Below are 72089 nucleotides of genomic sequence, written 5' to 3'. Positions count from 1 at the left end.
TGGTCCACAGACACATGAAAAAGTGCTCAACATCGCTTGTCATCAGGGAAATCCAAATCAAAACCTCAATGAGATACCACCTCACACCAGTCAGAATGGCTAAAATTAACAAGTCAGAAAATGACAGATGTTGGCGGGGATGTGGAGAAAGGGGAACCCACCTGCAAGCTGGTGCAACCACTCTGGAAAACAGTACGGAGGTTCCTCAAAAAGTTGAAAATAGAGCTACCCTATGATCCAGCAACTGCACTACTGGGTATTTGCCCCAAAGATACAAATGTAGTGATCCGAAGGGGTACGTGCACCCCGATGTTTATAGCAGCAATGTCCACAATAGCCAAACTGTGGAAAGAGCCAAGATGTCCATCGACAGATGAATGGATAAAGAAGAAGTGGTATATATATACAATGGAATATTATGCAGCCATCAAAAGGAATGAGATCTTGCCATTTGCAACGATGTGGATGGAACTGGAGTGAAATAAGTCAATCAGAGAAGGACATGTATCATGTGACCTCACTGATATGAGGAATTCTTAATCTCAGGAAACAAACTGAGGGTTGCTGGAGTGGTGGGGGGTGGGAGGGTTGGGGTGACTGGGTGATAGACACTGGGGAGGGTATGTGCTATGGTGAGCACTGTGAAATGTGCAAGACTGTTGAATCACAGATCTGTACCTCTGAAACAAATAATGTAATATATGTTAAGAAAGAAAAAAAAAAGAAGAGGATAGCAGGAGGAGAAGAATGAAGGGGGCGTAATCGGAGGGGGAGATGAACCATGAGAGATGGTCGACACTGAAAAACAAACAGCATTCTAGAGGGGTGGGGGGTGGGAGGATGGGTTAGCCTGGTGATGGATAGGTATTAAAGAGGGCACCTTCTGCATGGAACACTGGGTGTTATGCACAAACAATGAATCATGGGACACTACATCAAAAACTAATGATGTAATATATGGTGATTAACATAACAATAAAACATTTTTAAAATTGCCAATATGTAAATAAAGAACAAATGGCAAGATGTTAGACTAAATCCATTACATCAGTAGTGACATTAAAGACACAACGATTAAATATACAAATTAAAAGATTGAAACTGACAACTGGATTAAAATGATTTATATGGGGCGCCTGGGTGGCTCAGTTGGTTAAGTGACTGCCTTCGGCTCAGGTCATGATCCTGGAGTCCTGGGATCGAGTCCCGCATCGGGCTCCCTGCTCGGCGGGGAGTCTGCTTCTCCCTCTGACCCTCCCCCATCTCATGCTCTCTCTATCTCATTCTCTCTGTCTCAAATAAATAAATAAAATCTTTAAAAAAAAAAAGATAAAATGATTTATATGTTGCTTACAGAAAACAACCCTTGAATATAATGATATAGAAAGATCGAGACTGAAAGAATGTAAAGATATAATATATGCAAGTGCTATAATATTTTATATGAAGTGTTCTTTATTTTTTTAAAGATTTTATTTATTTATTCATAAGAGACAAACAGAGAGAGAGAGAGGCAGAGGGAGAAGCAGGCTCCCTGATGAGGAGGGAGCCCAATGCTGGACTCGATCCCAGGACCCTGGGATCATGACCTGAGCCCAAGGCAGACGCTTAACCATCTGAGCCCTCCAGGCACCCTGAAGTGTTCTTTAAAGCAAAAATGATTATTAGATCTATAAAGAGAGATTTAATAAGAAAAAGAGTCAATCCATTAGGAAGATATCACAATTTTAAATAAGTATGCATACCATAAAAATTTAAAAACTATAAAAAGCTAAAATTCTTATAACTCAAAGAGGAAATACTGAGGAAAACAGAAAAAAAAAAAAAAAAAAAAAACAGTAAGGATATAAAGATCTAAACAACCAAGTAATACACACACAAACACACAGGACCTGGCTAAGGTGAGGCAAGAAAGACATGTGGGGTACAAAATTTAAAGAGGCACACTTCATTAAAGTTGATTTTCCACTTTCAGGATCCTGAAAATGCCTGCTTAAATTTTGTGCCTTATACACTTCTCTTGCTTTACTCTAGACCGCCCCCCGTACATATAGAAAATTCCCCCAAATAGCTGTGACATAATGCACAGTATTTTAAATGGACAGGAATATTTACCACTGTTAAACAAAAAGGGTCATAAAGCAAGGTTTTAAATCAATTAAATTGTGTTCTCTGAGAACAGTAAAATTAATCTAGAAATCAATAACAAAAAAAACTAGAATATCTTCAAGTGTTTGGAAATTAATTCTGTATGTCTAAATAACCCATATAGTAGAGAAGATATCAAAACGTGAAATAGAAAAATACTTTGAAGTAAATCAACTGAAGATTTAACCAACTGGATTCAGCTACAGTTATGCTTAGAAGTTTAGAGTTTGACTCTTCCTATATTAGAAAAGAAAAAACATTAAAAATAAATCGTCTAGGTTTCCATTTTTAGAAGCTGTTTAAAAAAAAACAGAAACTCACTCCTAAAAACAGGAAGGAGTACCCATAATAATAAACATAGGGTGAAGCAAGAGAGAAAAAGAAAAAACTGATACATGCTAAATTGATGGGTCTAATAAACATCATGTTGAGCCAGAAAGGCCATATATAAAGTAGCACACAATTAAGGACTCCACTTATCCAAAGATAAAATGAACTCAGGCACAATGAACTGAGGATGTTGGAAGTCAGAGTAGAGGTTACACTCAAGGGTGGGCATGCTCTGAGGGGTCCAAAGGAGCGGTTCCCGGGTGCTGGCTATGTTGCATTTCCTAATGTCAATATTAGTCATAAAGGTGTGTTCTATTTGTGAAAATTTTCCAAGCTGCAAAACTTTGATTTGAGCACCTTTCTCTATGCCTACTGTATTTCAATGAAGAGCTTACCAAACCAAACAAAAAATAATGACAATGAAAAACGTTGCCTAAACAAAACAAAACACACACACACACACACACACACACCACAAAATCATGTTGTCTACATTTTACAGGAAACTTTTAATGATTTATGAAGGCAGTGTGGAGTGTGGCCAAGGTCCCAAAGACAGTAAGAACATGGGAATATACCCTTACTCTACACCTTCTAGTGGCAGGTATATGGTTTCTATACTTGCTATTTATAAAATAAAATGTAAATCTTAGCTTCTGAAATTGCAATTCACTGCTTTCTAACATAATCGTAGCTCACCATACAATACACATTTTACTGGTTTTGAAAAATGAGTATCTAGACATGTATGGTTTCAGTAAAATTATCAACTGTTATACATATTGGATGAAACTGCATTTTAAAATTTTGTTTCTTAATATGTATTATTTCTATGTCAGTACTGTATATATATCTACTTTATGATATTTAATATTGACATATTTCCACATTACTTTGCGTGCCAAATTAAAGTTTTTGTAACATCTTATTATGACAAGGAATTTTATTAAAAAACATCTGTATACATAAATATGTGAACCTCTTTTATTTCCTTGGAATAACTTCCTATTACAAAGAAAACTAGGACTTTTATGACTGTTGATATATATTGAGATATATATATATATATATATATATATATTACCTTTTAGATATTTGTATAAATTTAAAAATGTCCTTAAAAATGTATGAAAGCTTGGGGGTCCTTGGTGTCTCATTAGATTAAGTGTTGGACTCTTGAATTCCGCTCAGGTCATGATCTCAGGGTTGAGACTGAGCTCTGTGTTGGGCTCTGTGCTGGGCGTAGAGCCTGTTTAAGATTCTCTCTCTACCCCTCCCTCTACCCCCGACTCTCCTCAGCTCCCTCTCTTAAAAAATTTTAAAAAAAGAAAAAGTATGAAAGCTTTCATTCCTCCTTACCAACACTGTATATACTAACTACATATTTTTAAAAATTACCCCAACATAATAGACAATAAAACAAGGTCACTGACGTTTTAATTTACATTTATTTGATTGTAATAAAGTTGGTTATCTTTTCATATATTTTTCATTGCTTCTTCTGTGAATTACCAACTTATGTATCATGACATAAAAACTAAAAAGCAAAGTGTTGTCTTCCTATCTATTAGCTCTTTTCCCCATTACTATTAACCCATTATTGCATATTTCACATTTTTTAAACTCAGTTTCTTATTGTCTTTCAACGTTGTTCATGGATGTTTATCTAATAAACTTGGATTTTTACCTAGTCAGATATTTCAGTCTTTTGCTCTATGTTTTGGCATAGGAGCCATAGTCAAAAAAGATTTTACTGTTTCCAATATTATTTAAAAAATTCCTCTAGTTTCTTTTAATATTAATAAATCAAGAAGAACAATAGGAATAACCTACTCTTTTTTACTGCTTACTAAGTGCCAACGATTATTGTAAATGCTTCATATATACCAATATAATCCTCAAACATAAGCATGCAAACATAAATACAGTTCTTTCCCCTATTATACCAGGAAGAAACATTGAGGTTCCAAGAAATGAAATAATTTGGATAGTATCACACAGTCCTGAAACAGTTGAACTAGGATTCAAACCCAGACAATCTGATTCCAAAGTCCATGAAATTATATTACCTTATGATTTTAGTTTTTGCATTTAAATATTTAATCCAACTGGAATTTATTTTATATATGATAAAATCTAAACATCTTATTGTTTTCAAAATTAAATATATCTTCCCAGAATCCTTAACTGAATCTTTTATTACTGAATTCAAATGCAACTTTAGTATACACGAATTTTCCATATGTTGATGCATTTTTTAACTTTTTTATTTTGAAATAATTTAAAATTAAAGAAAAATTGTGTAATCAAACAGACATTATCAAATACCTTTCACACACCTCCCTCTAATGTTAAAATTTTCTATAATCATAGCAGAGTGATTGAAACCAAGAAATTAACATGGATAAGATATCATTAGCTAATCTTCACACCTTATTCAGATTCCATCCATTTTCCCACTCATGTCCTTTTTCTAAACTAATATCCAATTCCATATCTTACATTGCAATTAGTTTTCATGCTTCCTTAGTCTCCTCCAATTTTTTTTTTAAAGATTTTATTTATTTATTCATGAGAGACAGAGAGAAACAGAGGGAGAAGCAGGCTCCCAAGGAGCGGGAAGCCCGATGCGGGACTCGATCCCAGGACCCTGGGATCATGACCTGAGCCGAAGGCAGACACTTAACCCACTGAGCCACCCAGGCGCCCTCCTCCAATTTTTGAAATGTCAAAAATAACCTGGCAATATAAGGACTTTATATTCTGGGTTCAGAGAAATAAGTAAAGATAGTTGAAATGTGAAAAAAGAATCTTTATTATAAGCAATAATCTACTTAGGACAATTCTAAAGAATTTTCAACAACCTTGGTCACTCATTCTAGTGACTGTCATAGAATAAATCTGAACCATATCAGAGTGTGCATAATATTGCTAAGTAGCCTTGGCAATACTTACCTTATGCCATATTTTCAATTATGTCTTGATGACAGATATTTTTTACATACTCATTATAGTACCCTAGTTCATATTCACTGTAGTCCCCTAGATTGGGGCCCTAAAATTTGAATATCTAATATATAATTTGCTGACTAAGACATAAACACTTATTTAGTTAGAGAAGTTGTAAGAAAATATCAACCCCCTACCTGTTTTCTACCTCCCTCTCTCATTTCTCTTTACAGTGCTCAGAGATGACTTCTGATGAGATTTAAAAATAATGAGTATCATGGTCCTTCACAAGATACTGAATTGAAAATCAGTGAAATATAGAAAACTACAACTGATTCATAAAAAGATTTTAAAAAATAAATCTTACAATATCAATATTCAAAGGAAAAAATTGGAAAAAGTTGTCAAAGTTTTATTCCTCCTTGCAAGTAAAAAAATGGAAATAACTAAGTAATGTCAACAAGAATATTGTTAATTAAAAAATAGAATGTTGTTGGGGCACCTGGGTGGTGCAGTCGGTTGAGCATCTGACTCTTGGTTTCAGGTCAAGTAATGATCTCAGGGTCGTGAAATTGAGCCCCACATTGGGGTCCACACTCAACGCACAGTCTGCTTGAGATTCTCTCTCTCTGCCTCTCCCCCCACAACTCTCTCTCTCCCTTTCTCTCTAAAATAAATAAATAAAATCTTTAAAAATTAAAAAAATAAAATAAAATGTCCTTGGGGTGCCTGGGTGGCTCAGTCAGTTAAGTGTCTGACTCTTGATCTTAGCTCAGGTCTTGATCTCAGTGTCACTGGGTGTGGAGCCTACTTAAATAAACTTAAAATTTAAAAAAAATGTCCTTTATTGTTGAAAGAGATAAAAAATCATTGGAAAAAATGATAAGCTTCCTCCTCCCCCAAATTAAACATATTAAGGGAGCTATGACCTATGTGGATTGCATTTTTAAAAAAATAATGGTTTTAGATAGTTGTCATATGGATCAACAGTGATGTGACTAACAGAAAAGCTCCTGTAATTTATAATGGGTGACAGTAGAAGTTGAAGAATTTCAGCACACCAAAATGAACACAGAAAGTCAGGACACCCGGATTATAAATCTTGGTCTATGACTTTCTAGCTGTGAAACCATGTACAAGCTTCCCCCCCAAAAAAAAATCAGTTTTGTTTTTCACCAAGTATATAATAATTTGCATTTGTACTAAAAAGGCATGATTTCTGACTACTTTGCTATTGCTATCCCCACGGCCATGTTGATGATACAAACCCATCATCTCCTTGATGTCTTCACACAAGATTAGCTATTTACAATAAAATTTCAGAAGCAACCTAGTATTAACCGTAGTTGTCAAAACTAAATATGAGATACAGATGTTTCAATACAGTTCCTTCAAGCTAAGATATCTTGGGATAAGTGACAATTTTGCAAAGGAAAAGTGATGCCATAAATTGAACAACGATTTTGTTTTGAAACAACAATTTCAACATCTGGAAAGTAATTTGATACAGTGTGTATAAACACATGCATATGTTTTGGAATTGAACATAAAATGTGTCTGAATGTTATCATAAGCCATAAGAAAAAAATAGCTTTTACATGCAAGTGTGAAAACTCAGTTCTCATATTGTAGACTACTTGGAGAAGCCCTAATCTAAGTCATAAAGAGAGAAGACACTTAGAATGTCATCAATAAAATGATGGTTTTAAGGTGGCAAATTACATATGACTCTCTATTCTCCTCCATTCAGAACTAATCCAAACTTAACATGTAAAACAGACAAAAAAACAGAATACAAAAAAATTAGGGGACATTTCCAACCACAAAACAGACTATTCAAGGAAAAGCTGCCAAATAAGTGAAGTTTTGACAGGGGTGTGGGGAGAGTGTGGCTACTGTATTCAGAGAAAGCAGGCAATGTGCAGCTCTCCAAATGAGAAATCTTCATTGGAAGTAGAAGACGGTGAAAAACACCCTGGGGTGTTTTTGGTAATAGGAGAAAAATAGGTAGCAGGACTAATGGGGAAGCAGAGCTGGCTTCATTTTATAACATCTGTCAGCAAGGTGGGAAGAAGAAAAGATGAACTGGAAGCAGCAGGGTAGAGGCTGACTTCTGTTGCGTGGGAAGAAGCAATGTCTGAAGGACACATCCATACACAGTAGTTTTCAGTGCAATTCACTGGGAATTCCCAAGAATTCCTGGTGGTAGTTAACACTGATTTTGTGCTTCTTTCATATGAACCATGTTCTATGTCAATTCATTATATTTGCCAGTGCCACTCTTTCTAAGCTTAAGTAAAGCTCTAATCAATAAAATTAACATGCTCCCATTTAACACAATGCAAGTACACTAATATTATGGAAAACATTTATGCTCTTCCCAAAATGAAAGATCCACAGTCCCAATGGACGCTATATCCATGTCTTGGTGATAATTATGTCTCTACTAAATCAAACCCGAATACATTTTTTTTTTCTTACCAGTGGAACCGATTATACCGATCAGAAATATGTCCTATATAAAATATTAGCAGAAAGACTTACGGGACAAAGGAAATTGGAAATGATATAATAGATTAAAGATGAAAGATAGGTGATGATAGATAGATGATAGATAGATGATAGATGATAAGCAGAGAAAATGAAAACATATAACTACTCCAATGTTATTTCTGTAACTGTGATGATCATTGTGCTCTTTACAAGGTCTGGGTAATCAGTCAAATTGGTGGACACAGGAATCAGTGGGCATCATACCTCTGGTCATTTATTCTCATAGGCATTGTGGCCACCATCACATGTCAATCAAATTTTGACCTATTGTAAGAAATTACATTTCTGACTGTCCTCCAGACTTACTTCCTGAGTGAATTGTAACGTGGCTCAGCCCACTTCTAGGATGTGTGACCTAAAGTTGTCTCCCGTCCTAGTCATCTGGTCACAATGAACCTCCAAAAGCCTATAGACAAGAGCTGAGAAAGAGATAGCAATGCTGTATGTACCCTACCTTGGTGAACCACCAACCCTGATGGAATAATGTCCCTCCAACAGGGAGGGGTTATTTATGTTACTTCTACATGTTCTTCCTTCAAATTAATAAATTCTTTGCTCTAATCTAAATCAGCCTTATGCTGGATCATTCTTTGACGTTTCCTTTGAGTGTTTGGAGCACTATACAAGAATATTTCAGGATCTTTGATGCATATCTCTCACAGGAAATAAAATAATTTGAATTAAAATTTCCTGTTGAGCCAATAGTCTCACATGAGTTAGAATAGCATGAATCAATTTCACAAATCCAATATGTAAGGTAAATAAATAAAACTCAACTTTGTAATTTAAACAGGCTAGGTTTTAACAGAGTAATATTTTGAATAAGTTCTAGCATGCATTATGGACATGTCTAAAGTAGCCCAATTTATCTTTCTAATCACTACTTCAGAAGAATTGGAATGTCAGACAGGAAGCAGATTTTCTTTTAAAACCAGTTCTATAAAAACTACCAGAAATATGGCAGTATATGAATGCTAAACCTATTTGTTATTTTACTATTTGATTAATTTAGATTCAGTTCATTTGTCAATAGCAATATTTTATTTGCAAAAGGGTGCTAATAAATAAAATATAATATGACAAGCTTCTATATATATTGAGTATTTTCTTAGAGTAAATAGTATGTTAGAGTGCCTCAGATGTTGATCTTTAAAAAGATAAAATATGCTTTAATACAATTCAAACTGCTACAAATTCAAGCAGAAAACATTAAATAAAATATATTTCAAACCATATGTAATGAAAAACATGATAGTGGTAGCTAACATTATAAATATAGAAACATTTAGCTTTACCTTTCTTCTTGGCATTAATTAAGTATAATAACCTTTTATATAAATTAAGGGGAAGTGATTCTAGATGATAATGAATGATCTTATATAATAACTAATTAATGTCTCCTTTGTGCACATAATGAAAAATTCACTCTTGCCAACATTTTGCTTGAAATTTTATTGTCATAAATTATTCGTAGTATGAGGCAGTTAAGATTCAATATTTTACTAGATCTGAATGAAATAAATAACCTTCTGACCTTTAGAACGTAATATGATGCTTTCATGCAGAATGTAAGATTCACAAAAAAATGATGGCTGGAAGAATAAGTGGATTTTTTTTCCATCTAATGAATACTGAAAAGTGTGTTGCAAATACCCCAAGTCTTTTCTTAATATGTAAATCTCTCACATAAAACAAGGTTGCTGTCTATGTAGTCTGGCATGCAATTGCGCCTTTCTTTGGTAGAAGCATCTGCATCCAAGTGCACACTAACACTCTTTTTCTCCTTCTACAATGTCCTCTGGTACTAATTGAAGATTTTTGTGATGAGCTCTGAATGTGCAGGAAATGCCTAGTAGGAGTCCAGACATTTGCAAATGGAATTTCTGGCTAGCTTATTATTCACAATCTATGCTAGCATTTGAGCTTCAATTTTCTTAAGCTTAAATCCCCTCTGTACTAGCTTAAACCATTATTTGCCAGTTTTAAAATTGAATGTATAATACATGTAATCTGGAATATGTGATTTTTAAGGTATTTTGTTACGGACTCAATGGGTGGCTCAAAGTTGAAATATGATAAAAATAGAAGGCAGCAAAATGTTTATTTCAGGAAAAAAAGTTTCAAGGTCACAACATTTATTTATGCTCCAATTTCTGCTAGAATTATTAACATAATTGTATTTTAAATGATGAATTCTTCATTTTAAAGAAAGCAAGTTCTCATTACTACTGAAAGAATAAAATACCTGAACCAAAAGGATTATATTTTTAGAACTAACAAGCATTATATTTTTCAGAACTGTCAAGTAATGTAGTCTTTCATAATAAGCTGTAATGAGTTGCTAGTAAAACAAAGAGCTCCTACATCATTTAAAACCAAAAAGAATGTGCTTCTCTGTAAGAGACAGAGTAAGAACAAGGGTTTTACTATTATCAAAGGCACAAGGATGTCATGGGAGAGTGAGAGCTGAGACTGGGATGGAGGAGGGCAGGAAAGATAAAGATGAATACATGAAAAGTAGAGTAGGTACATTATGGTTTATCAGATTCACCAGCTCCTTTCTGGCTTCCCTTCCCACAGTTCAACATAAGCAATTTTTACTAAGCTGCAGGATGTTAATGTAAATCAAAGTTCTCCATTAATTACATACAATCTTATCAGTCTACCAATGAATCTTCAATCAACCAATCAATAAACTGACACATCACCAAATGAATAAAGTAATCACCTAGTGTGGGTAAAGTGTTTGCCAACTATGACAAGACCCATAAACTGACATTGAAGACAATGCACACTTTAAGAGGAACTCTCAACAGTCATATCATAAGCAAAATCTCCCACAGTGATCACTTTGAAAGAGAACATACAGTTCGATTTCTGAGTGTGTATGTGGTGAGAATACATAACAGGAGATTTATCTTCTTAACAAAATTTTAAATGCACAATACAGTATTGTTAACTACAGGTACAGTATTGTACAATAGAGCTCTAGAACTTACTCATCTTGCATAACTGAAACTTTATATCTGTTGAACAGTAAGGAGGTTGTTTTTTTGTTTGTTTGTTTTTGTTTTTATTAAGAGTAGTCTACTTGGAAAAGTCAGATGCATTTTTTTTTATTATGTTCAGTTAACCACTGTATAGTACATCATTAGTTTTTGATGTAGTGTTCAATGATTCATTAATTACATATAACACCCAATGCACAGTCAGATGCATTTAAAAATAACCACACACACATATACAAGACTGTAAGATTAGATTGCACTGATGTCAATATCCTGGTTGTGATATTATACTATGAGTTCTATAAAAATGTTACCATTGGGGAAACTGGATAAAAGGTACACAAGATGTAAATTATGTTTTAAAACTTCAATTGCCCCTATAATCTCGATAAAAACTTACTGAAAAATAAGTTAATCACATAAGGTTTAAAAACCTCGGAATAATCTTTGAATTCCCCTCTTTTCTCACACCACCATCTAAAGACTGCTTGGCTTTATTTTTAAAATTTGTCTCAAAAATATTACCTCCTAGAGGCACCTGGGTGGCTCAGTCGGTTGGGCGTCTGCCTGCGGCTCAGGTCATCATCCCAGGGTCCGGGGGTCAAGCCCTGCATTGGGGTCCCTGCTTCTCCCTCTCCTACTCCCCCTGCTTGCGTTCCCTCTCTCACTGTGTCTCTCTCTGTCAAATAAATAAATAAAATCTTTAAAAAAAATTTTACCTCCTATTGATTCTTAGCACTATTTTTTAGTTTAGATATTTCTTATCACTTACTGACCTATAAGAAAATGCCTTTACCCTGATTTCCCTGCCTATGGATTATTCAAGCTAAATCCATACTCTTCATTTCTAGTTGAGCATTCTTTCTTTAGAGATAATCCAGTAACTCTTTTTCTTAAAAACATGTTGGTTCTAGAAAAAAAAGGTTATTCAAATTGTGCCACATTCACTTTTCCAGAACCTTTTCCTCTTTTTCTTAGTCTGATAGCTATAGAACACTGATCTCAAACAGAGATGTAAAGATTAGAATTTGTAATTTATGGCCTCCTTTCTAGGTCCTAGTTCCTAATCCTGTAGGTTTCTAAGGTTCTAATTCAATACCTGGCTATTCATGGACTCACATTATAATTGGTCAAAATGGCAGGACAAACAGCTATTAATGTTTTTTTTTTTTTTTTAAGATTTTATTTATTTATTTGAGAGAGAGAGAATGAGAGACAGAGAGCATGAGAGGGAGGAGGGTCAGAGGGAGAAGCAGACTCCCTGCCGAGCAGGGAGCCCGATGTGGGACTCGATCCCAGGACTCCAGGATCATGACATGAGCCGAAGGCAGTCGCTTAACCAACTGAGCCACCCAGGCGCCCCAACAGCTATTAATGTTAAATAATAAATGTTAACAGTGTTAATGAAAAAATTCAAAGATGGCAGTAAACAAAAATTCAGATTTTTTTTCAAACATTTTGTGATTTTTTATTAACTGTACCTAAAACCACACTTAGCTGAGAAATATTTTCTAGTTTTAACAATATGTTTCTTAAAACCTGGCTTTAAAATTCTGTGAAATGCAAATAAATTGTGTCTATTTAAGACACACTATTTTTTTTTTTAAGATTTTATTTATTTATTTGAGAGAGAGAGAATGAGAGACAGAGAGCATGAGAGGGAGGAGGGTCAGAGGGAGAAGCAGACTCCCCGCTGAGCAGGGAGCCCGATGCGGGACTCGATCCCAGGACTCCAGGATCATGACCTGAGCCGAAGGCAGTCGCTTAACCAACTGAGCCACCCAGGCACCCAAGACACACTATTTATCTTTGTTGAAAAAGGTAATATTTTGTGAGCTAGACAAAAGAGGGAAATGCACATTAATGAAGGAGAAGAAGGAAATAATATAAGGTTGACTTAAAGACTAGAAAAGTCGACTGAAAATATAGTTCCCTTTCATATCATGCAGTGTGAAGAGTTCTATCACTGAGAGTAACACAGTTAGGTTAAAAAAAAAAAAAAAAAAAAAAAAAAAAAGAACTTTTATTAACGGAAACCTCCCTGGAACCTAAGCCTGAATTTTAGAGTAATTTTGAAATATCTTCCAGCAACAGAATATGGCGCCCAGCAGGCTCACTTCAAGCAGGAAGAGGTCTATAATAACACAGGTGGCTACCTGCATCCTTTCTTCCATCAGTAGATAGATGTTCTCTGACCTTGAATGATAGATATCACCAAGTGAGGTTTTTGTGGGTTTCCCTCACACAACAGAGGGACATATAGTTTCCCAACTATTCCCCTCTTACACCCAAGCTTATGTGACATTTTCTAAGATGTTATGGCTCAAAAATTCATAGATTTTAAGTTTATTTACTTTGAGCATTCCTTAACCAGGGACATCCTGTTAAAATCACTCCATAAGTAATGGACTTCCTAGTGGGAAATATCATAATTTATGTGCCCTGAGGTCTAGTAGATTGACAAGAAGACTAGATTGGGTCACCTGCTTTTTCTTTTTAATTTCCCCAGAAGCCATTCCCCTTGGAAAGTGGGGTTAAAAACAGATCACAGATCAATTGTTTGACCTCTTCCCTTGCCAACCATCAAATTCAAACAAAACTGTGAAAAGCTCATTAGCAGTTTGAATGCTGTGTGTTTAAATAAAAGTGCTATAACTTCACAAGCATATTTTAACATACAAATAGAAGTTCTGGGTTTTGGATTTGGGTTTTTTTGTTGTTTAGCCAGGATAATATGCATACTGGAGGAAAATAATCACTTTAGTAATTCTTGAATATTCATTTCAATGTCTGAAGAACAGAGGAATCGTGAATTATTATAGTGGCAACCCTTCAACTAAGCTGGAACTGCAAAGTTCTACAGATGGGAAGTTGCATCCTAACTTATGAAGATGCCTAAGAAAAGAGCCTGCCTATGTGTGTCAGCGCGTATATATGATTCTGCTTTCATTTGTCACTGCTATCATATAGAGAAAGTGAATACAATGAAACAAAACCTCAGCGGCTACAGTCTGTGAAAGGTACCTGATATTCTTAAATAAAATATGCCAGAGAATCCTGAAAAAAATTTGCACATTTGACTCAATCTGAAAATAGTTTTTTGTGGTCAAATTCTACAGCCTATAAAACTCTTCCCTCCCTGGGTGGCAGAGTCAGGAGAAGGGCTAAAACTATGTGCACAGTTGACAGAAGAGAAGTTTTTACAGGCAGAAACAAACCATCTGTGTTTGATTGGCAGTTGTATTAGGTCTCTGGCAGGTACACAGAGCATGGCAGTGGGAACAGAAGTAGCTGGAATTTAAGTTCAAGTTCCCGCTTTGTGTAATTGCAAAGAGAAAGACTAAGAATATTTACCAATTCAAAGAAAAATCTAGATATTATGACGCATCACTGAAAAGGATCCAAAGAGTGAACAAAATAATGATGAAAGCAGAAAAGATAAAACCGAGACTAAGATGGTCATTTTGCTTTGTCACAAAGAGCTTGTGATTTTGGTAGTACCTGCCCACATGGACACAAATTTATGCTTAATCTTAAGAGACCAAATATCAGTAACTTGTGAGTTTAGATGAATCATTTTCCTTTCATTCACAAAGTCTTCAGTTATAGGACACTTCAGAAATTGTTTAAAAAGGTACCTGAAAGGGAGTGTGTGAAAGGGACGGAGACATAAAGATGCAAGGGCATCCAGTGACCAAAGCTGGAAGAATTCAAGCAACCAAATAAATAATCTAGTATTGGATTAAATAATCTGAGTGTTCCATACTTATTAGTATAGTGCTGGTGAGTATAAAATAAATACCCATGAGTTGGAAATAAGTAGATAATTAAGTAAATTAATATTGGGCTAGAAGTGACACAAGTCTCCCATACAGGAGAATTCCAAATAACTTGTGTACATGCTTCTCCTCAAGGAGGCGGGATATAACTCACCACCCTTCGAGTGAGGATTGTGCTTATGGACTTGCTTCCAAAGAGTACAGTATGGAAATGGGGTAAGAGGAGCTTAGAGTGAAGAAATCTGGCAAACATTACCCGAACCAATGATCAAGGTCCACATCATGATATGTCACGTTGATAACCTGTGCCTTTGATATGATGCATTTAGAATGACACTTTACCTCTGTGGTCTTTCTCCTCACAATCTGAAATTCTAGTTGTATAACTTGAGACACACACTGTACAAACATATATTGAAAGACACTCAACAAAACACCTGACTCCTCAAAACTGTCAAGGTCATCCAAAACAAGGAAAGTCTGAGCAACTGTCACAGACCAGTGAACGCTAAAGACACATGAAGACAAAATGCAATGCCATATCCTAGACAGAGTCCTAGAATAGAAAAAGCACGTTAGGAAAAGCTAGTGAAATACAATAAACAGTGGTGTTTAGTTAATGGTAATGTACCAGTGTCAGTTCCATAACTGTAGCAAATGTACTATAGTAATGTGTGAGGTCAATAATAAAGGAAACTGAGTGGGGAATATGTGGGAATGCACTACACTATCTGCAACTTTTCTGTAAATACAAACTTATTCTAAAATAAAACATTAATTTAAAAAAGTGAACATACACATACAAAAGGCATCGGGATTATAGAGACCCAAATGACAATTACAACTGAGATATTCACACTAATAAGCAGCCTTTATAAGAAACATCCCTTAAAGACTACCTCTTTGTCAAAATTTGATTCTCTCTGTATACCCTGCATTGCAATGATGTATCATTAATTTCTATTAATTATCTACTTCCAGTCTCAAAATAAAAGCAATCTATTAGCATGTGGACTCCTAGGAAAAAGGTAGGGATGAAATAAAAGAAAGAACAATTTTAAAAAAGTATAAATATGCCCAGAAAAATTGATCTCCAATATTAAGAACTTTCATTATTATTATCTATGCATCTACTTAAATTTCATTAGAGAATGCAATTGAACTTGATATATATTTTTTAAAAGATCTTTTTATTTATTTTTAGAGAGAGAAAGAGCATGTGCGTGTATGCACATATGGGGGGAAAGCAGAGGGAGAGGGAGAAGCAAAGAATCTCAAGCAGACTCTCCACTGTGCCCAGAGCCCCACTGGGGGCTCAATCTCAGGATCCTGAGATCATGACCTAGGCCAAAGTCAAGAGTCCACTGCTTAAACAACTGAACCACCTAGGGACCCCGAACTTGATATATTTTGAAAGTCCATCCTAAACAGCCAAATTTATCAACACAGAGTTCTCTGAATAAGGTCCAGAGCTATTTCTTGCCTCTGCAAGCTTATTTCATTTTCAACTTTTATGACATTTTTGTATTTCACTTAACAGTTATTTTTCACAAAGGTAAACATTTGCTACAATTTCCTGTGTGATATTATGTATATGTAAATATCAGCAAAGCTACACTGAAGCAGAGGAACAGAAAGACCTCCTAAGCTTACTATCCACCTAAACAATACACTCCAACAAAGTGCCCTTACAGGGATCATAATTCAAATTTATGTCCTGGCAAAAGTGCAAATATCCTTATGGCACATTCCTTCAAGGTCTTCCAATTATTAGCTGGAACTAAAATATTAATCTGAAAAAGAAAAATTTCTACTATTTTTTGTAGTTAGATTTTTTTTTTTAACTAAAAACCCATTTGGGGCGCCTGGGTGGCTCAGCCGTTAAGCGTCTGCCTTCGGCTCAGGTCATGATCTCAGGGTCCTGGGATTGAGCCCCACATCGGGCTCCCTGCTCTGCGGGGGGCCTGCTTCTCCCTCTCCCACTCCCCCTGCTTGTGTTCCTGCTCTCGCTGCGTCTCTCTCTGTCAAATAAATAAATAAAATCTTAAAAAAAAAAAAAGCCATTTGGACACAAGTTCCTGACCTTAATGTATTTTGACAATATTGTCTTTATCTTTCATAACTTTTTAATTATTATTAAAAAGGAAAACTATTTTAAATTAAAATAAAAGCATCCCACATGTACCCTTTCCTGTCACCTACAAACAGTTTCTCTTCTCCTGAGTGTGCAGTACGGTAAGGAAGAGAGTCTATCTATCAGGAGATTTCTCATATTAGTCATACAGAATGAGGTGCAATAACTGCATGCTTCTTTCCCACAGACACTCATGTATACCTTGGCACTGCTGGTATGCACTTTGCATACCCACTTTGAAAGATAACTCAATGGGATACAAGCCAAGGAAAAGCAAATTGCATTGTAGTATCACTTTAACACTGACTATACAGATAATTTACAAAATAAAACTTTGGAGGACAAAAATACATTTCCCATGGTATGGTTTAAGTTCTCATGTTAACTGATCTATCAATAATATTTTGTACGTTTGAACACTCCTTTCTACAAAGAGTTCTCTCTTCCCTAAATCTGTAAATATTTATACACCAAACATCTGCTCTACCATTTCTTTTTGCTTCCTTGTGCTTTCATCAGCATCATTTTGCAATCTGCATTGTCCGTTCTATGAGATGATCTGACATCTGCTCAGAATTACTTGTGATCTACAGTTAATTATACAATGGTATGCAAACCGTTGCATACCTGAAGATACTTTAGAGTAAAGAAAATTAATTGATTCCCCATTTATAATACAGTTTCTAACTCATTTGCTTGGGCAGCTGTATTTAATATTATGAAATTAGTCAAAGAAATAAAATTCTCAGAAGACACACTGCAGTCCAGTAATTGCTTTTCATCATGACTTACTCTTCTCATTAAAAACATATTGATAATCGATCTAGACAGAATACTATTCAATATTACATAGAGAGAGGTAAAAAGTACCTTTCTTTTTCCCTAAGGTATTATGACTGATATGTTAGACTATAACCAAAAATATAAAGCTTTAAAATTTCCAAGGAACTTTTATATGCATTTTCTTAGTTACATACTCCATATAGATTTCATTCATATTATGAGAGAGCATGAAATAAATACATCCATTGCTAATAACCTGATTTAGGTGCTCAGCATCTCCCTTCATGACTATTCCCAAGATTTTCACTCTCTAGCAATACATTCTTTAGTTTCTGTGAAAGTGAGATTTTCCTGGCAGCAATCTCAGCATGGAACTGCACCACTTAACACCCTCCATTGTCTACCAGATAAAGTTAATTTGCCTGATTATAACAGAAAAGGCTCTTCCTTTAATATCAAATTATCTTTCTAGGACTTGAACTTTAAACCACAATCATATCAAAATCTTTACATTTTGCTGACTTTGTCGATGATTCCCACACATCCACAACTGATAAATTATTGAACACTACCTCTGAAACAAATGGCATACTATATGTTGGCTAATTGAATTTAAATAAAAAATTTTAAAAAATTCCCACACATCCATATTGATTCCTCTGCAATGAGTTTTTCTCTGCCTTATGCAGGGCCTATTACCCACTGTAATGCATACCCATTCATCAACCTACTCATATTTTAAGATTAAGTGTATACCTTGTGTACATACTTACTTTGTAAGATTAACATTTGCAGAGAAAAAAACACAAGAGAATAACTAACCCAACTCATCCATCTACTCTGATCTCCAGTGAGGGTCAGTAGTAAACCATGGACTAAACCCAACTGGAAGAAAGAATTCCTGAGAAAATACTGATGGTGGAAAAGTGTGGAGAATAAATCTAGAGGAGCAAACAGACTACATGCAGCACAATGCGTAAAATTTGGCCCCTGCACTTGGCCAAAATTTAATTTTTAAAACAAATAAGAATGATAAAATTTTACCATGTAGTTTTAAAACCTAGCAATGTTGGGATGTTTGGGTGGCTCAGTCAGTTAAGCGTCTGCCTTTGGGGCTCAGGTCATGATCCAAGGTTCCTGGGATCAAGTCCCACATAGGGCTCCTTGCTCAGCAGAGAGCATGCTTCTCCCTTTGCCTGTGCTTCCCCTGTTTGTGCTCTCTCTCTCTGACAAATAAATAAATAAGATCCTTATAAAAATAAAAAAATAGTAAAACCTGGCAATATAGTTTGAGACACTGTAAGCATATGGTCTAGAAAAATTTTCCCCCTTTACATTAAAAACAAAGGAAAATAATATAAATATGATTTTAGGAAGTAGTAAATCTTTAAATAAGAAAAAAAGAGGGTTTTTTTGGAAAACAATTAGGAAATAGCATATTCTTTCCAAAGTAGTCTCAATAAGTAATAAAAATTCATGGGGAGGTAGTTTTTTTATTTTTTAAGTCCTAGTAATTCAATCCTGTTTTTGCCTTGGCTTATTGTATAAATCTATAATTGCCATCATTATTATTGGTTTAGACTAATTATGATTTATCACCTGGAACTGAGCATTTCTAGTAATTCTAGAAAAAAATATAAGGCCAGGAAAGGAAAAGTGGATGGATATTGGCTGAGCAACTGATGTGTCACCTGGAATCATTAAATAATTCTTCCCAGTGTCTTTTTTCTCAGTTAGATTCCAAACTGAAAAACTTGTTCTATTATTATGACACAGTCATTTACAATAATATTCTCTTGCTTATTTGATGGCCCAAATTGACTGAGAGTAATGAAAATATGACAGGAAATAATGATATACAGCTAGTAGTCATGAATACAAAAAGATACCTTTAAGTTACTCGAAAAAAGTACTTCACAACACTTTCTCACTTTATTGGTTAACACATTCACTATGTCTAATCTGCTGAAATATCACTCAATTAACACTCATTAGATCTGAGTTCCTGAGTCTTAGCCCAGTATGTGTTATGAATAGCATGAGCCCATCACCTCTGCTGACTGAATTTAAAACACTGGACAAAATGTAGAAACAGCTACCTGGAGACACTTAAAAAAAAAAAAAAAAAAAAAAAAAAGCAGGTTCTGAAAAGTTGTAAAAACTAGAAAAACAACCTGCATGGAAATTAGCTTTTCAGTTTTCCACAAGTATGGCAGGTGTCAGGGGTGGGTGGTGGAGGAGGTATGTATATGTGTGTGGGCGCGTGCGTGGACATGTGCGTGCAACTAGTTGCAGAGAAGCATGGATACAAGGGGGATAAAACTTCAAGAAAACTCATGCTTTGTTAGCAGATAAAGGAGAAAAAAGGTCATCTTTTGGCTACAGAATTAGATGAATTCCTTTAGAGGAAAGAGCCAGGGAGGGAGGATCCTCTAATTCTGTGTATGCATGCACAAAAATCTCAGCCTACCCCCCAAACCATCCACACCTAAAACAGATCATATCAGCATAGCAAAAGCTTAGAGTACTGATCTGAAAGTTGAGCCACCATAAACAGAAAACAAGTCAGAATTTAAGATCTCCATATAACCAGTTTGATTCTCTGTTACTACAAAATCATCCCTCGGGAAGAGTGTAAGAGGGCTCTGAGACTATACAGCACCGCATTCACAATGTCCTAATACAATTCAAAATTCTTCAGGATACAAAGAACTATGAAAAGGCAACAAATGCTCATGGGAGAATGTGATCAATAGATGCTAACCCCAAAATGACTGTAATATTAAAACAATCAGACAGAGATTTTAAATCAGTTATAAAATAATGTTTCATAAGGTAAATAGAAATGCACTTGAAATGTATGATATATATGAAATTTCAAGACAGAATTTAAAACTTAGAAAAAAGAACCAAGTGAAAATTTTAAAACTAAAAAATGCAATGTTGGGCGCCTGGGTGGCTCAGATGGTTAAGCATCTGCTTTCGGCTCAGGTCATGATCCCAGGGTCCTGGGATCGAGTCCCACATCGGGCTCCCTGCTCAGCAGGGAGCCTGCTTCTGCCTCTCTCTCTCTCTCTCTCTCCCTGTCTCTCATGAATAAATAAATAAAATCTAAAAAAAAATAAAAATAAAAAATGCAATGTCTTAAATATAAATTTGGTGGTGAGCTTAACAACAGAATGTAAATAACAGAGGAAAGAGATAATGCTTGTGAAAGTATATCAATAGAAATTATCCTATGAAGGATAGAAAGAAGAAAGATGGAAAAAATGAACAGAACTTCAAGGACCTGTGGGACAGTATCAAACTATCGAGCATCTGTTTAATTAAAGTCTCAGAAGAGACAATAAAGGGCCCCTGGGTGGCTCAAATGGTTAAGCGTCTGCCTTCGGCTCAGGTCATGATCCCAGGGTCCTGGGATCGAGCCCCGCATTGGGCTCCCTGCTCAGCGGGGAGCCTGCTTCTCCCTCTGCTTCTCTCTCTCTGTCTCTCATGAATAACTAAATAAAATCTTTAAAAAAAAAAAAAAGAAGAGAGAATAAAAAGATTGGAGCACAGAAGATATATGAATAACTAATGGCTACAAATGTTCCAAATTCAGGGAAGATAGAAATTTACAGATTGAAGAAACTCAACAAATCTAAACTGGATAAACTTGAAGAAAATCATTGCTTTTAGATACATCATAAACTGCTAAAAAACCAAATACAAAAAGTATTGAAAATGGCAGAAGAAAATTGTGAGTTATATACAGAGAAATCATTATCCCAATGGCCACAAATTTCTCATCAGAAACCACAGAGGCCAGAAGACTGAAAAAAAGCATGTTTAAAGTACTGAAAGAAAAATATGCAAGTAGATCCTTCAGGAATGAAGGGAAGATAACTACTTTTTCAGAGGAAAGAGTATAAAGAATTTGTCCCCAGCATATCTGCTCTTACAAGAAATACTAAAGGAAGATTTTTCAGTCTGAAGAGAAATGATACCAAAAGAAACCTGGTTCTTCAGAAATGAAGGAAGAGCAACAAAATGTAAATATCAGGGTAAATATAAAGGATATTTTTTTCTTATAAGTTTAAAAATATGTTGACTATTAAAGCAAAATGGCTTGGTGTGGTTATCAATATACATGGATTTAACCCATAACAACTATAACATGAAAGCCAGTAAGGTATTCACCTAAATGTTTGCAAGTGTCTGCACTGTACATCTAGTAGACTATAAAGTTTTAGGTATCATTTAGTAACCCACAGAGCAAGTACCAAAAAAATATCTGATGACATATAGCACAAAAGCCAATAGATTAAAACGAAATACTAAAATATATTTATATAGTACAAAAGAAGGCAGAAAATTAGAAGCAGAGAAACCAAAACAGAGGGGACAAACAAAATATAAAAACAAATTGGTAGACCTAAATCAAAATATATCAAATATTATATTAAATAAAAGGCAAGCCAGACAGAGAAAGCACAAGAGGAAGCACAAGAAGGCTGGAGTACTTATTCTATTATCTAATACAATAGACTTTGACATCAATGGTATCCTCAGAGATAAAGAAGAATTATTCTTTATGATAAAAGGAAAAAACTCACCAGAAAGATGTACAATCATAAATTAGAATGTGCCTAATAACAGAGCCTCAACATATGTTGAACAAAAATAGAACTAAAAAGAAAAATAGACAGGGCGCCTGGGTGGCTCAGTCGTTAAGCGTCTGCCTTCGGCTCAGGTCATGATCCTGGAGTCCCGGGATCGAGTCCTGCATCGGGCTCCCTGCTCGGCAGGGAGTCTGCTTCTCCCTCTGACCCTCCCCCCTCTCATGTGCTCGCTCTCATTCTCTCTCTCTCAAATAAGTAAATAAAATCTTTAAAAAAAAATAGACAAATTCACAATCATAGTAGAAGATTTTAACAATTCTCTCCTGGCGATTGATAGAACAACTAGCCCAAACATCAGTAAAATTATAAAAGATCTGAACAGCACCATGTATGAACCACTTTGTTCTCTATCCAGCACCTTCACACTATATATTCTCTTCAAGCCCACATGTGTATTCACTAGGGCAGACCATATGCTAGGAAAGAAAACAAAGCCTCGTTAAATTCAACAGGATTCTCTTCCCACAATAAAATTAAATTAGGAATTAATAAAAATTTAAACAAAAATAAATAAAAATTTAGAAATTAAAAATATTTTGAGGAAAACTCTAAATATCTGGGGTTTAATCATTCAGAGGACAAATATGAAATGACAAGGAAATTGGAATCATAATAAAAATAAAACATATCAAAATTTGTGGAATGTCGCTGAAGCAGTATTTAGCAAAAAAAAATTATACTGTTACATGCTTATATTAGAAAAAGAAGAGATTAAAAAAAACTCAATGGCCAACTTTTCTTCTTTAGAAAAAAAGAAACAATGCAAAGCCAAAGTAAGGAATGGAAAGGAATTTATACAAAAAAAAAAAAAAGAGTAGAAAAATCAAAGAATTAGAAATCAAGTGGAGAAGATTAGCAAAGAAGATTAGATGATTCTTTAAAAAGATCAACAAAATTGGCAAACCCCTAGCTAAATATATAATATAAATCACCAATATCTGGAATGGTAAGGGCATTATTATAACATTATATAGTTATTAAGTGGATAATACAGAATATTTGGAACATCTAAATGTCAACACACTTAACACCTTACAAAGAACGGAAAATTTGAAATATACAACATACCCAAAGAAATGCCACAAGAAACAGAAATTTTGAGTAGTCTTATATGTATTTTTAATGAATTTATTATCAAAAATCTTCTCAAAAAAAGAAAACACTAAGCCCATAAGTTTTCACTGGTGAATTCTGTCAAATACTCAAGGAATAAATAACATCAATGCTACACAATATAATTTTTAGAAAATTGCAGGAGGAATCATTCCCCATCTCATTTTATGAGGCCTGCACAAATATAATACCAACCCTGGCAAAGATATTACAAAAAGGGAAATTTCAGAGCAATATCTCTCATGAATAATCCCTTACGAAATATTAGAAAATCAGAGCCAACAATACATAAAAAGGATACTACAATATGTTCAAGTAGGGTTTATCCCAAGAAAGTAGAGTTGACATAACATTAAAAAAAAAAAATCATTTAATGAAATTCAACATACTAACAAAAAAAGGAAAAAAAAAGACATGATTAATTCAATAGAGACATAAAAACTTTTGGAAAAAGATCAATACTGATTGATGAAAAAACCTGGCAAACTAGGAATAGCATAGAATTTCCTCCAACTACTAAAGAATATCTGTGAAAACCATTCCTCCAACATCATACTTAATGTTAAAAGACCAGTAAGTATTTTAATTGAATTAAACTTTCCCTGGAGGAAGGGAAGAAAGCAAGGATGCTGCTTTTACCACCTCTATTCAAAACTGTACTAGAACAAATAAATGATTATATCAGGGCAAAAAGAAATGGAAAATAAAATTTAGAAAAAAATCAACTTATAATAATACCAAAACCCACAAAATACCTGTGAATATTTCTGTCAAAAGACATCTTGTACTTTGCTATTGCTAAGAGGTCATAAAGAAGACCTAAGTAAATGGGGAGATGCATCACATTTATAGATTAAAAGAATTAGGATTGTTAAAAAGGTAATTCTCCTGAAATGGAGTTATGTCAACAACATAATTCCTGCCCAAATTCCCTCAGTTTGGGATTTTTTTTTTTTTCTGATTTTACAAGCTGATTCTACAGTTTCTATGAAAATGCAAAGGACTTAGAATTACCAAAGCAATTATATATGTTACGTGTATAATAAGTACACATACTAAACAATAAATGTATTTAATATATATGTATAGTTGTTTTACTTACCTGACCTGATTTCAAGATTTACTATAAATCTCAAAATCAAGACAGTTTGGCATTGCAAAGAAGATAAATATATAAATCAATGACATATACAGAGAGTCCGGAAATACACCCACCCATAGGTGGTTAATTGATTTGTCAACAAAAGTGCCAAGACAACTCAGTGGGGTAAAGAAAGCCTTTTCAATAAATGATGCTGGAACCACTGAATATCCAAATGGGGGGAGAAAAAAAAAAGAGCATCATCCTTTACTTAACATTATAAGGAAAATTTAACTTCAAATGAATCATAGGCCTGAATGTAATCCCTAAAGCTCTAGAAACTCTAAATGAAACTAGAAAATCATCAAGATCTTGAAGTGGGAAGGGTTTCTTTTTTTTTTTTTTAAGATTTTATTTATTTGCGAGAGAGACAATGAGAGAGAGACAGCATGAGAGGGAGGAGGGTCAGAAGGAGAAGCAGACTCCCTGCTGAGCAGGGAGCCTGATGTGGGACTCAATCCCGGGACTCCAGGATCATGACCTGAGTCGAAGGCAGTCGCTTAACCAACTGAGCCACCCAGGCGCCCAAGGTGGGAAGGGTTTCTTATGTAGAACTTAAAAAGAACAAAACCCTAAAGAAAAATTTACAAATTGGACTTCATTTAAGTTAAAGTGTTTTGCTCTTTGAGAGACATGATAAAGAAACAAAAGGCAAGCCACTAAGGAATAAAAATCACCACATACGTATCAGACAAGAAACTCGTACCCAGCATATAAGAATATTTTTATGACCCAAGCATGCAAAAGCTTATCATGGAAATGCACATTAAAATCACAAATTGAGGGGCATCTGGGTGGCTCAGTCATTAAGCGTCTGTCTTTGGCTCAGGTCATGATCCCAGTGTCCTGGGATCGAGCCCTGCATCGGGCTCCCTGCTCAGCGGGAAGCCTGCTTCTCCCTCTCCCATTCCCCCTGCTTGTGTTCCCTCTCTTGCTCTCTCTCTCTCAAATAAATAAATAAAATCTTTAGGAAAAAAAAATCACAAATTGAGATAACACTACTTGTTGGTTAGATGGACTGACAATAAGAAGACTGGTCAAACCAAGTGTCACTGTGGCTATTGTGCAGCTGAAACTTTCACATACTGCCTGAAGGAACTCAAAATGGTACATCACTTTGGAAAACAGTTTGGAATTTTCTTAAAAAGTGGAGCATACCTAAATCAAGTGATACAGCTTTTCAATTCTCAACTACTTAACCAAGACAAATGAAAATAAACGTCTACAGAAAGACTTGTATATATTCTTAGTGACTTTACTTGCAGTAGCCAAAACTTGGAAACAGCCCAAATGTCTGCAAATCTCATGGGAAAATATAAGCAAATTGTGCTATACTCATAAAATGGAATATTAGTCAATTAAAAAAAGAAATGGACTATAGAGGCACACAATTTTCATGTTGAACTACAGAGGTTAAGTTTTTTAGCATACTGTGTGATTTTTATTATATAACAGTCTAGAAAATAAAATCTAATATGTAGTGACTAAAAGCACATTAATGGCTGCCTGAAGATGGGCCTTGGGGGAGGAACAGAAGACAAGCACAGAGAATTATTGGTACGTGATGGCAATGTTCATTGTCTTGATTGCATTGATGGTTTCATAAATGTATACATATGTTAAAACTGACTAAATTATACATTTTGAATGTGTATACTTAATTGTATTTCAATAGAGTTGGAAAATAATAGAAATACAGAAGATGATTAATGAGAGAGAGATTGATTCTGTGAAGAATATTAAACATTAAATAAGACACAGTCTTTTCCCTCATGGGACTTTTAGTCTCATAGGGATGATAATATCTGCACCAAGAGATAAAACAAAACAGATTTAAGTAAGTTTTCCAGGAAAATGGAAAAAAAAAATAACTGCTTAAAGTCAAAGGAAATAGTTTATTTTCATCTGTGAAACTTTGATAGTTTCATGTTAGGGAGAGGCATTTGAGCTTTGCCTTTATGTTGGAGTAGATTTTGACAGGTGCATCTTGCACAGGAAGCCAAGTGTGAGTAGATGCTCCTTTGTTTGTTTGGCTTTTTTTGAGAGAGAGAGAGCATGAGTGAGCAGCGGGGAGGAGCAGAGGGAGAGGAAAAGAGAGAATCTTAAGCAGTCTCCATGCCCAGAGCAGAGCCCAACGTGGAGCTTGACGCAGGGCCCAACTTGGGGCTCAGTCTCATTACCCTGAGATCATGACCTGAACTGAAATCAAGACTGGACATTTAACAGACTGAGCCACCCAAGCACCCCATGTAGAAGCTACTTTGGAAAAATGGGAGGTTAAAAGCAAATCTATGGTGTAAAGGACAAGTGTTTTACTGCATTGCAAGTAATCCTTCATAACTTGAGTGTGGCACGCATGTATGATCATTATGGGAAACTGAGTACATGTTATTAATATTTGTTTAAAAAATACTATGACATCGCTGGTTTGGCAATGAATGTTTCCTAATATTACCTTGCAAAGTTGTGCAACTGGAAGATATTGCTGGTGAGAAATGCTATAAATAATCATTTGAAATGGTTACAGAGATTGTTGAATGGTTGGAATGCAAAAGAGGGAATAGATATGAAGTATAAAAGAAGCTTGAATAGATCTTGGAAATTATTTAGATGTCAGGGTGGGGAGAGATTGCTGGAGAAGGAGAGGAAAAGTAAAAAAAACTCCACACGTTAATCTTGGATAACCTAGGGAATGGTATTGTCCTTGTCAGAATCAGAGATTTGAATGAAAACATCTGTTTTGGTAGAGAGACATAGGTTTGGGACAGTGGAATAAGAAGATTCTGTAACATCTGGGTAGATAGTTCAGTAAACACTTGAGGGGAAAGTCAGAGCTGGAGGTGTTTATGGGTATTATCAGTACTTGATAGGTGTGTGAAATGTGGGGAATAGTGATAAGGGTGAGTTTTCTCTTTTTCTATTTCAATATGCTTCTTTTCCTTTAATTTTCAAAGTACTAGTGAGCAATATTTTCCTAAGTACAAGCAAAGAGATAAAATGGAAATTTAGGAAAAAGCACCCTAACATGATTCACCTAATTTTACTGAAAACCAAGCACTATATTGCAGGATAGCTCAAGGTTGCTTTGCTTTGGGGTTTCTCTCTGGAATAATATCAGCCTCTTAGTTCAGATTAGTCTGGTGTTAAAACAGAGTGGGGCTTATGATGTTAAAGATATCATTCAGGGTGGCACACTATTGAGTTTAAGGATTATTCATGACAACAAAAACTGATATCTAGTAAAAACTAAATCCTACCAATCCATTCTCCTCATGTCTTTGCAAGAAACAAAATGCAAGTTTTGTTGAAGTATCTACAGGAAAATAAAATATATAACCATCACTTTAATACCTGGGTCATTTCAACCTATAAGGAAAAAAAGAGTTTAAAGAAACCACTTGTAAGTCCTTTCCTATGTTATCCCACACGGAGCAGAGGCTTTCCAGCTGAAGGGCACCCCCATTACTGCAGTGTTCTTTAGAGCAGCACAGAGATTGATAGGATAGAATGTACCTACTGAGCTAACCACAGCACTTACACTAATGCCTTGCTCAATATAGAGACTCTCTGGGAAAATGGAACGATATATCCTTTTATAAAGTGTGCTCACTGTCTTTGAAAGTGTACTTTAAAAAAAAATTTTTTTAAGATTTTTTTAAATTTATTTATTTGACAGAGAGATAGCAAAAGTAGGCAGAGCGGCAGGCAGAGGGAAAGGGAAAAGCAGGCTCCCTGCTGAGCAGGGAGCCCGATGCGGGGCTTGATCCCAGAACCCTGGGATCATGACCTGAGCCGAAGGCAGCTGCTTAACTGACTGAGCCACCCAGGCATCCTGAAAGTGTAGTTTTGATGGAGTTTATATTGAAGAAATAGAAAAGACTGAGCATTTAACAAATGTTGTACAATATCCTGGATAAATATGTCATATGTGTCTATTCCCACCTACTCCATATAATTCTTTTTTTTTTTTCTGGTTTTATTTTTTTTATTTTTAACTTTTTTTTTATTCTTATGTTAATCCCCATACATTACATTATTAGTTGTAGATGAAGTGTTCCATGATTCATTGTTTGTGCATAACACCCAGTGCTCCATGCAGAATGTGCCCTCCTTAATACCCACCCCCAGGCTAACCCATCCTCCCACCCCCCTCCCCTCTAGAACCCTCAGTTTGTTTTTCAGAGTCCATCGTCTCTCATGGTTCGTCTCCCCCTCCGATTTCCCCTGCTTCATTTTTCCCCTCCCGCTACCTTCTTCTTCTTCTTTTTTTTTTTTTCTTAACATATATTGCATTATTTGTTTCACAGGTAGACATCTGAGATTCAACAGTCTTGCACAATTCACAGCGCTTACCAGAGCACATACCCTCCCCAGTGTCTATCACCCAGTCACCCCATCCCTCCCACCACACCCCCCATTCCAGCAACCCTCAGTTTGTTTCCTGCAATTAAGAATTCCTCATATCAGTGACATCATATGATACATGTCTTTCTCTGTTTGACTTATTTCACTCAACATAACATCCATCCACGTCATTGCAAATGGCAAGATCTCATTCCTTTTGATGGCTGCATAATATTCCATTGTATATATATACTACATCTTCTTTATCCATTCATCTGTCGATGGACATCTTGGCTCTTTCCACAGTTTGGCTATTGTGGACATTGCTGCTATAAACATTGGGGTGCATGTACCCTTTTGGATCCCTACTTTTGTATCTTTGGGGTAAATACCCAGTAGTGCAATTGCTGGATCATATGGTAGCTCTATTTTCAACTTTTTGAGGAACCTCCATACTGTTTTCCAGAGTGGCTACACCAGCTTGCATTCCCACCAATGGTGTAGGAGGGTTCCCCTTTCTCCGCATCCCCGCCAACATCTGTTGTTTCCTGACTTGTTAATTTTAGCCATTCTGATTGGTGTGAGGTGGTATCTCACTGAGGTTTTGATTTGGATTTCCCTGATGCTGAGCAATATTGAGCACTTTTTCATGTGTCTGTTGGCCATTTGGATGTCTTCTTTGGAAAAATGTCTGTTCATGTCTTCTGCCCATTTCTTGATTGGATTCTTTGTTCTTTGGGTGTTGAGTTTGATGAGTTCTTTATAGATTTTGGAAACTAGCCCTTTACCTGATATGTCATTTGCAAATATCTTCTCCCATTCTGTCGGTTGTCTTTTGGTTTTGTTGACTGTTTCCTTTGCTTTGCAAAAGCTTTTTATCTTGATGTAGTCCCAAGAGTTCATTATTGCCCTTGCTTCCCTTGCCTTTGGCGATGTTTCTAGGAAAAAGTTGCTGCGGCTGAGGTCAAAGAGGTTGCTGCCTGTGTTCTCCTTTAGGATTTTGATGGACTCCTGTCTCACACTGAGGTCTTTCAACCATTTGGAGTCTATTTTTGTGTGTGGTGTAAGGAAATGGTCCAGTTTCATTCTTCTGCATGTGGCTATCCAATTTTCCCAACACCATTTGTTGAAGAGACTGTCTTTTTTCTATTGGACATTCTTTCCTGCTTTGTTGAAGATTCGTTGACCATAGAGTTGAGGGTCCATTTCTGGGCTCTCTATTCTGTTCTATTGATCTATGTGTCTGTTTTTGTGCCAGTACCATGCTGTCTTGATGATGACAGCTTTGTAATAGAGCTGGAAGTTCGGAATTGTGATGCCGCCAGCTTTGCTTTTCTTTTTCAACATTCCTCTGGCTATGCGGGGTCTTTTCTGGTTCCATACAAATTTTAGGATTATTTGTTCCATTTCTTTGAAAAAAGTGGATGGTATTTTGATGGGAATTGCATTGAATGTGTAGATTGCTCTAAGTAGTATTGACATCTTCACAATATTTGTTCTTCCAATCCATGAGCATAGAAAATTTTTCCATTTCTTTGTGTCTCCCTCAATTTCTTTCATGAGAATTTTATAGTTTTCTGAGTACAGATCCTTTGTCTCTTTGGTTAGATTTATTCCTAGGTATCTTATGGTTTGGGGTGCAATTGTAAATGGGATTGATTCCTTAATTTCTCTTTCTTCTGTCTTGTTGTTGGTGTATAGGAATGCCACTGATTTCTGTGCATTGATTTTATATCCTGCCACTTAACTGAATTCCTGTATGAGTTCTAGCAGTTTTGGGGTAAAGTCTTTTGGGTTTTCCACATGAAGTATCCTATCATCTGCAAAAAGTGAGTTTGACTTCTTCTTTGCCAATTTGGATGCCTTTTTTTTCTTTTTGTTGTCTGATTGCTGTGGCAAGGACTTCCAATACTATGTTGAATAGCTGTGGTGATAGTGGACATCCCTGCCACGTTCCTGACCTTAGGGGGAAAGCTCTCAGTTTTTCCCCATTGAGAATGATATTCGCTGTGGATTTTTCATAGATGGCTTTTATGATATTGAGAAATGTACCCCCTATGCCTATACTCTTAAGAGTTTTGATCAAGAAAGGATGCTGTACTTTGTCCAACACTTTTTCTGCATCTATTGAGAGGATCATATGATTCTTGTTCTTTCTTGTGTTAATGTTTTGTATCACACTGATTGATTTGTGGATGTTGAACCAACCTTGCAGCCCAGGGATAAATCCCACTTGGTCGTGGTGAATAATCCTTTTAATGTACTGTTGGATCCTACTGGCTAGTATTTTGGTGAGAATATTTGCATCCATGTTCACCAAGGATATTGGAGTGTAATGCTCGTTTTTGATGGGGTCTTTGTCTGGTTTTGGGATCAAGGTAATGCTGGCCTCATAAAATGAGTTTGGAAATTTTCCTTCCATTTCTATTTTTTGGAACAGTTTCAGAAGAATAGGTGTTAATTCTTCTTGAAATGTTTGGTAGAATTCCCCTGGGAAGACATCTGGCCCTGGGCTTTGTTTTTTGGGAGATTTTTGATGACTGCTTCAATTTCCTTAGTGGTTATAGGTCTGTTCAGGTTTTCTATTTCTTCCTGGTTCAGTTTTGGTAGTTGATACATCTCTAGGAACGCATCCATTTCTTCCAGGTTATCTAATTTGCTGGCATAGAGTTGCTCATAATACGTTCTTATAATTGTTTGTATTTCTTTGCTGTTGGTTGTGATCTCTCCTCTTTCATTCATGATTTTGTTGATTTGGGTCAATTCTCTTTTCTTTTTGATAAGTCTGCCCAGGGGTTTATCAATCTTGTTAATTCTTTCAAAGAACCAGCTCCTAGTTTCGTTGATCTGTTCTACTGTTCTTTTGGTTTCTATTTCATTGATTTCTGCTCTGATCTTTATTATTTCTCTTTTCCTGCTGAGTTTAGGCTTTATTTGCTGTTCTTTCTCCAGCTCCTTTAAGTGTAGGGTTAGGTTGTGTACTTGAGACCTTTCTTGTTTCTTGAGAAAGGCTTGTATTGCTATATACTTTCCTCTTAGGACTGCCTTTGCTGCATCCCAAAGATTTTGAATAGTTGTGTTTTCATTTTCATTGGTTTCCATGAATTTTTTAAATTCTTCTTTAATTTCCTGGTTGACCCATTCATTCTTCAGTAGGATGCTCTTTAGCCTCCATGTATTTGAGTTCTTTCCGACTTTCTTCTTGTGATTGAGTTCTAGTTTCAAAGCATTGTGGTCTGAAAATAGGCAGGGAATGATCCCCGTCTTTTGGTACCGGTTGAGACCTGATTTATGACCTAGGATGTGATCTATTCTGGAGAATGTTCCATGGGGACTAGAGAAGAATGTGTATTCTGTTGTTTTGGGATGGAATGTTCTGAATATGTCTGTGAAGTCCATTTGGTCCAGTGTGTCATTTAAAGTCTTTATTTCCTTGTTGATCTTTTGCTTACATAATCTGTCCATTTCAGTGAGGGGGGTGTTAAAGTCCCCCACTATTATTGTATTGTTGTCGATGTGTTTCTTTGCTTTTGTTATTAACTGGCTTATATAATTGGCTGCTCCCATGTTAGGGTCATAGATATTTAAATTGTTAGATCTTCTTGTTGGATAGACCCTTTAAGTAGGATATAATGTCCTTCCTCATCTCTTATTACAGTCTTTGGTTTAAAATCTAATTTGTCTGATAGAAGGATTGCCACCCCAGCTTTCTTTTGGTGTCCATTAGCATGGTAAATGGTTTTCCACCCCCTCACTTTCAATCTGGGGGTGTCTTTGGTTCTAAAATGAGTCTCTTGCAGACAGCATATCGATGGGTCTTGTTTTTTAATCCAGTCTGATAGCCTGTGTCTTTTGATTGGGGCATTTAGCCCATTTACATTCAGGGTAACTTTTGAAAGATAGGAATTTAGTGCCATTGTATTGCCTGTAAGGTGACTGTTACTGTATATTGTCTGTGTTCCTTTCTGGTCTATGTTGCTTTTAGGGTCTCTCTTTGCTTAGAGGACCCCTTTCAAGATTTCTTGTAGGGCTGGTTTTGTGTTTGCAAATTCCTTTAGTTTTTGTTTGTCCTGGAAGCTTTTTATCTCTCCTTCAATTTTCAATGACAGCTTAGCTGGATATAGTATTCTTGGCTCCATATTTTTCTCATTTAGTGCTCTGAATATATCCTGCCAGTCCTTTCTGGCCTGCCAGGTCTCTGTGGATAGGTCTGTTGCCAATCTAATGTTTCTACCATTGTAGGTTACATATCTCTTCTCCCGAGGTGCTTTCAGGATTTTCTCTTTGTCTATGAGACTCATAAGTTTTACTATTAGATGTCGGGGTGTTGACCTATTTTTATTGATTTTGAGAGGGTTTCTCTGTGCTTCCTGGATTTTGATGCCTGTTTCCTTCCCCAAATTAGGGAAGTTCTCTGCTATCACTTGCTCCAATATACCTTCTGCCCCTCTCTCTCTTTCTTCTTCTTCTGGGATCCCAATTATTCTAGTGTTGTTTTGTCTCATGGTATCACTTATCTCTCAAATTCTGCCCTCGTGATCCAGTAGTTGTTTATCTCTCTTTTTCTCAGCTTCTTTATTTTCCATCATTTGGTCTTCTATATCACTGATTCTGTCTTCTGCCTCATTTATCCTAGCAGTTAGCGCCCCCATTTTTGATTGCACCTCATTAATAGCCCTTTTGATTTCTACTTGGTTAGATTTTAGTTCTTTTACTTCTCCAGAAAGGGTTTCTCTAATAACTTCCATATTTTTTCAAGCCCAGCTAGTATCTTTAAAGTGATGATTCTGAACTCTAGATCTGACATCGTACTAATGTCCGTATTGAGTAGGTCCCTGGCAGTCGGTACTACCTCTTGTTTTTTTTGTTGAGGTGATTTTTTCCGTCTTGTCATTTTGTGCAGAGGAGAATAGATTAATGAGAGAACAAAATGCTAGCAGAGTAACAACGTCCCCAGAAAATATACTCTAAATAAATCAGAAAAGACCTGAAGCAGTGGAACAAGAAATGGAAGAAAGGAAAAAGAAAAAGAAAAAAAAGAAAAAGAAAAAGATAAAAACAAACAAAACAAAACAACAAGAACAACAAAAACCAGAATGTGATCAAATATGATCAGGCTAGTATATAGATCAGTGCCACACACTAGCTTTTCGGTGTATTTTGGTCTTTTAGAAGAAAGTGCTTCCCAAAATTTTAAAGAAAGAAAAACTTATATATGTACAAAAATAAGGGTTGATATGATGAAGGGATAGAATATGACTGTAAAGATGGAAATTATAAAAAATTTTATAAAAGGAATTTATAAGAAGTTGTTTGAAAAAAGAAAGAAGAGGATTTAAAAAAGGAAAAAAGAAAAAAAAAAGGGAGAGAATGTGATCAGGCAGGGGAGTAGAAAACACCACATACTAGAGATTTAGGGTATATTTTAATCTGTTAGAAGAAAGTATCTCAAAGTTTTAAAGATAGAACAACTTATATATATATGCCAAAAATACGGGTAACTACTATGAAGGGATAGAATATGACTCCAAAAATGAAAAATGAAAATGTTTTTTAAAAAAAGGGATTGATAATATGTTGGTTGAAAAAGGGAAAAAGAAAAATTCAAAAAAAAGAAAAAAAGAAAAAAAAGAAAAAAGACAGTTAAAAAAAATTAACTTTGAAAGACTAAAGAATCATGGTAAAAAAGCCATGAATTCTATGTGCAGTATTCCCCTAGTGCTGGAGTTCTGCCATTCTCATTGATCGGTAAACTTGGTCTTGGCTGGCTGTTCTCGCTGATCTTCTGGGGAGGGGCCTGTTGCCGTGGTTTCCAAATGTCTCTGCCGGAGGCGGAATTGCCCCGCCCTTGCCCCCTCCCGGCTAAGTGATCTGCTCGGGTTTGCTCTCCGGGGCTTTTGTTCCCTGCGAGCTTTCCGTACAGCTTTGGAGGCGGAGAGTGAAAATGGCGGCCTCCCAATCTCCGCCCCGGAGGAGCCGAGAACTCGGGGCCCCGCTCCTCAGTGAGCCCCCAGAGAAAAGCCGTCAGTCACTCCTGTCTCCCCGGTCTCCAGCCGCACTCCATGCTCACCTGGCCTGTGACCGCGCTTCTATCTCTGGCACCCGACCCCGGGTGGAGTCTCCAAACCCAGCAGATCCCTGCGGTGCCCTCCCGCGCAGCTCCTCCCGGGGGAGGAAGGTGAGTCTCCCCGGATCTGCCGCTTGTTGGGTCCCTGCTGGCGGAGCAGGGGCCCGACTGGGCCGCGGATCACGGTTTATGGCCACCCCGAGCTGAGAGCCCGCGCCTGGGCTCCGCCTCTGCAGCCGGCTTCCCCACTCCGATACCTGGGAGCTCTTCGCACTCAGGCACCCCCGGTCTTTCTGTGACCCCGAGGGTCCTGAGACCACACTGTCCCGGAGGGTTCCACCCCCTGCTTAGCCACCAGAGTGATGTCCCTCAGCGGAGCAGACTTTTAAAAGTTCCGATTTTGTGCTCCGTGGTTCTATCACTTGCCAGAAGTGGCCAACGGAGGCCCCTCCCCCGCCGTCTATCCTCCCGAATATCGCCTCGGATTCACTTCTCCGCACGTCCTACCTTCCAGAAAGTGGTCGCTTTTCTGAGAGAGAGTTGTTGCTCTTCTTTTCTTCGATCTCCTGTTGGGTTTGTAGGTGTTCAGAATGGTTTGATCCCTGTCCAGCTGAATTCCTGAGACCAGACGAAATCTCGGTCTCCTACTCCTCCGCCATCTTGCTCCACACCTAGTCCATATAATTCTTACAGAAAGAAAGAAGGTTGGGATGGAAACAGGATCAGAAAGTGACCTAGATGGTTTTATTTTAAAGTAACAAAAGCACTTAATATTCTTCAAATCATTACATTTCCATTAATGTCTTCAGGGTATAGTAAAGATAGCTATACCCATCTGCACATAGCTCAGCCTTCAAGGACTTGAAATCACTTCTAATTTTTAATGCTGCAATTTAATCTTCACTAGCCTAGGCGTCATCACTATTCAAAGGGGAGTTCTAAACTTCTCCAACTTATGAAACAGATATGATTACATAAAGACTGATTCACTTACTTCTGAAGTCATAGCACCACTTTCGGGCAGCTTGATTACAAAGTGGTATGGGCAGGAATATTGTTTTACCTTGACAAAATGTGTTACACACTGTAAAGGACAATCTTTTACAGTTTCCACAAATAAATCAACATTGTGCCCAAGTATAATAATCATATTTTCTTACAACAGCTACTATGTATAAATAGGTAAGAAGATAAATTAGAAAGTTTCTGGTGAGCTTGTGGGCATGTAAAAATAAAAGGATTAAAAGTGAATTATTAGTGGAAAGAGTACTATGGAGCCCAGAGGCTATGATATTGTCTGTCTTGGGCACACACTTACCTCTCTCTAGGTCACATTTTTCTTCTCTTTCAGGTAAAGGCTATGGCTTAGAAGACGTCAAAGAGCATTTCAATCATAGAACTTATAGTTCCCAAGATTCTAAATCACTTTATGTATTAATGTAAAGAAAGTCAGTCAGCAATTCTGCTATTAAAGAGAATGGGATCTGTTCATTTTCACATGCTACCAGGGATAGAAATAATATCCTCAGCTCAAGGCTAAATTCCACAACCTACATTTCCTCTTCATTGTGTCTCCATTTGCTTGCTCCCTTTCAATAGTGGTTAATTATTTAGGTTCTTATTGAAGGAGCTTGTTCATTTCAAAAAGGCCATCACACTTTCTACTAATAAAAATGACCTGGGGAACTTTTTATACAAATGGATTTTAGAACTTCTAGGAGTGTGTCTTTTGTTTCTGTTTTTGTTTATGCAACATACCATTTCCAGACCATAGTCTCTGAGAAAGAATCATAGCTTCATCCTTGGCCATTTCTCCTAACGATGACCAAGGAGATAACGTAGCCCATTCATGGAGATTCAAATTTGGGGGTCAAAGGAGCCAACTATACTCATTTTATATTTTGTGAATACTCTTCTGTCCCCAAACTTACAGAGATATTAAATCCCAACTTTGAGGTTATGCAGCATTAGGAGAGAGAATGTTCCCTTCCTCAGAATCAGTAGAGCAGTGAACCAACAATAAAGGTCTACATAATAACACTGTCTTTCCAGGCAGCAGCCTGGTGACAGGGCAGGAGGCCAAAGTGGAAGGAAAAGTGGGTGCATTTTTATATATCTAAAGTAGATATAAAGCAAAACTCTGAGCCACTTCTAATTAATTAATAGTTCATCATGTCATATGTATGGTCTCCATTTCATTTTTACTCACAGTCTGAGGGAGGTGCAATATATGTCTTATGAAGGTTGCAAAAATGGAGAAAAATTTATAGATGATTAAACCAAAAAAAGTCTTCATTGACTTTAAATTAATCAGAGAACTTTAAATAGGTGCAGGTTTAGGGGTGGGGAGAGTCAGATACTTGAGGGTGAGTTAGAATAAATCACTTTTAAAGTTGTTTTCAAAATTTTAAGTTTTAAAGTCCTTTCCTATTCCTGGATTCATCCTTCCCTGTTATTCTGGGGACAAAGATCCTAGCCAAAATGAATGTTGGTGCTAATTAGCAGTAATACAAACAAGATGTCCCAAAGACACATTATTCTAACTAGCGTTCAATTATGCTAAATTCTTTCCACTTGAAGAATTCAAAAGTATCATTTACTGTGCTAATCATGTAATACCCTATAGAATTTCTTAAATTTCCTTTTTCACTGCTATTATATAGGGCCACTATTAATCCATTTAGGTGAATATAGAACATTTTTTAGCAAGTTTGTATACACTTAACTATTGGATTTATTTGATTTCATTCTGATTATTACTAATCTACCATTGTAAATCATTATTCATTTACCATTATAATTTAATATTGCAAAAAATTGTATATTTGTCTTTTCCTAAATGAAGAAGTTGATACTATAGAATTATTTTGTTTTAATTTTTATTTATAATGTTAGATATTTAAGATACATGTAATACATATAATAGTATAGAGAAAGAATATATGTATGGTATGAAGCAAAAGAATCAAATGAACACACATGAACCTACCAATAAGCTTAAGAATTAGATATTACTAGCTTTGCTGAATCTATTTCTGTACTCCACATTCCATCATCCTGTCTGTTCTAAGGAATAAACACTATTCTGATATTTTAATTTTCCTCTTACTTTCTTTTTGCTTTTAAAAACATAATAATTAGGACACATATCTTTCATGTATTTCCATACAAAAAACAAGCAGTATTCTAAATTAAGAATGGAACAATATATGGAGAGAAAGAGATTGGGTATTTAAAATGCCATGCAGGGCACCTGGGTGGCTCAGATGGTTAAGCGTCTGCCTTCGGCTCAGGTCATGATCCCAGGGTCCTGGGATCGAGTCCCACATCAGGCTCCCAGCTCAGCGGGGAGCCTGCTTCTCCCTCTGACCCTCTCCCTTCTCATGCTGTTTCTGTCTCGCTTGCTCTCTAAAAAATAAATAAAATCTTTAAAAAAAATAAAACAAAATAAAAATAAAAATAAAATGCCATGCATTTCAAGCAATTGATTTCCATATAAACATCAGGCCCCTGAGTAACAGATTTTAAAATTTAGCTAAGGCCAGAAGTATAATAGCCAAATTTTAATAATTTCTAAAATAGTTCATTCTGTTGACTGAGTATGTCCTACATTCTTTAGCTTTGTGGCTATACTATACCACATTCCAAAAGGTTTTCTTGACTTAAAAAGACCTGAGGGACGCCTGGGTGGCTCAGTCGGTTAAGCGCCTGCCTTCCGCTCAGGTCATGATACCAGTGCCCGGGGATCGAGTCCCGCATCAGGCTCCTTGCTCAGCAGGGAGCCTGCTTCTCCCTCTCCCTCTGCTGCTCCCCCTGCTTGTACCCTTGCTCACTCTCTCTCGCCCTCTCTCTAACAAATAAATAAATAAAATCTTTAAAAAAAAAAAAAAGGCCTGAAAAACATCTTAAGAAATAGATATATTAGCAAATACAGAACACTCTATATATCTAAACTGTGGGAAATGCGTGTGTGTGGGTGTGAGTGCATTTTCAAACTTCCATAACTGCAGTTGACCCTTGGACGGGTCATGGGTTTGAACTGTGAGGGTGCACTTATATGCAAATTATTTTCAATAAATATATTGGAAAAACTTTTGGAGATTTGCAAAAATTAGAAAAAAACTCATGGATGAACCAAATAGCCTACCAAAAAATAAAAAATAAAAAGTTAGGTAGTACTGTAAAAATACAGTATATTATACATATAACATACAAAATATGTGTTAATCAACTGTTATTGGTAAGGCCCAGTAAATAGTAGGCTATTAGTAGTTAAGTTTTGGGGGAGTAAAAAGTTATACACAAATTTTTGACTGCATGAGGGGTCAGTGCCCCTAACCTCAGCATGGATCAATGGTCAATGTTCTTCTTTAGGCTAAGTTTCTCTAAGTAGGATTACTTTACCATAGAAGAGTACATTAGAGTACAATATACATTAGGATGTATATTGCTTAATGATCTCCAGGAAAATGTAAACAGCCTGTCAACATTACATTAGCACATCTGCTCATCCACTCCTATACTGGGTATTATCACTTACTCTAATCTAAGAACCTGATATGCAAAAATATAACATTTTAAATTTGCACTTGTTTTTACTAGAAACGTTGAATATACTTTAATGTTTACTATTGATATGTCATACTGTGTAAATTGCCTGATTATGAGTTTTTTACACATTTCCATTGTTTGTTCCCCTTTTTCTTACTGTTTCCCAATATTTTGTATATATATTAATATTTTGCCATATGCTATTTTATTCCATACTTAACCAAATTGTTTAATAACATTTATGAATTAAGCCATTATTTCTGCATTTGCTTAAAACTGACATTTTAATCAAATAATAAGTTCCCAGAAGTAGTTTGATGCATATCTGTTCTTTACTTTCTGTTTGTATTTAGAACCAGTTTGCTATCTCTTTGTTTGGATTTGATATCTTATTTGTTTGAAATTTTATATAAATTGCCTACTTTCACAAATATAAGCAACATGGAATAGTAAGGCAATCATCTAGATAATTCAATCCAAAATGTATTTTAAAATATTCATACAATTGAGGAAAAAATAGATCTGAAATCCACATAGTATCACCTACTTGTAAAATATGTTTATTCAAATTTGCATATATGGGTTTGGAACACTTTTCATTATCAATTGTAACAACAAATTACAGTAATAATTGTTTTTGTCCAAGTTTTAGCCACATTAACAATTCTGCTTTTACAAACTCCAAAATTAAAAATATATGAAAGAAAGCAGGAAGATGGTAGTGATATTCTTAAAAACTTTGTGATCAAATATCCATCGGTATAGAGAAGACCAAATAGGCTTAAAAAAGAATTGTTATCAAAAGTATATTTCAGTGCATTGAAGAAGGAATGCTGAAAGTAATATCTAACCTTTCAAAATAGCTGGCAGAAACAAAATGTACACTGAAATTTGGAAGGAACGATTATTTCTACTTGCCATAAAGTGTTCAGGTTAATAATTACATTCTTATATCAAAATGATTACAATCTCAGTAAACTTTATTATAACATTAAGTTTTTGTTGATAACTTTTATTATTAAACAATGTAGAAATCTGCATCTCTACTTTCTAATTGAAGGGGAAACTGAAGAATTGAGTCAATTATACAGATAATTCAAGCATAAAAATTTTCTCAATTCAGCTGAGCCACAATTATCTATCATTTACTTATAAAAAAACAAAATCGGATGTTTCTTTCTTACATAAGCATTTAAAAAATACATCAGGGTGCCTGGGTGGCTCAGTTGGTTAAGCGACTGCCTTTGGCTCAGGTCATGATCCCGGAGTCCCGGGATCGAGTCCCACGTCAGGCTCCCTGCTCAGCAGGGAGTCTGCTTCTCCCTCTGACCCTCCTCCCTCTCATGCTGTCTCTCATTCTCTCTCTCGCAAATAAATAAAATCTTAAAAAAAAAATACATCAAAATATCTAAATTTTCATTGCTAACTCTAGACTGTTGAAATAAACCAAGAGATCTGAAGGAACTAAAAGTTTCTTTTAGCTGATGCAGGGCAGAGAAGGTAATATCCAAAAAAAAACCTACTTTGAAGAAATTAACTAAAGAATGCATTTTATTTATTTATTTATTTAGAATTGATTAATATTTTATTTTATTTTAGTATCTCATTATGTTCAATTAGCCAACATACATCATTAGTTTTTGAGGTAGTGTTCAATGATTCATTAGTTGCCTATAATATCCAATGCTCATCACCACACGTGCCCTCAATACCCATCATCCGGTTACTCCATACCCCCACCCCCTCCCTTCTGTAACCCTTAGTTTGTTTCCTGGAGTCCAGAGCCTCTCATAGTTTGTCTCCCTCTCTGATTTCTTCCCATTCAGTTTTCCCTCCCTTCCCCTGTGGTCCTCTGCGCTATGCCTTATGCCCACAATAGCCAAACTGTGGAAGGAGCAGAGATGCCCTTCAACAGATGAATGGATACAGAACACATTTTAAAGGGTTTGGCGGACAGAGCCATTCTGAAGACAGTCTGGGAAAAGAAAAACAAACAAAAAAAATTTTTTTTTAAAGTTTTGATTAAGTACTTGACACACAATTTTCAGCACAAGCGCATGCTATTGGTGTGCATAGGAGCAAAAGGGCCCTCTGCAATTCCATGGTAAAAGTATGAATGGTGAATCCTTAGTAACTTCTAATGTAGGACCACATATAATTTTTCAGTATCTTCCGAGACCCAAAGAAACTTTGTTACCACTCAATTCTCTTTTCTTTTCCATCTGGTGAGTGTGTTGAATATTAGGTAGTTGAGGAGGGAAACAGGGGAGGTGCTGGTAGAGAGGGAAACTCTTGCTAGTGACAAAAAGGAAAGGAGTTGCTTGAATATGAGTGCTCCAGCCAGGTTTTCACACATATTCACTATCTCCCTGTATTTATTAGTGTGCTGACCCAAGGCACATTATAAACTGTTGTTTTTACCTTGGGCATCTATGTATAGTCTGTAAGAACTCATCCTCATGCCTTTCATTCAACCCCTTCTCCTTAGGGGGAAAAGTGGGTAAAATATTTTATGTATTGTTGTGGTACACAAAATACACTTTCTTTAGAAAATCTTCACTCATGTTATTTAATATTCAAGATCTTTGAATCCTACTATGTGCAGGATTAAAGAATTAAATGAAGGACAAGACAGCCATTTTCTTTGAGTCCATAAAGTTCACATGCTAGTAAAGAAGTAAAAGAATGTAAGTTTTACCAGAGGTTAAGTGGGCAATTGGGAAGGCTGTCCTGCAGTGGGCCTGGAAGGGTTCCTAAAAGCAGAGAGGAAGAGAAAAGTGTGTCCTTCCCAGACACAGTGGGAAAAGAGAGAAGGAGGGATGTGTAATGGTAGAAAAGAATTCTGGTGTGGCTGGAAAACAGGTAAAGAGGAGAATGACACTTGAAGAAATTTCAGCAATGTCATCAAATGAAGTGCAATTGATTTATTGGAGTATAAAATATTAGTGTTCAAAACAGACCAAGTTAGAAGGAAAAACAAAAAATGACTTCCAGTGTTTACACTTTAGAGATGAAAAAAGGAAAGCACAGAGATCTTATGGGACATTAGTGAAATCCCAACTTTTTTTTTTTTTAAGGTTTATTTATTTATTTGAGAGAGAGAGCAAGTGAGGGAGAGAGCACAAGCGGGGGAGCAGCAGAGGAAGAGGGAGAAGCAGGCTCCCCGCTGAGCAGGAAGCCCTACTGGGGCTGATCCCAGGACCCTGAGATCATGACCTGAGCCAAGGCAGATGCTTGACCGACTGAGCCTGGTCCAGGTGCCCCTCAACTGGTCATTCTGAACAAGCTGTGTTATTTGTAGATCTACGATGAGTTCCTGTGGTCAATTTCAGAATGATTTAAATTACCCTATGATATTGTAACCATTTGATTGTTTAAAAATTTTAATAAAGTTCCATAGCAATGCTTTCACATTCAGTGTCATTCTTTAATTTTAATAATAATTTATATAAAGTCTACATCTAATTTCCAATGTATGGTAACAGACACAAAATTCAACCAGAAGGATACTTCAGTGACTAATTTATGTTGAGGAGGAACCCGATGGAAAAATTAAGTGTGCCGAGCCACAAAATAACTAATTCTAAAAGCCAGAACAACAGAAAATCACAATATCATTGGCATCATTTACTAAGTTAATTTTATATAACAAATATTATATCCTAGCCAGTCACTTGTTTTATGTTCATATCTGTATAGAGATGAGTTTGCAGTGGAAAAAAACAAAGTAGGAAAAAGGCAAGGGGGTCCAATGGGTAGAGAATTGTTGTAATCACGTATGGGATAATTAGTGGGGGGCCTGGAAGTTATATTTTAGCAAAACCTTTAAGTTGGTGAGTTCCTTTGATTATACCTATTGAGATTAAACTGAAATGGGGTAGGGCGCCTGGGTGGCTCAGTCGGTTAAGCGACTGCCTTTGGCTCAGGTCATGATCCTGGAGTCCCGGGATCGAGTCCCGCATCGGGCTCCCTGCTCGGCGGGGAGTCTGCTTCTCCCTCTGACCCTCCCCCCTCTCATGTACTCCCTCTCTCTCAAATAAAAATAAATTAAAAAAAAATCTTTAAAAAAAAATAAACTGAAATAGGGTAGATCTACAGTAGGGACAATTCTCAAGGGGTTTTTGAAATACATCTGATAAGAGAGGATTTTTCAAGGCAATAGTAGTGGAGGTATTCATATATCTGAAAAAATACTTGTTCTCCCCTCTTACTTGGTCAGTAGTTTGATTACACACGGAATTATAAACTTAAAATAATTTGCCTTCAGTATTTTAAAGGTATTGATAAATTATGTTCCAGCTTCCTACATTGCTGTTGAGAAAATCTTAGTCATTTTGATTTTTGATCTTTATCTGCAAATATTATGTATTCTAGATATTAGACCCTTATCCAACATGATATCTCTCCTTTCTGTGGGTTGTCTTTCCACTCTCCTAACAGTTTCCTTTAATGCAAAAAAGTTTTAAAACTTAATAAATTTATCTATTTTTCCTTTTGTTGCTTGTACTTTTGGTATCGTATCCAAGAAACCATTATGAAATTAATGATCATGAAGATTTATTCTTATCTTTTCTTCTAAGAGTTTGTTATATTAGCACTTAATTTTAGGTCTTTCATCCATTATGAAGTGATTTTTTTAAGATTTACTTATTTATTTTAGAGAGAGAGAGCATGAGCAGAAGGGACAGAGGGAAAAGAGACAGAAGCTCAAGCAGACTCCACACTGAGCACAGAGCCTGACATGGGACTTGATCCCAGGACCCTGAGATCATGACCTGAGCAGAAACCAAGAGACAGATGCTTAACTGACTGTGCCACTGAGGTGTCCCCATTTTGAAGTGACTTTTATATGTGGTATGATTTGAGTGTGGATATCCAGTTGTTCCAGCACCATTTGTTAAAAGGATCATTCATTATCCCCCCTCCCCCCCCACTGAATGGTTTTGGTCCCTTGTAGTTATGTTTAGAAATCAGGATGTTTGAGTCCTCCAAATTTGTTCTTTTTTTCAAAATTGTTTTGTTTATTCAGGGTGTCTTGCAATTCCATAAGAATTTTAGGATCAGCTTTTCCATTTCTGGAAAAAAAAATCATTGAGATTTTGATGAGGATTGTCTTGAATTTGTAAACCATTTTGGGTATTGTCATTTAAATGATATTAATTCATCCAATGCATGAACACAATTTTTCTCTTCATTTGGGACTTCTTTAATTTTTTTTTTCAGCAATGATTTGTAGTTTTCAGTGTACAAGTCTTTGTATCCCCCTGGTTAAATTTATTCCTATTTTATGCTTTTTGATGTCATTATAAATGGAACTATGTTAATTTCCTTTTGGGTTCTTCATTGCTAGTGTAAAAAATGTCTCTAATTGTTTTCTGTTGATCTTATATCCTGTAACTTTCTTGAATTCATTTTTGAGCTCTACTAGTTTTTTTGTGAATGCTTTAAAATTTTTTACATATTATATCATGTCCTGTCTGTGAACAGGGATAGTTTTACTTTTCCATCCCAATTTAATTTTATCTCTTTTTCTTAACAAATTGCTCTGGATAGAAATTCTGATAAAATAATATTTGTTGAGTATGCTAAGAATGGGCATACTTGTCTTGATCTTAGGGAAAATCTTTTAATGTTTTACCTTTGAGTATGATGTTACCTGTTTTTTTTGTTTTGTTTTGTTTTTTAAATATATCCCTTTATCAGGTTGAGGAAGCATCCTTATGTTTTTAGTTTGAGTGGTGTGTGTGTGTGTGTGTGTGTTATGAAAAGCTGTCAAATGTTTTCCTGCATCAATTGCAATGGTAATTTTTCCCTCTTTATTCTATTAAAATATATAATATATATATATAATATATGTATATTCAGAGTTTGGTGTGATATTGAACTACATCATCTAATATTTCAATGAGGAAAGTAAACATTTCTCATTGATTCCCCCTGGGGTCAGCATAGAGATGTTTAAAGAGTTAGAACCCAAAATATAGATAACTATTGTGGAAATTGAAGAGTGGCCTTTGGTCTACTAATGTACTAAAACTGATTCTTGTTATTCTCACGTTATCTCACCTTCACTCTTTCATGATATCTGTGCTAAGATCAGATACACATGCCTTTTCCTTCAAGGCATTTTTCTGCATTTCTACATGGCTTTTTTTTTTAGTTAGATTTAGAAATGAAAAATATATCAAATTTATATAGAATAAATATGTCCGGGGCGCTTGGTGGCTCAGTCGGTAAAGCACCCGGCTCTTGGTTTCAGCTCAGGTCATGATCTCAGGGTCGTGAGATCGAGCTCTGTGTCAGGTTCCTCACTCAGTGTGAGTCTACTTGAGATTCTTTCCCTCTCCCTCTGTCCCTGACCTCTCTCGCACTTTCTTTCTCTCAAATAAATAAAATCTTAACAAAAAACACGTTCTGTCTCTATCCCTCTCCCTTTGCCACTTCCCCCACTCACGTGATGTGCATTCTCTCTCTCTCTCAAAAAAAAAAAAAAGAATAAATATGTCCATTCATTAGACTTGTTAAAAGGGGACTGAATTAATATTTTATATAAAGTCATTACACTACAGGAGGTTCTATCATATTATTCTGAATTGGAGAGTATATACATATTTTTAATAAACTTTATTAAAGTGAATTTGAAGTTTATACATGAGTAATTGAAATATTTGAGTAAAAATAGCAGAAGTTTACATTTTGAATGCTGTATATATTAGGGAATATGGAGAATCATGGTGTGATGCAACTATACCAGGAAAATTAATGGGAGGTTTTTTGGGGAAAGAAATGTATTCCAGTAAGTGAAAAAATTCTCTCCCATGGAGAATCTTCACATTATATGGTTTAACGTAAGGGCTTATAAAGTTATTTCTCCCACTAATAGAAATGTGCTTAATAAAAATTCTGACCTTGGGTAAGAATTTCCTTTTTGCCCTGTTGCTGGTTTCATGTACATACATGAATGCCTATACCTATCCAAATGTTCTCTTCCCACAACTCATTAAATATAATATTGACTTGATTCAACAACCTGATTTTGTGCCAGCTTCTCTTTCTCTTGAGGCTGCAAAGCTTCCAAGATAAATAAAAAAACAAAAGTTGGTTATTTCTTTACCCTTGATTTCTCCTAGAGCCATAAGTATCCCATACTGAGTATGAAGAAGTGAATACTGGGATCTTCTTAGTTGGATTTTTCACTTTTGTTTAGTTTTAGTGGGGATAGTGATACAGAAGTAGAAGGAAAATTGGTACTGGTATTACTGTTGAAAATTAATGTATAGTGAATTTTTGAAAACTATTAAAGAAAACATGCTATCTAGAAGCAAGTTAAAAAAAAAAAAAACTAGCTGATATTTCTAAATGCCTTTAGCTAACCAAAGGATACCAAAAAGTATAAAATAAAGGTTACTGTTTTTTTTTCTTTAAAGATTTTATTTATTTATTTGCGAGAGAGAGAATGAGAGAGAGCACATGAGAGGGGGGAGGGTCAGAGGGAGAAGAAGACTCCTCTTCTTGGGAGCCCGATGCGGAACTTGATCCTGGGACTCCGGGATCATGACCTGAGCCGAAGGCAGTCGCCCAACTGACTGAGCCACCCAGGCGCCCTAAACGTTACTGTTTTTAAAACTAACCTATGTTAGAGTCACAGATCTGACTCTGAAGGATGTCTTTTGTATCAGTTGATCCACAGACCCTCAAAAAGGGACACTCTAGATTGCCAAACCATAATTTAAAAAGTTTTACATTAACATATAGTAATGTTAATCTATTCTTATGTGATTCTGGTGGTAAAATAGAGAAACTTAGACACTATGTTACCTTATGGAAACATGCATTATTTTTTGTTTATGTTTTTTTTAATAGGCTCCATGCCTAGTGTGGAGTCCAAAACAGGGCTTGAACTCATGATGCTGAGATCAAGAGCTGAGCTGAGATCAAGAGTTGGACGCGTAACTAACTGAGCCACCCAGATGCCCCTTTTGTTAAATTTTATTTTTATTCTTTCTTTATATTTTAATAAAGTGAAACTATTTATTTATTTATTTATTTATTTATTTATTTATTTATTTATTTATTTATTTATTTATTTATTTTTTAGTAGGCTCCACATCCAGCACAGGAGCCTGATGCAAGGCACGAACTAACAACCCTGAGATCAAGACCTGAGCTGAGCTCAAGAGTTGGATGTTTAACTGACTGAGCCACCCAGGCTCCCTAAACATGCTTTAAATAACATGTTGATATTCTATGAGAGCATGTCACTTCTGAGTTTCTTGGTCTGTTTTGACACTGCTACGGACTCATGACACTTCCCCTGAAAGGATTTCAGTTTCCCTCTCTTGTGAAGATACCATAGTTGATTCACAGCACTTTGAAAATGGGCACTGTATGACAGTGCTGAACATTAAGTTTGGGGGCCCTATCCTTGATTCCCTTCCCCATAATCATGAATTTTGTTTGCAATTATAATGTTATGAACTGCATGATTTAGATAATCATAAATATTTGATCAGCTGTCCCCTTTGAAAAAAATCATACCCTGATCTTTTTAAAAATTTTTTGTTGCATCTTTGTAGTAATGGAATTGTATTTTATGCCTACTTTTTATTAAAAAATTAAATAAAAGAAATTAGGACATATTATATAGTGTATTATATTTGTTGATTTTTTTTAACGTTTGAACCATCTTTGCATTACTGGAAAAAATAAATCCCCCTTCATCATGGTATATGATATTTTTATTACACTGCTGGATTCAGTTTGCTAGTATTTTGTTGAGGGTCTTTGTATCTATATTCTTAAGCAATATTGGTCTTTAGTTTTCTTTTTTAAAGATGTCTTTGGCTTTGGTATAGGACAATGGCATCATAGAATGAATTAAGAATGAATTAGGAAGTTCTCTTAACTCTTTTGTTTTTTAGAACCACCTGAGAAAAATTGGCTTAATTACTGAAATATCTGGTTGAAATTAATTATTTCACCTGTGAAGTCATTTGGTTCTGGACTTTATTTTGTTGGGAGCTTTTTGATTACTGAGTCAATCTTTTTATTTATCATAGGTCTGTTGAGATTTTCTATTTCTTCTTGAATCAGTTTTGGTAGTTTTGTGTTTCTAATAATGTATCTATTTTATCTATCCTATCTAATTTTTGGCAAATAGTTGTTTGTAGTATTCTTTTATATTTCTGTAAAGTCAATAGTAATGTTCCCTACTTTCATTTCTTATGTTCATAATTTGAGTCTGTTCTCTTTTTGTCAATTTGTTGATTTTTTTTTTCAAAGAACCAACTTTTGGTATTAATAAATCTCTATTCTCTCATTAATTCACTGTTCTAATTGTTTTCATTTTCTTTCTTCTTGCCTTAAGTTTAGTTTGCTTTTTTTTTTTCTAGTTCATCAAGGTGTAAAGTTGTTATTAATTTGAGATTACTTTTTAATGGAGGCATTTATAGCTATTAATATCCCTGTGAGCACTGCCTTTGCTTCCTCCCATACATTTTGGTATACTGGTTTTTTGTTGTTGTTGTTGTTGTTGAGTTGTTTTCTTTCATCTCTAAATATTTTCAATTTCCCTGTGACTTCTTTGACTCTTGGTTGTTAAAACATGTTGTTTAACTCCATATATTTGTGAATTTTCTACTTCCTTTTCTATTATTCATTTCTAGATTCATTTCATTGTGGTTGGAGAAGTTACTTTTTATGATTTCAAACTTTTAAAATTTCCCAAGATGTTTTTTGTGACCTAACATATAATATAAATATATCCTGGAAGTTGTTCTATGTCCACTTGAGAAAATTGTGTAGTCTGTTGTTGTTGAATGGAATCTTCTGTATATGTTAGGTCTAGTTGATTTTTTTGTTTGAGTCCTCTCAAAAAGTTCTTAACCCGCTTCAAGTGTTAAGGACAGACTGTCAGCAATTTGAAAGTAAACAGGGAACAGGCACTGCTGTCTCCTATTTCAACTAACTTTGTGGAATTATGTATTAAACAAACACACACATAAAAACAGTAAAAGCCATTTATGTATTATTTTCAGTAAGGTTTTGAAAGGCAGCAGATGGAGATTGAATTTGCCTTCAACTTTATTTTTTTAATATTTTATTTATTTATTTGAGAGAGAGAGAGAATGAGCAATGAAGAGGGGCAGATGGAGAGAGAGAGAAGCAGACTCCCTACTGAACAGGAAGAACCAATGTGGTGCTTGATCCCAGGACCTGGAGATCATGACCTGAGCTGAAGGTAGATGCCTAACTGACTGAGCCATCCAGGTGCCCCTGCCTTCAACTTTAATCAGACAGATCTAAAAGGCAGGTTTTGACATACTGGATTGATTCACTTAGTAGTTTATGCACTTTTAAAAATTATTAAGTACTATTATGTAATAGGACTAGGATATGTCTTTAGTAGAAATATACAAAAATATATTTTTTATTAAAGATTTTTTTTATTTTAGAGCAGTTTTAGGTTTATGATAAAAGTGAGAGGAAGGTACAGAGATTTCCCAGATACTCCCTGCCCCCACACATGATAGACTTCCTCATTATCAGTACCACTCACAAGTATGGTATATTTTTTACCAAGACTAAACCTACATTAATACCTCATATTCACCACCCCCCCAAGTCCTAGTTTATGTTGTGTTTCATCATGGTGGTGTATATTTTATGGGTTTGGACAAATGTATTATGACATCTGTCTGTCATTATAGTATCATACAGAATAGTTTTACTACTATAAAAAATCTTATGTGCCCAACAGATTCATCATTCCCCGTAACCCCTGACCACCACTGATTTTTTTACTGTCTCCATAGTTTTGCCTTGTTCAGAATATTATGCAAATAGTTGGAATCATATAGTGTGTAACCTTTTCAGATTTGCTTCTTTCACTTAGTAATATGCATTTAAGTTTCCTTCATATCTTTTTATGACTTGGTAGTTCATTTATTTTTAGAGCTGATTAATATTCAGTTATCTGGATGTATCACAGTTTATTTATCTACTCGCCTGAGCAACATTTGGTTGCTTTCCAGTTTTGTCAATTATGAATAGAGCTGCTAAATATATTTGTTTGTAGGTTTTTGTGTGTGTCTGTCTGTCTGTGTGTGGAAATAAGTTTTTAATGCCTTTGGGTAAATACCAAAGAAGTTGCTGGACCATATAGCAAGAGTATTCGTAGTTTTTAAAAAATTGCCAAACTGTCTTTCAAAGTGGCTATACCATTTTGCATTCCTAACACCAATTAAAGAGAGTTTCTGTTGCTCCATGTCTTGCCAAATAAGTCAGAATTTCTCAAGATGGTGCTTAGATAACATTATTTGTATAAAAGCTCCTCTAGAAAATTTAAAGTTGAGAAACACTGATGAAAGACATTATTTGGGTGTCTGTTAGCCATTTGTATGTCTTCTTTGGAGAAATGTCTGTTCATGTCTTCTGCCCATTTCTTGACTGGATTAATTTGTCTTTTGGGTGTTGAGTTTGAGAAGTTCTTAATAGATCTTGGATACCAGCCCTTTGTTTTTATTGTCATTTGCAAATATCTTCCCCCATTCTGTGGGTTGCCTTTTAGTTTTGTTCACTGTTTCTTTTGCTGTGCAGAAGCTTTTTATCTTGACGAACTTCCAATAGTTCATTTTTGCTTTTGTTTCCATTGCCTTTAGAGATGTGTCTTGCAATAAGTTGCTGTGGCCGATGTCAAAGAGGTTACTGCCTGTGTTCCTCTCTAGGATTTTGATGGATTCCTGTCTCAAATTTAGATCTTTCAGCCATTTTGAGTTTATCTTTGTGTATGGTGTAAGAGAATGGTTCAGTTTCATTCTTCTGTATGTGGCTGTCCAATTTTCCCAGCACCATTTATTGAAGAGACTGTCTTTTTTCCACTGGATATTTTTTCCTGCTTTGTCAAAGATGAGTAGACCATAGAGTTAAGGGCCTATTTCTGGGCTCCCCATTCTGTTCCATTGATCTATGTGTCTGTTTTTTTACCAATACCATGCTGTCTTGATGATTACAGCTTTGTAATATAGCTTGAAGTCAGGCATTGTGATGCCCCCAGCTTTTTTTCTTTTTCAACATTCTCCTGGCAATTCAGGGTCTTTTCCAGTTTCACACAAATTTTAGGATTGTTTGAAAATGCTCCACATCACTTGGCATCAGGGAAATACAAATCAAAACCGTAATGAGATACCACCTTATACCAGTTAGAATGGCAAAAATTAACAAGACAGGGAATAATAAGTGTTGGCAAGGATGTGGAGAAAAGGGAATCCTCTTACACTGTTGGTGGGAATGCAAGCTGGTGCAGCCACTCTGGAAAACAGTATGGAAGTTCCTCATAAAGTTGAAAATAGAGCTACCCTATGACCCAGCAATTGCACTACTGGGTATTTATCCCAAAGATACAAATGTAGTGATCCGAAGGGGTACATGCACCCCAAAGTTCATAGCAGCAAGTCCACAACAGACGAACTGTGAAAAGAACACAGATGTCCATTGACAGGTGAATGGATAAAGAAGATGTGGTTCATATATACAATGGAATATTACTCAGCCTTCAGAAAGGATGAATACCTACCATTTACATCGACATGGATGAAACTAGAGGGTATTATGCTAAGTGAAATAAGTCAAGCAAAGAAAGACAGTTATCATATGGTTTCACTCATATGTGGAATATAAGGAATAGCATGGAGGACCATAGTGGAAGGGAGGGAAAACTGAATTCAGGGAGGGAGACAAACCATGAGAGACTCTGGACTCCAGGAAACAAACTGAGGGTTACAGAAGGGAGGGTGGTGGGGGGATGGTGTAACCGTGATGGGTATTAAGGAGGGCATGTGATGTGATGAGCACTGAGTATTATACACAACTAATGAACTGTTGAACACTACATCAAAAACTAATGATGTACTATATGTTTGTTATTTGAAAATAATAAAAGAAAGACATTATTCACAGGTATTATTAGAATAGCTATTTGAGTAATTATATTCATCCATCTGTCCATTCTTTTGAGAGAAAATGAGTGACTTCTTATCTGTAGGCAGCTGCTGATGAGTTCTTGGGTAGCTTTTTCAGTTGTGTCTATTATGTGTGGATCATATCATTTATTCCAAGCAATAACTCAATGACTTTGAACTGGATACTACCATTAATCTTATTTTATAGAAGTGAAAATGAATCTTTGTGAGGATAAGAAAGGAGAACCCACTTATTCTATTGGTGGGAATGCAAACTGGCACAGCCACTCTGGAAAACAATATGGGGTTCCTCAAAAGTTAAAAATAGAGCTACCCTACGAGCCAGGAGTAGTGCAGCTGCACTACTACATATTTACCCAAAGGATACAAAAATAGTGATTCAAAGGGCTACATGCACCCCAAACTTTATAGCAGCAATGTCCACAATAGCCAAACTATGGAAAGAGCCCAGATGGCCATCAACAGATGAATGGATAAAGAAGAAGTGGTATATATATACAATGGAATATTATTCAGCCATAAAAAAATGAAATCTTGCCATTTGCAACGATATGGATGGAACTGGAGGGTATTATGCTAAGCGAAATAAGTCAGTCAGAGAAAGACAGATACCATATGATTTCCTCATATGAAATTTAAGAAACCAAACAGAAGAGGAAGGTGGAGGGATGGAGTAATTGGGTGATGGGCATTTGATGAAATGAACACTGGGTGTTATATGCAACAGATGTATTACTAAATTCTACCCTTAAACTAACAATACACTATATGTTAACTAACTTGAATTTAAATAAAACAAAAAGAAAGAACGAGAAAGAAAGAAAGAAAGAAAGAAAGAAAGAAAGAAAGAAAGAAAGAAAGAAAAAAAGAAAAATAAATGTACCCAAGTTGATAATTCTGAGTAGTTAAACACAGCAAATGTACCACCAATTATAACTGTAATATACTTGCAGTAAGTTTTGTTGATCATTGTCTTTTTACAATTTCTATTAGGATATAATTTTTATATCTCTCAAATTATTATTCGGCATATCACTTTATGTTCAACCATCCAAGTTATTCTTTTCTTTATATCATGAGAATTTACATTTTCCAGTGACCAATGAACTGCACTGAGAAATCCCTTTACATAAAGTACTGCGATTTAGTCATTCAAGGTTTAAAATGTGTGTGAACTGATGTGGTCTTACCATGCTAATCAATGGAGTGACTTAGTAATAGAGAAATTTAGAAACTCAAAAATAATTTTCTATAGTATCATTTGAACTTGGTTTATTTTGACCAATATGTCTGAAGGGTAATTTTTTTTTCTGGAAAATAATATATATATATAGTTTACGCTGTCCAGCTACTGAAGTACAACCCCCTGCTATCTTCCCATCCATTCTTATCAAATACAGCACAGACTGAGAGGAAGTGTATTTTATATTCTAAGATTGTTGAAACTCACAAACCTCCAAAAGCTGACAAGAGGCCATTCAAGAATGAGTAGTAGCTTGGCCATGGGAAGAACCATGAATGTGTCAATGCACCAAAAACTTAGTGAAGAAAAAGCAAGACAAGCTGCCACATATGCCAAAGACAAAGAGGAACAGAGGACACAAAAAATCAATTCTTATCCAAAGGCATGTAGAACCAAAAGGAGAATAACAACATCTTGGACAATATTTTGGTACACAAAATCCCTTAACACAACATCACTGGAAGGACACTAGTATTGATTAAAGTTGGTATTACAGACAAATAATTAAGAATTCTGAATAATTCAGTAAAAATTTTAAATTGAATAGGATGCTTATTCTCAAAATTAAGAAGTAATTTTTTTTCTAGTTGTTAGGCATAATCAATGTTTCATTATTCAAACTTACTTTTTCTCAAGTCAATCTAGATAATAATATTCTGAATAATAAAGCATTTATAAATTTCCTTCATTTTTCACTATCAGAATTATTGAAAAGTTATCAAATATAAAATCAGAATCTGTTTCAATTGCAAAAAAGAAAAAAGAGAAAGAGAAAAAAACAAAAACTTGTGTGGATCACAGTGGTAGGAGAGAGGCAGTGATTAGCCATGCCCTATTAATTATGCCTCGTATTCCAGCATCAAGGAGATTTGCTCTTCAATAAAATTTTAAACAGAGGTTATAATTCATTACTACTTGCGATAACTTAGTGAAACTAATTTATCTGGTTTAAAAACTTAATACAACCTAAGAAAAGTTTATTTATGTATTTTTTGCTCTCAGGTAGAAATACTACCTATATCATAATCAGTTGTTGAAATTATCAGTACTTGTGGCTAAGAATCATAGCTATATTTGCTTCTCTGAATTTTACTTCATTTTTGGTACAGGTCACTCTGACTGCAGTCATCAGAGACTATGTGGCTACTTCTCCTCCAAAAATAGTAATGACTTTAAAACAGTGTGCTGAGAAATGTTCTCTCTTTCCTGCCACAGAACATAGAGCCCAGAAATTCCCCTGGGTGCAAGAAGAAAGAGGAAAGTTTTTGCATTGTGCATTTGGTGAAAATCAGCCTGAAGGTCCTGATGGGTTTTTTTGTTTGTTTTTTGTTTTTTAACATATCTCTGGGTTAATGCTTCTATCTAGCCTTTTCTTGTGGATAGCAGAGCTGTATTTTTCAAAGATAGCAAAGCTCAATTTTGACTCATGGAGAGTAATGGTTTGACACATTGCCTTCTCTGGCTTCCCATTCCCCAAACTCATAAACTCCTTTACAAAGACCTATTCTTCTAGATTACTTAGATGTTCTTTTGACAGAATTGGTCCAAACTGGTTCTGCTGAGCTCCCCAAAGGTACACAGTGCATCATGACCTCTGCAGCTTTCTTGTGAATGCAGTCGTGTCAAACTTCACTGAGCCTTGACAGCATTAGTTCTGCTAACCCTGACAAGGCAGGTTTTCACAACTAGCATACAGAGCTCCCCTGTTTGCCTAAAATAGTAACCTTCCTTCTCTCTCAGCCCATGTATGTCTGTGATTTATGCCTTAATGATCATTAATACCAGTACAATGCATTCATGCAGCTATTGCCATAAGCAGAAAGTAAATCATGTTTGTCTTGAAAGACTCTTGAAAAGGGAAAGATTACAATTGTTCTTTCATGTATTCATAAGGATTTACTAATCTCTTGATCATATGACCAAAAGGCCATATGAAAGTAAATGTAAATAGACAAATATTTGGTCAATCTTATTTGCCTTCCTCCAGGGGGTAAAAAAGAAAGCACAGGTGTTTGCATTGGGCTTCTATAGAAACAGAAAAGAAAAAAAAGTATCTTTGAACAGGCAAGGATTTTTAAGATGGAATGTTAGAGGCAATATCTCAGAAATATGTCTAGATTTTCCTACCAATAACATAGAAAAAGTAAATTGTATTTTTATCTTAGTCCGGAAGATGATATAATAAATGGAAAGTGCCTAACAGTATTAACTCTCATAAGCTATGAGTTCTTCGAAAGTCCTTCAGGTTCATTAACTCAGAGAAGGAAATTTAAATCAATTAAATCAATTTTAGCATCCATCCTTGATCGTTCTTTCTGTCTCTCAATCAGGCAAAGTAGATGTTTGCTTTTTTATAATACTGAATGAATGATTTTCTACACTGCTTTAGTTCTCAGTCTCAAATATAACTTTTGATATAACATGGCCAGTGTATTCTTTCCTTTGAGTGAATGGCCATTCCATCCCACAGATTTTTCTTCAGCAATCCAGGATGTTGAAGAGTTGTGTCTCCTCTCATTGATTTGTCGCATTGACCTACAGTATTACAGGCAGTTTTATCTATTTGGTGTTGAATTAGATAGAAAAATGGCCCAATTACCACTCCCCTCATCACATATGTGTCTTCACATGCATGCATATATTGCAGCACTGTCGTGTTCTAGCAGGAGGGTTTATCTTCTATTCTATGCATGGAAGAATGTATTTTGTAACTATAGATAAATAAAGAAAGTTAGGGTTTGGCAATGTCAAGTTATGGTTAAGTAAGGTGACCAGAGAGAAGGAAGAAAGAAGAAAAGGATAAATTATGTGGAAAGGGTTTGGTCCTTCCATTGATCCTTTGAACTGACTTTGAACCCCACTGAAGAGTAGAGATAGAGATATCTGTGAAAGTCTGGAGTTACTGTGTGTGTGTGTGTGTGTGTGTGTGTGTGCATGAGCATGCACAAAATGTTCCACAGAGGTTGCTCTTCTCCCCTACCTCTGAGCAAAGACCAACTCAATTGAGCATCAAAATGATAAATTGCTTGAGGAGTACACAAATACCACCCTCTTGACAAAGACACCAGCATTCCAGTCATGGGGTGTGGCATGAGACTGTACACAGCTGACAGTGATCTTGAGCCAGTGTAGGAGCAGAATTTGAAATTAAAAATGTAATATCTGGGACACCTGGGTGACTCAGTTGGTTAAGCATCTGCCTTCAGCTCAGGTCATGATCCCAGGGTCCTGGGATCAAGTCCCGCATCGGACTCCCTGCTCAGTGGGAACTCTGCTTCTGCCTCTGCCTGCCTCTCCCCTTGCTTGTGCTCTCTCTCCCTGTCTCCCTCTCTCTCCCTTTCTCTCCCTGACAAATAAATAAAATCTTTAAAAAACTAAATAAAGGTGAGTGGGGAGATGGGGTAACTGGGTGATGGACATTAAGGAGAGCACGTGATATAATGAGCACTGGGTGTTACATGCAAAGGATGAATAACTGAACTCTACATCTGAAACTAATGATACACTATATGTTAACTAATTGAATTTAAATAAAATAAGTTTTAAAAAAATGAGATAAAATTGTTGGAAGGATATTGTCATGTCCTGAATCTTCAGAAAATACATTGCTTTCTTTTCATACTACATATATCTAAAGCTTTGCCTTGTGGTTTGATAATTCAGAATACTTTCAGAGAATAGGGATAAAGCTGTTTGGAATCAATGGTGAGAAAGAAATGCAAATCAATTTGGTCTATGGACATGGCTGAGAAGGCAATGCTCATAGTTATGAAGTCACTGGGATCTGAGTAAATTCAATTAATTAAGCACTTCAATTTATCAAGCACACTAAAAATTCTTTCTAAATTTAAAAAGTGGGTTAAACCTTGATTTCCAAAAAGATAATAGAAATCATATAAAATTTTCACTGAAACTCAGTAAATTAAAGCATCCTAAAAATCTCTACTAATTACTTTAGAAGTAGTTATTTTAGAAAGCTGAAAGACAAGGTAACTAGATTATTTAGCCTAGCATTCCACTTATATAGAAAGCCAAGTGTATATGACATGCCTGTAACAGAAAAGGCAGAAAGTCAATTACTTTTATTGCTATTGCAGCCACTCTCTTGGATGCAGTCTTTTTTTTTTTTTAATTCAATAACAAAACCTGCTTATTCGCTTGTAACAGATCCCAACTGCACTGAAACTGCATTCTAAGTTAATGTTGGAAAAATTGCAGTTTAAATACTTCAGCATAATCATATTCTAGTCCAAACTATTTCTTTTATTTCAGAAATTAGATAACAATGGAGCTTCTAATGTGGTTGAATACTATGACTCTTATTAACAAATATATGTTTGAAAATATTTTAATAATTAGACAAAAATTAACAGGATATTAAAAATATTCAAGTCTGGTATTTTTAGGTATATTTTGAGGGCACTGATTTGTTGGAGTGGCATGCTAGAGCTGGCTCCTACAGGCTGGCAGAAACTCATTGTGTACATCTCTTCCAAGTTCTTGTTCAATGGCATTATGTAGATTACTTGAAATCAGCCATGATGAGAGTATTTATACAATGGAAATCTGCAAGCATTATAAATTAGAGGACTCTTTTTGGGGTTTACTAGCGTACCAGTGGTGATGTATAATATTGTTAACTAATAAAATCCTATACAGAGTTTTTATTTTTATTATTTTTTTATTTTCTTTAATTTTATTTTATGTTATGTTAGTCACCATACAATACGTAAGCTGTTTTTGATGTGGTGATCCACAATTCATTGTTTTCGTATACACCCAGTGCTCCATGCAGTACATGCCCTCTTTAATACCCATCACCTGGCTCACCCATCCCCCCATCCCCCTCCCCTCTAGAACCCTCAGTTTGTTTTTCAGAGTCCATAGTCTCTCATGGTTCGTCTCCCCCTCCGATTTCCCCCCTTCATTTTTCCCTTTCTTTTCCTAATGTCCTCCATGCTATTCCTTATGTTCCACAAATAAGTGAAACCATGTGATAATTGACTTTCTCTGCTTTACTTATTTCACTTAGCATAATCTCCTCCAGTCCCATCCATGTTGATGTAGAAGTTGGGTATTCATCCTGAGTAATATTCCATTGTATATATGGACCACATCTTCTTTATCTGGAGGGCATCTCGGCTCTTTCCACGGTTTGGCTATTGTGGACATTGCTGCTATGAACTTTGGGGTGCCTATGGCACTTCCTTTCACTACATCTGTCTTTGGAGTAAGAACTTCTCAAACTCAATACCCAGAATTTTTATTTTTAATGCTATGAGATCAATGATTATTACAATATTTTAATTTTGACTTCCTACTATTTTCTATTTTCTATTTTCAGCAATGAGGCTGAACCTCACCATTCCATGCTTTACATTACTAAGTAGTTCTTAACATCCTTTTTCATATAATTTGTTTTGACAAAATGTTGCTTTATACACACACACACACACACACACTTGCACACACACAATTGTTTTAGGTTCATTACAAAATTAAGAAAGTACAGAGATTTCCCATATACTTCTTGCCCCCCATACTTGCATAGCCTTCCCTATTATTACCATCTCCCCCCAGTATGGTATATTTGTTACAAGTGATGAATCTACATTGATACATCATAATTACTCATGTCCATACTTTACATTACAGTTCCCTTGTAGTGATGTACATTCTGTTGGTTTAGACAAATGTATAATGGCATGTATTCATCATTATGGTATCATACAGGGTATTTTGACTGCCCCCCAAAGTCCTTTGTGAGCTGCCTATTCATCCCCCACCCACCCACTCCCCAGAGCCCAGAAACCACTGATCTTTTACTATCTTAATATTTTTGCTTTGTCAGAATGTTCATGTAGCTGGAATCACACAGGATATAGCCTTCTCAGATTTGTTTCTTTTACTTAGTAATATACATTTAAGCTTCATCCAGGTCTTTTTATGATGTGAAAGCTCATATCTTTTTAGTGCTAAATAATATTCCAATTCTACATGTACCGCAGTTTATTTATCTATTCATATACTTATGGACATCTTGGTTGCTTCTAAGTTTTGGTAATTATGAATAAAGCTTCTATAAACATTAGTGTACAGGTTTTTGTGTAGACATTAGTTTTCAACTCTTTTTGGTAAATACCAAGGAGAGTGATTGCTGCATTGTATGATAAGATTACATTTAATTTTGTTAGGAACTGCCAAACTGTCTTCCAAAGTGGCTGTACCATTTTGCATTTCCACCAGCTCTACATTCTTGCCAGGATTTTGTGTTGTCCATTTTCCAGATTTTGTCCATTTTAATAGCCCTGTAGTAGTATCTCATTGTTTTAATTTGCTCTCCCTGATGATGTATGAAGTGGATTATCTTTTCATATACTTATTTACCATCCCTGTATCTTCTTTAGTGCAGTGTCTGTTAAGGACTTTGACCATTTTGGTTTTTTTAAGATTTTATTTATTTATTTGACAGAGAGAGACACAGCGACAGAGGGAACAAAAGCAGGGGGAGTGGGAGAGGAAGAAGCAGGCTTCCCGCCAAGCAGGGAGCCCGATGTGGGGCTCGATCCCAGGACCCTGAGATCATGACCTGAGCCAAAGGCAGACGCTTAATGACTGAGCCACACAGGCACCCCAGACTTTGCCCATTTTTTAATCTGATTGTTTGTTTTCTATTTAAGTACCAGTAATGCTTGCTTAAGACTTCTATTTTATTTAAAAAAAGACATATTTTATTAAAGAGTTTATGTAATAATGGTATTACTTATTCTTTAAATAACTGGTAGATTTTGCAAAGGAATCCATCTGGACCTCTGTAAATATTGTTTCTTTTTTATCCAATTGCCTTCTAGATTTCCTCTTCATCTTTACTTTTTAGTAGTTTGAATATGATATCTCTAGGCTTGAGTTTTGTGGAGAAGAAGATATTTTCCAGCTTTATAGTCTTTGAATTTTTTGGAAGTTCAGTTTAGTGTTTTTCATTATTTTGGGAAAATGTTCAGATAATATCTCCTCAATGTTTTGTTTTTGTTTTTGTTTTTTGGGGGGATTCTCTTTCCTCTCGCTTCTCCTGTGAAATCCTAATTACATTCATGTTCAACCATCTGATGTCCTAAAGTGCAAAGTGCTCTCTTCTTTATTTTGTTTCCTTTTTATTTACTTTTTATATTTCAGTCTGGGTAACTTCTATTGGCCTATCCACAAGTTTACTAATTCTTTCTTTGGTTGTGTTAAGTCTACATATGACTTTATTAAAGGCATTTTTCATCTCTGTCACTGTATTTTTCATTCCTAGTGTTTCAACTTGACTATTTCTTATGTTTCCATTAATATGCTGAAATTACCTATTTATGCACATTGTGAAATTTTTCTATTGGAGACTTTATCACATTAATCATAATTGTTTTAAATTCCCTGTCTGATGGTTTAAATTCCCATCTGGGTCATATATAAATATGATTATTTTAATTGGTTTGTCTCTTGACAGTGAAGTGTCTCTTGATTTGATTTTCTGTGATCACTGAATTTTTGGCTGAAAGCCAGACATCATGAGTAGGACAGTAGAAACTGAGGTAAATAGTATTTTATGCCTAGAAATGGGTAATCCACTCGTTTGGCTATGCCATTCACATTAGGGGCTCAGGGGTACATCTGGGTTGGTGTTTGCTGTTGCTATGTTTAATTTCAGTGTGGCACTAGCTTTAAATCTCTCTTGCATTCTTTGTGTTTACTGCTTTCAAGGGTTCTACACTCTGATGGTAGCCAAAAATTAAACCTTTCAAAATTTAATTCAATAGGCAGCTCTACCTTCCTTCCCTGCTTTTCCCTAGGTAAGCCAGTGTTTTCATGGCCATTTTGCTTTAGAATCACAACTCTATTTTTAGATAAACAGTAATTGGTGGCTTTGTGACCTCAGCTTTTTGATGTATACAATGAATGTTGTGTCTTTGTGGATATTTCCTTATTGTTAGGATAGGAGAGATGCTCTTTCCAACATTTCATACTGTAAGCAGAAGCTAAAAACTCTTTTTTTTTTTCTTTTTGTATGCTTTGTACTGTTGGCTCCATTAGGAAACCCACAAATATATTTTACTGTGTGAAATATTTCCTGGATGGAAAAAAAACATGGAAAGAAGCAGTTAGAACAAATGATTGCTGCTAAAGTTAAATATGTTATTAGCATAGCAGAGAATCTACAACACATCATCTTCATTGAATTATTTATGGAAATACATGTTTTATAAGGATGTGACAATTTGGTTATTTATCAGAAAAATACCTCTCACAGACATTAATCATATTTTACAACTGAAGTCCTTGAAGTTTTTAATCTTTTAAAGACTTGGAACACTTTACAGACAGTATACATATCTCAAATTTTAGTTTGTAGTTTGCCAGATATAAGCTTGTCTTTAAAAATAAAAGGATGAAAAGCGGGGGGAAGGTGTCAATTATCTACTGTGCTGTCATAGGAAATCTAGCTATTTTAAGCACATCCTTCAGTGAGGGAACAACTCCACTTATCTTCTTCCAAACAACTTCAGATTTAGAATACACTGGTTCATTAAGTACTTTAAAATGCTATTTAGTTGAGAAGAGGACAATCTCATGAGTGATGTTTGGGTAACCAGACAATTTGATCAAGATTTTGCCTCTTCCAAATATTTCCTATTGAAATTTGTACTCAGAAATTTATTTTAAGTGAATATATAATAAAATGTATTTTTTAAATTTTATTTTATTATGTTATGTTAGTGTATTTTTAAATAGTCTCTAGGCAGGATAAAATTTCTATTTCCTTTCAGATGTCATTTTAAATTTTATAATTCTTTACATATAACCTAAATATGGGAAACACTTCCAAAAGGAGATATTGGCTTGACTTTACCTTTAATAATGCTTAAAATAATGTGTTCAAAATATGCAAATAATGAGATTTTACATTTTCTGTAGTAACCGAGCAATAAATGGTACTTTTAAATAAATTATAGAAATTTTGTCTTTATAATCCTGGATCTAAATCCATAAAAGGTAGGTATCACAATCAAAATCTTAGTTAACCTTCAGTCTGAGATTGCAGAGTAAATTTCTCTCTGTGTGTTTTTATCTTTTACACCAAGCAAAACTGTGGGAATGAGAAATCAAAATAGAAACTTCACCTTTGATGACACTAGAAGACACCTTTGTTCCCCAATCATGATAAGAATAAGAGGCTGTCAGGGGCAATAAAAATTGGGCAATATTGGGGAACGAGTCTAAGAGACACTGTGACAAGTATCTCCTTTGATCCTCAGCCAGTTGCAGTATACATACCATTAGATACATATAACAAACTTTCTGTTTGTGTATTTGCTCAATGATATTAATTAATGAAAAGAACAGATGTTAAAGCTCAATGTATTTTAGACACTGTATCAAATATTAGAGATACTGGTACACTGTTCTTTCTAGTTTAATTTCTTGAAAAGTAATTAAAGACCAATGCATCACCAGAATATTTTCACAAAATGGGGAACAGGAGGCTCCACCTATTCCCTTTTATATGCACAATTTTTATTCTTAAATGAACTCTCATTCCACTTTAAACAACCCTGGCTGTGATTTTATCCTAAGAATATGACATTTTCCCCACTTCAGCCGTATAAAACTTCTGTTCTTTAAAATTCACTTTGGAAAATTCTTTCTGCATTGTTCTATGTTGTTGATTTAATCTGTTATATGACAAAAATTAATTTCCAAGATGATATTTAAGTTGGATGGGGGGAAAGCAATGGATTTGAAAGACACAATAGAGAATTACTACCAACTAATTTATTCAGTGAATATCTGACTGGAAGAAACTAATGACAAGAGTCTGAAAGACAGGTTTAAGACTAAAGAGCCAAAATTCAGTGAATTCCCTGAGATGCTGAAGAGAACTTGGAACTCAAGATCTGTCTCTTGAATCTGTATTTTGAGTGTGTATCTGTATCTGAATGTCCCATTGGATCCCAAGTATCTCAAGATGACAAATTTCAATTTATTTTTAGTAACTCGAACAAAGGTAGCCTTTTAGTAGTAAGAATCTTGATCTGAGTATTTCTTATTTACATGAGTGCATGCTCTGTATTTTCTTTATGGCCTATTCAATAACATCAAGAAAAATAATCAAGTTTTAATTCACTTTATCTTTTCATTTCATCAATGCTTTCTAGAAATATTTTTAATGAAAAGCTTCTTAGGATATGTACTTTTTTTCTACTTTTTCATAAACTTAAGGGATGTGCCCTTGAATTTATATATATTTTTAACTTCCAATTGCTCTAAATACTCAGATCATTAACTTTACCTTGTTCTTGTTGACATATATGGTGGTTGTTTCACTAAGCAAATATATAAGTAAAATTCACAATTCACCATGATACTAATACCTAATTTATTATGGTCCAAGTTTGTTGAAATTTTTAATTTATGTTGGCTTTGTTTTATAAAGCTAAGAAAGCAGTTATTACTCTAACAGAGAGAATTTTTAGTCGTGAATTATAAGCAAAGCATTCTTTTCTAACTTACTCAGAAAGATGAACTCAGGATTAAGTAAGAAAGTAGTGAAGAGATTATTTAATCTAACAGAATACAATTTAGAAAAAAATCACTGGTTACTAATAAAGCAGATAAATTTTGTGAAGCTGAAAACTTTTTGAGGGCAGGGTTGTGTATTATTCATTTTTGTATTGACAAATCCTAACACAGTGATTGATACTTAAACTACCATTAAATGTATTATGTTTATTATTTTATCAAGTAAAACTATTACTGACTCACTACATGACTAAATAAATCAGTGGATGTGCCAATTTTCTGGGGAGCTTGATAATACTTAGAATTTTCCACATTGGTTCAATAGCACTTGTGCAAACAAAAGAACTCTGAGCTGGACCTGCCACCTATGACTTACCACTACTAATCACCTGTTTGTACTGAGGCAAGATGCTCAGTGCTTGAGGTTTTCATTTCTTCATTTGTAGCCTGGGATGTTTCACTTATCTTTAATAATAAATCTAACTCAAAATTTCTCATAAAAACTAAACAGAAAAGTTTTTTCATAAGATTTTTAACTTTTAGGCTGATATTCTGTTTGTTTCTCCTTTTCCCTCAAATATGTGGATTTTCTTTTATAAATATGGAAAAGAGTCAACCCACTTTTTTTTCACTCAGCATAATCTCTACAAAGTGCAACTTTCTGCCTAATTAGTAAGGCATGGGCTCTACCCAGTAGATAGAAGTTGTGCCTATATAAACTCTCCAATATGGTAAAGAGTAAAGAACAAAAAATAATTCCCCTGGCCTGAAATAATAAGAACTATGAAGGATTGTTTTTCTCCCATTACCTGCAAGACCTGTCAGAAATGATCTATATTTTTGAAAAAAAAATCTCTTTCTTTATCATTTCTTTGTTAAGCTAGTCCATGAATCTTTAACAGGAACATGTGAAAACTAAACTTTAGCTCAATGGTGAACACAAACGATACATCAACTTCCTTCCTTCCAACAGGCAGGAAGAAATCCATGAGCAAAGTGACATTAGAACTAATGAAGGCTATCTGTAGTCTTTTCCCAGCTGTGCAATGAACTCTTGTAAAAGTTTATCACTGACACAAAGGAAAAAAACAAACCTTACCAATATTTTGGGGGTTTTTTGATCTACTGAATTTAATGCCATAGGTATAATTAAACTTACTGTAAACAGTAGCAATGAATTCAGTTTCCATGTGTAGTAAGTACCTATAGATAGGTAAATATTTATCTAAGTATTTAAGTTTCTTAAGATATATTTCTAGATTTTTTCAGTCATCTCCTTGATATTTTCATTTTTCATTCAATGACTCTAATGAAACACTTATTTGTAATTACCTCTACTTGACACTTTTTTGGATTTCTAATATCCTCAGCACCATCTTAGTACAATAGATTACTTCTTTATTTTATCATGACCCACATTCAAAGAATCTTTGTTCCTCACTAAACTTCAACTCACTGCTGCATAGCTATTCTGCTATGTTCTCCACAAACAGTTGTAGACATGATTTTTGGTAACTAAGTTTTCTCTTTTAGATCATCAGCCACAATATATTGTAATTAATTAAATTAATAATTTACCTTCCCTTGTCTGGTCTCTCTAGATGCTTCATTCTGTTGTCTATAAAATGTGAATGATGGCTAATCATCATTTCATATACCTATAATAAACTTCGTAAAGTCTTCAAAAAAGCATGACTTGAATAGGATAGAATTATACCAACAAGGATTACAGAGGCCAAAGAAATGTCATATTTTCCTTTCATACTTATTTTGTCATGTCTTGCTATTTGAAAATGATATTAATAACACTAACTTCCCTTTTTATAATCTGAATTCAGCCAAAATTATCAGCTCAGTACCAACAACAGTCATATACTTGCCTTTACTTTATTACAGAAACATAAAATGGCATATGTGGAAAACACCCAAGAGACTATTATATTGAATTCCTTCATTTTATTCATGAATAAGTAGAGAATTGGAGGGCTTAAGATCATTTCTGTTTAGTTTGTTTAAATACTAGCAAAGTTATCTTATCTACTGATTATTAAAATCCTCCTCTATGGAGATATTTGTGTCTGCTCTGTTCTTTTGCCCTCAAATTTCTTTGTCACCAGTTTTTCAATAACGTTCCTTACAATTTCTTGACCATCCAGTCAAACCTTATAATTGCACATCTGACTATTTCTCTTTCCAAGCAAAGTGACCAACCAAATACACTGCCCAAAGTTCCACCCACTGGGGAGGATTTCCTTTCATGACCATCTTTGGGGATGTTCCAAAAAAAGCCTGGAGTTCTGAGCTGTCCACTTTTAGATGGTGTCCACATATTGTGTCCGTACTTTTTTGCTGTGAAGTGAGTTATTTGATCAAAAGAGTTCCTTTGTCAAATGATAGTTGAGAACTCTCTATGAAGTGATAGGTGCAGGCCAAGAAACAGAAGCAAAGTAGGACAGGGGTGCCTGGGTGGCTCAGTCGTTAAGCGTCTGCCTTTGGCTCAGGTCATGATCTCAGGGTCCTGGGATCGAGCCCCACATTGGGCTCCCTGCTCGGCAGGAAGCCTGCTTCTCCTTCTCCCACTCCCCCTGCTTGTGTTCCCTCTCTCACTGTGCCTCTCTCTGTCAAATAAATAAATAAATAAAATCTTAAAAAAAAAAAAAAAGAAGCAAAGTAAGACAATGTAGCCCATGGGAACCGGGCATTTGGGTCACTTCTTCATGTAGCTTACTTGTGCCTTGTGGGCCTATTTGGCCCAATCACATATATGCTACTTCCATTTGATGAAAGAGGGTTGCTCTGCACACTCAAATGTATAGCTTGATGGGTCAGATAACACCCACCTCATGATAGGCAGCTCAGGTCACATGGTAACTTAGTGGCACATTGTCAAGTGTTTAGTCTCTCCTGAGGCTCAGGCACAGGCCAACAGCTGTTTCTCAAAAGGAGAGTATTTCTCTGCAGATGATGGCAGGGTGTTGCTCTAAAATCCAAAAGTCTTGTACTACAGTTTATGTATACGGGCTTGTCAAAGGCTCTAAACAGCATCCCTACCTGCCACCGAACCTTCAGCACCATTGGATCTGCTGGATTGTATGGCCAAAGTGGCAGAACAGCTTGCACAGCAGCCTAGATCCATTTCAGAACCTTCTCATGTTCTGGCCCTACTCAAAATTAGCAGCTTTTAAGATTTTTCAGTAAATGGGCAAGAGTAATAAACCCAAATGAGAGATATCTTGCTTCCAAAATCTAAAGAGGCCAACTAAGTGTTGTACCTCCATTTGGTTGTAGGAGGGATCAGGTGCAACAAATTATCCTTCACATTTGACATGCCCCACAGCTCTGGAGCCCTAGAAATTTCACTGTGGTAGAAAGCCCCTGGTAGATAGATAGATATTATCTATTTATCTATTATCTATCTATCTATCTATCTATCTATCTATCTATCATCTATCTATTATCTATCCATCTATTATCAATTATCTATCTATCTGTCTATCCTCTATCATCTATCATTGAAATCCATTATGTTGAAGATACAGAGACTTTTGTGTTGGTAAAGTGCTAATGAAGTAAATTCTGATTCTGAAATGAGAATTTGCTGATGCCATTTTGGAGTGAAAAGAAAAGAGAAAATAAACATGAAAGAAAATCTTAAGTTTTTAACTAACTGTGGCTTTTGCGAAGTATCTTGCATCCTATTTGTCCTATTCTAGCAAAGGAGAAAAGGAACAAGAACCAAGTTAACACAGTAATAATTCCTTAGGCATGAGGAAGTAGTATGTATCTGTAGTAAGGCACTTTGAATGTTATTCATATTGTACACAAATATACATCTCAAACAGTGATTTCACCAGTTTCTGAAGCTCATCTTGACCCAAGCAGCAGTAATTTTGGAGGGAGATTTGCACATGGCTGCAAGTTTCTCCATCATCTTAAGAAGTTAAAGTAATGAATCTGTGAGAAGAGTTAATAATTGATGTGATCTCATCCATACACTGATAGGTAAGCCCATTCTCTACCTAATAAGTAGAGCTTCACTAGTACACAACTCAGCTATTACTGGGGCCCTTATCATTAATACACAGAATATTTGTACTAGAAGGAAACTTACAGACCCTCTTTATGGAGAATCTTAGTGCACACATTAAGAGGTGCACACAAGACAATTGGCCAACATGTTTCCATGTCCAACAAGCTGACCTATATCCAAGTGCACCTTGAAAACAATAGAAACTCAACTATTAAAGCATAAATAATTAATATAAGGTGAATTAAAGGACCTTAATCATTGCCTACATTTCTCACATTCTGTTGATGATTACATGTGATATTTTGGTATTTAAGTATTTTTGTCTTTATAATTCCATACCTACACCCAGATTTTTTCATATAATACTTTTATTTTACAAACACAAATTTATTTAAGGGTTATATTTTACCCAGTGCATACATACTGCTCAAAAAAGGAACTCAATTAACATTTATAAATATCACAGTAAGCAGATATATTAACTCTAGATTGTCCTATATGATCTTCTGGAGCTTGAGAAACATCATAGGTTTACAAATATTTCCATTAAGTAGGACAGAAATACATTTCTCTCAAATAATAAGTTTTCATCTGCATCCATCATCTCAAATTCATGAATTGGTTGAAACGGAAGGACATTTGTCAGCAGTGTTGGTGGTGTGTGGTTTAGAGTATAAAAATGAGTCATTCTACTAAAATAACTTGTTGCAAAATCAGAACTTTGATTAGATTTCTTAAGAAGAATTTTTAGTTGGCCCCAAATCAACTTATTATTTCCCTCTGGCTCTTGGCAACAATATATCCTTGGCATAAAATTGGCCTAATCTAATACCAGTTTCAAATAAAAAAATAAGATGAATAAAGTTTGAGGGGAGAGTTCAAGATCTTCTATCATGCCATTCTATTTTATTTAAATAGGCTTTATTATTTTTGACCAGAGATATTATAATGGCAATCCTTATTTTATTGCCAAATAAACAGAGGAAATGTTTTTGAAAACATTGTTATCACAATAAAGCCTAAGTTCAAACAATTAGTTATGTCAAGAAATATAAATGCTATAACCCATTCAGAATGCTTCTTTGGAGTATCCTTTTTCTAGATCTATATACTAATATATATATACTTATGTATATATATAATACTCTCTCTTGGTTACTTGGGAAGTCTGGATTATTCTTCCAAAGAGCTAAATATAGTATAATTTTATTATTTATAAATTGATAGAAACCATTTAGTTCATTCCTAAATAAATGTTCTTCAAGGAAACAAAAAAATAATACGTGTATTTAGAATTCTTTCATTTAAAAAATCTTATATTGAATTATATCCTGTGGAGCCAAGTGTTTTTCCTTCAGTGTCTTTCCTTCTCATATTTTCTGCCTACTGGATTTGTATTGTTTAAAGTTCTCTATGAAACAATGTGCTGTATTAAGACTTAGCTATCATCCTAAGGGCTTGTTGGTTCTCAAGCTTCTCAGGAGCCTCTCAGGTAAAACCTGAAACTGTCCCCCATACGCAGAAGGCAGTGAGAGACTGGAGAAAGAGGCAGGCCACTCCAGATTGGTGGTGGCAGGTTTAATAAGCAAGAAAACTTACATAGGAGGCTTTCCTGGGCAGCTGTAAGATGAGTAGATCTCTGTACTAGCTTGCCAAATCTTAAAAGCTTATATAGATGATATCTTAACTGGGTTCAGTTATATGTATCACCCAGATGGTCTTAACACCACATCACTATCTCAAGGCTATCTAAGGGATGTCCTCTGGGAACAAATAGAATGCACATTCCTAGGACAGGAGAGGGGGTGAGGAGCCTCCTATTGCCCTGATCCTGTTCACAGGTGAACCAGAGGTCATGTCCTCCCAATGTCATCCCAAAAGAGCTTTCTAATATACAGTGCTTGTCATGGTTATTCTTCCTCAAGTGCTGACACAACTAAAGGGTCAGTACCTTGCAACTTTTATTTTCTAATTTCCTAATGTGTGTATTGCCTAAGAGATCATAGATAAATGCTGATGATGGAATATATGATCATTTGATTTCTTAAGAGCTTTGTTGTGGGAAAAGCATCATCACTGTTCTGCAAGCTGCTCTGGATTTCTTCTTACTATTAGGTACCTCTTTATCTTTAATTTTTAACACTGTATTAGGATTTATCACTATGACTGGTGCTCCCTTGAAGGAAAAGGCAAGATATGCAAACACAATCTGCCAATTGTTCTCTCCAGATCAATTCAGAGGATAAAAAGTAAAATTTTCTTGTAGGATTATAGTCAAATTTTGTTCTGGCTAAGACAGCTGTCCTGGATCAATTAACCTTCAAACATCCTGCCAAAACAATATGTTTGTATATTAGCATATGATAAGAGAACATTAATATGGGGAAAAGGTCCCTTTTTGAGAGGTGCTTGTTAATAAAGCTTAGTAACTTAAAATTGGGTTGCCTGAATGTGGAAAATGTATTGAAATAAAATGAATGCTTATAGCCAAACATAAAACCTAGTTATGTTAGCTTAAGGAAACATGTGGCCAAAACTGTCTGAATATTCCCTTCATCATGATTAAACTTTAGACAGTTTGCTTCTTGACTTTCTCTTTCCTAAGAGTATTTATTTTAGAAATCATGAAATTGCAAATTCCTTCTTTGCTCCTTTGAGGTATAAATCTTCTCCCAGCCTCTTATCCATATTACAACCCAGTAAAATCATTCTCAAGGGCTGGAAACTACCACTTGGTAATGTAATCATCTAGAAATTACCCTTATCTCCTAGTTTCTGTGGGAAGATAGGAGCCAAACTTCAATGAACACCAATTAGCAAATACAAATGGCCTAATCACTTTGGCCAACTGCTTCCCTACAGTCCTCCATTACTTTTCCAGTAACTCATTCTAGCACTTAACATTCTTTTGTTCTAGCAGAATTGAATTCAATCTCTCTCCTACTGCAGTAGTCTTGAATAAAATCTTCCTTGCCTGTTTAACTTGTTCAGTGCAATTTTTCTTTGACACATATATGCCATTATTACTTGAACAATTTCTCAATAGCACATTCATTAGAAGTCTAGTATTTTTTAGGCCCATAGAACATTGAAGTAAAATAAGTATCCTTGCTAAAGGACAGAGAGGCACTTAACTTAATCAGCTCTACCAATGATGTAAGATATTCTGTTTAACTTCCACCTGTATATTTATACTGATTATAACAATCCACTGATTATAAGAATGATATAGAAAAAGCCATGCTCAGGTGAGGATGAAGACACAGATTCACTCTTATCTTTGCAGAACCATTCCAACTTCCTATATCTCAAAGAAAAAAAAAAAAAAAAACCCTGCAATTATTTATCAGAAACCTCATGTAGATAAGGAACAATGGAAAAAGGGTGGGTCTCCAGAGGAGAAAAGAAAGACAATCTGAAAACTACTACTGTGTGGATCAGACTTATTACAATAATCTGAGGAGTGTCCCAGTGCTCTGGGGAGGATGTCTATGCACAAACTGATAGAACAGAGGACTTCCAAAGCTGGAGTACTTTGGGCTTCAGGACGCTAATGAATAAATTCTTGTAATTTATTGTGATACTGGAAACTTTTCTTTCCCAGGGAAATGATACTTAAAAGATTCCTCTAGAGTCTTTCTGGTTGTCACTAGGTAGGTAAGTTGGTTAGCCTCTGACATAGTGTTTTGGGTTCTACTGTAAGAAGCAATATGACAAA

This window comes from Mirounga angustirostris, unplaced genomic scaffold, assembly GCF_029215605.1.
Source record: "Mirounga angustirostris isolate CCGP_5_RB_7025 unplaced genomic scaffold, mMirAng1.0.hap1 SCAF_2, whole genome shotgun sequence".
In the NCBI taxonomy this organism is placed as follows: Eukaryota; Metazoa; Chordata; class Mammalia; order Carnivora; family Phocidae; genus Mirounga; species Mirounga angustirostris.
Note: the sequence above shows the minus strand (reverse complement) of the source record.